The sequence below is a fragment of the Photinus pyralis genome, unplaced genomic scaffold (genome assembly GCF_008802855.1).
Source record: "Photinus pyralis isolate 1611_PpyrPB1 unplaced genomic scaffold, Ppyr1.3 Ppyr1.4_LG4, whole genome shotgun sequence".
Classification (NCBI taxonomy): Eukaryota; Metazoa; Arthropoda; class Insecta; order Coleoptera; family Lampyridae; genus Photinus; species Photinus pyralis.
In genome coordinates, this window is record NW_022170511.1 from 1,471,063 (window position 1) to 1,542,697 (window position 71,635).

Here is a 71,635-nt window from a genome sequence, read left to right on the forward strand (position 1 = left end):
TGTTGGAGCTGGCGTTGCAGTTGTTGGTCCCGGTGGTTTGGTAGTTGGAACTGGCGTTGCAGTTGTTGGTCCCGATGGTTTGGTTGTTGGAGATGGCGTTGCAGTTGTTGGTCCCGGTGGTTTGGTTGTTGGAGCTGGCGTTGCAGTTGTTGGTCCCGGTGGTTTGGTTGTTGGAGCTGGCGTTGCAGTTGTTGGTCCCGGTGGTTTGGTTGTTGGAACTGGCGTTGCAGTTGTTGGTCCCGGTGGTTTGGTTGTTGGAGCTGGCGTTGCAGTTGTTGGTCCCGGTGGTTTGCTTGTTGGAGATGGCGTTGCAGTTGTTGGTCCCGGTGGTTTGGTTGTTGGAGCTGGCGTTGCAGTTGTTGGTCCCGGTGGTTTGGTAGTTGGAACTGGCGTTGCAGTTGTTGGTCCCGGTGGTTTGGTAGTTGGAACTGGCGTTGCAGTTGTTGGTCCCGGTGGTTTGGTTGTTGGAGATGGCGTATTGCAGTTGTTGGTCCCGTGTTTTGAGTTGTTGGAGCTGGCGTTGCAGTTGTTGGTCCCGGTGGTTGGTAGTTGGAACTGGCGTCTGCACGTTGTGGTCCGTGGTTTGGTTGTTGGAGATGGCGTTCAGTTGTTGTCCGGTGTTGGTTGTTGGGCTCGGGTTGCATTGTTGGTCCGTGGTTTGGTTGTTGGGAGTGCTGCACGTTTGTTGTCCGGTGGTTTGGTAGTTGGAACTGGCCGTTGCAGTTGTTTGTCCGGTGCGTTGGTTTGTGGACGATGGACGTTTGCAGTTGTTGGTCCCGGCTTTTTTTGGGTTTGCTTGATGGTTGGTTGTTTGGAGCTGGCGTTGCAGTTGTGGTCCCGGGTTTGGTAGTTGGAAACGGGCGTTGCAGTTGGTGGTCCGGTGTTTTGGTTGTGGAGCTGGCCGTTGCAGTTGTTCGGTCCCGGTGGTTTGGTTGTTGGAGCTCGACGTTGCATTTGTACGGTCCCGGTGGTTTGCGTAGATTGGAACGGCGTTCGCCGTTGTTGGTCCCTGTGGTTTGGTAGTGGAACTGCGTGCAGGCTTGTTGGTCCGGTTGACGGCTTGGTTGTTCGCGAGATGGCGTTGCAGTTGCTTGGTCCCGGTGGTTTGGTTGTTGGAGCTGGCGTTGCAGTTGTTGGTCCCGGTGGTTTGGTAGTTGTAACTGGCGTTGCAGTTGTTGGTCCCGGTGGTTTGGTTGTTGGAGATGGCGTTGCAGTTGTTGGTCCCGGTGGTTTGGTTGTTGGAGCTGGCGTTGCAGTTGTTGGGCCCGGTGGTTTGGTTGTTGGAGATGGTTGTTGGAGCTGGCGTTGCAGTTGTTGGTCCCGGTGGTTTGGTTGTTGGAACTGGAGTTGTAGTTGTTGGTATGGGGGGTGTTGTTGATATTAATGCTTTGTCTACGCAAGACTGAGATTCTGCGCTGTTGCAAACTAATGGAGATTTACAGTTCTGTACATCGCCATTTATGAATGTCTTTGTGTCATCGTACTCTGCGCATGGGTAATAGCTTGTCTCAGATGCACACTCAAAATCTTTATTCCCAAAACAGAATTTTATGGGGTCTTGTATTGGGCTGACACCTTGTAGTACACTCTGCAAAAGGAAACATGAACTTTAACTTTGACTTTTTTCGTCGTACGTTATGGTCCTCACTTTAGTGGTTATAAATTACGGTTTGTATTCATGAATACAAACAACAACGACGTAAAGTGAAGGAGTTAATCCAGCAGGCAAAAAATAAATCATGGGAAGAATTCGGCGCAAAAATGGAACAAGACAGATGAGGTAACCAGAAACTATTTTACAATGTGCTGAAAAATGCAAGAAAACCGAAATCCAACATCATAAGGCAAGTTAGAAGGAAAAACAAACAGATACTTACCTCAGAGACAGAAATTACGGAGAGATGGAAAGAGTATTTCCAAGAACTCCTAAACAAGGATGCAAGTTCGCTAACAGATAATCAAATCGACAGAGTCAGCATAGAAAAACCACAGATGAAGAAATGGAAGACGAGATCAAAATCGAAGAGCTTACAATGGCAATAAAGGCATGCAAACACGGCAAATCCGCAGGGAATGACAAACTAACATCGGAAATGTTGAAAAATCTCAGAAAGCAAGGTGTAGAAATGCTCACGCATATTTTCAACAAGATATGGAACGAAGGAAATGTACCACAAGACTGGACAATAGGAATTATATTGCCTATTTACAGAAAGGTGATACAAGAGATTGTAGTAATTATAGGGGCACCACACTACTCAGCATCGCCTCTAAGTTATACGAAAGCGAAATAGAGAAACGATTAAAGATACAGATAGAACCGCAGCTGGAAGAGGCCCAAAGTGGATTTAGAAAGGGCAGAAGCACGCAAGACCACATTTTACGATAAAGCAAATACCTAATAGAGAAGACCAGAATAAAGGATACAGTGGTTTGGTTTTTGTAGCATTTGTGGACCTCGAAAAAGCCATTGACCGAGTGTCGTTGAAAGCCGTATGGGAGTCATTACAACGTAGAGGCATAAAACCAAAAATAATAAGAACAATACAAAGTCTATACGCGAATAGCAAGAACTATGTAAGAAAGGATAACATGCAATCAGAAACATTCACGACCAAGGATGGGTTACGGCAAGGAGGGTTACTGAGCCCAATCTTATTTATCACAATCATGGACGACATAATAAAAGAAACCCAGAAGACAACAAAAAAGGCCCACATTGGATACAACAACTTAAGTGCAGTAAAGCTTTCCGAATGCGCCTTTGCGGACGATTTGCTGATATGTGCTGACCGAGAAAGCGATCTGCAACACAATCTAAACATATGGAATGCGGAATTATCCAAAAGGAACCTGAAAATAAACGTCAGCAAGACTAAGGTGATGGCAATCGGAAAAGACCTTAGGAAAATCAATATTCAAATCAATCAACAGCAACTAGAACAGGTAGAGACCTATAAATACCTAGGAGTGAAAATACGTAGGGACGGAAGCATGGAAGACGAGATAAATGAGAGAATCAACAACGCGACAAGAACATACTATGCATTGAATAGGGTACTGTTAGGGAAAAGAGAAGTTAGCAAAAGCACTAGAATGATGATATTTCATACGATTTACAGACCAATACTTACGTATGGTAGTGAGAGTTGGTTACTATCGGAGAGGACAAAAAGTAAACTACAATCCACCGAACTAAAATACCTTAGAAGAGTAATAGGCGTTACACGTATGGACAAAGTCAGAAGCGAGGATATAAGAGCTCAACTAGGGGTAGAATCCATAATACAGAGGATAGAAGTGCAACAACTTAGATGGTTTGGCCATCAATAGACCAGTGAAACAGATATGGAAGGCAGGAGTTCAGAAAAATAGGGCACCGGGGCGACTAAGGAAAACATGGAATGACTCACTCGCAGAAATTCTGAAGAAAAGAAGACTTACCTGGAGAGAAGCTACAAACATGACGCAAAACAAAGAACAATGGGCAAGAGCAGTGCACGCACCAGACACTTAATTAGCCATAAGGACTGATCAGTATATGAAATGTCAAATTGTATTTACACCTCACACCTCAGGGTAAAGAGGTTTTTGATTATAATAATAATAAAAAAATTACGGTTATTATTTCCAATGTCTCCGATTGGTGTAAGAATTGCGAAATCTGTGAATTTTTTAAAGTAAGGTTGTCAGTTGCAAGCTTTCCTGTCATATAGGTGTATTTATAGGGGAAGCTTTCGCTTTTATATTCATTTTTTATATTTAAATCAATACAATGAGAACAACATTTTTATTTTGGGGATTTACTTAATCTTGTTTTTTTATTGCTCACTACAGAAGTATGCACAAGAATTTTGTTTGCATTCACGAAATATTACTTATCTCTTCTTGTGATAAGCTATATAAATCAGATTACTTTTGTAAATTTAATTTAAATTTAAGGTAAGTTTTTATGATTTACCCACTGCTTCCCAATTTTAGTCTGTGTGCATATCAACTTTAAACCCATACATTTTAATGACACTGTAAAAGAGATTGTAAGTCAGTACTGTTCAAATGAGATCTAATAATTTTCATGTGGTAAGGCGCTGGTCTCTCTGAATACACGCCGCCCGCGACTGACGACGGGCGCGCACACTCCGCGGGCGACAGTCAAATTGTTTATAGGGAAACGCATGCATTGGGCTCTCTAAACCGTAGCAGGAAGCGTTTATTCGAATCGCCGGATGTCACCCGCCGTCCGCGTCAGTCAGTACTATTATATTGACATGCGCGATGCGCTTGTGTGAGAGAGACCATGCAGCCGCCGGCGGCCGCGGGTCTTGACGTTACCACCCGTCACCCGTCGCGTTTAGCGGGCCAGAGGCCAGCGCCTTAAAATTTATATCAAATTTATGGTTTTTTTTAATGTCGAAAATCAATTTATATGAGCAATAAATCTTATTTTTTTCGTTCTGGTCATGTTTCAGTAATTCGCCCTTTTTCTTACGCGGTTTGCCAACTCACCAACAGTAAACTGAAATGAGTACCTACACTCAACATATCATAAACCAATACTTTGTTGTCAACAACTAACCGTGCTCTTCAATAAGAAATACAAAAGCAAACTTTTTCAAATGTACCTACGGTTTAATTTAGTAATTTTATTATCCGGATGATGCATTTTTGTTTGATCAATAGAATTAATTAAAGTGAACTCACCAACATAATGATTAAATGTAGATCAATAATTAAATAGTATTTCTCATTTTTTCTCGTCACAACCATGTTGTCTACTTTAAATGAAGTAACGTTCTGTAGCAAAAACTGAATGATATCGTAAGAGATGCTTGCATGGCTATTTAACTTAAAATTTGTACGGAATGATTTATGAATTTGTTTTCGTTTACGTAACTTCTCGCGTTCTCTTCTTATCGGTATTTGGTTTTGCTTTTCCTTAAAGAAGTATTGCTTTACGCCGAAAAAAATAAAAATTATTCTGTATGTATTTTCCCTCGCCTTAGTTTGATTATCTTTGGAGATAAAATAAACCGATACAACGAAATATCGAAGGATCCTCAGTATTACACTCACTTCTAACGACAATTTATTTTAATCTTACAAAATACATTTTATAGTTAACAAAAATGCATCAAATGCATGTCTTGGTCAATGACGAAGATAATGCTCTTAATCTTGTTCCCAACGACATCAGTGCAAGAATAACGATTTTGACATGTATTGATCAAAATCCATGTGGTTTCCAAAAATAGATCAAATTCATCTTTTGGGTCATTGAGTTAATGTTCTTGGTCTTTTTCCCAAAGATCTTGGTGCATAAATAACGATTTTGACATGTTTTGATCAAAATCTATGTAGTCGCCAAAAATATATCAAATTCAGGTTTTGGTCATTGTGATAATGCTCTTGGTCTTTTTCTCAACGATCATGCTGCATAAATAACAATCACACACATGCAGTTATCAGAAGTGCACGTGATGTACCCTTTCAGCATCAAGATAATGTGTTTGAAAGTGTTACGTTTATGGCTAAAAGGTTTCTTATTCCTTATTATTAATTTATTTTTTTAGTTGTGATCAGTTTCAGATCGGAAGAAATTTCTATTAATATTTTGTTTATTCAGATATACAGTTTCTTTTAATTTAATGTAAATTAACGTAATAGCATAGTGTAATTTACACTAAGGTAATAGTAACGCATGCAAATTTTGAGCGTGTCACTTTACGCATGCGGACAAACAAAATCATCGAAGGGGAAATGAGAAGGAGACAGAATTATTGTGAACGTGCTACGATATACTCCGATGCAATATTACGCCACTTTTATTATCTATCGCCGCGCCGCTACGGCTACTCTTTTGCACGTCACTGCCGTCATCCCTCTACTGCCGCTAAAAGGTAAGTGCGTGCTCAATTTACGCAAAATTTATTATCAATCAAACCACACAGAAAGCTTTTACAACTCCAAATTCATGTGTAAAAATTAATTTTGGGTACATTTTGCTCTAAAACTTTTGACCTATACCACAGAGAAGAGTAATAAATTGATACTCATCTAAGCCTCTAAGGGTCATAGGGAATAATTTAGCGAAAGTCCGAACTCGATACAGGGCCTAGGGAATGAAATATGTTGATTTCTATTATCTTGAACGCACAGTTTTTCCTGAAAATCAATAGAGCCCATCATTAATGTCAAAAGTAGCCGTACACCAAATCTCAACACAATCGGCCACTTTTAAAAAGAGTTAGAGCGCACACGGACGGACGGACGGACAGACGGACGGACGACAATACAAAATTATAAAGGATCTGACGATCCTTAATAAATAATACACTAATATAAGTTACTTTTTGATGTTCATGGTCAATAGCAGCGAGAAACGTAACGAGTTTTCAAGACGGTCATTACAAATGTTTCACATCGTTTAATTTACAATTTTGGATTGTATGTAAAAAAATCGTATGTACTCGACCCGAAAAGCCGAAGACAGTCGTAAGCGGATTAATTCAGTCTTGAGGTTGTCTCCAATTTGTTTAAGAAATTGCAAATCTTTGTATTTTATTAAGCAGTCGATTTATTTTGGGGGTGTAACTTTATATCCACCATTCATTAAAAGTTTTTGTTTTAATATTTTTAACAATTTTATTCTAAGATCCCTTAATGAACTTACCCCTAGCTTTATTCGAAGAAATGCTTACAACCTTGAGTTTATATTTTTATCTTTATGACCACTATGACGATCTGTTTTATGCTTGAGTAGGTCTGGTGATCTTCTTTCCAAACAGATACCCCAAAGCCTTACAAAAGCGACGCACAGTAGATATAGAAATAGGTAGAACGTTGGACATGAGAATTATCGAACGATCTCAGTGTTCTAAGCCAATGACGAAAAATAACGGGAGTGTGAAAATCTGTTTTAATGCTCGCTAACTAACAGTGGAGGAACGGCGGAATGGTCCTCCGAACCTTAATGAGCCATACAGCATGTAACGGGCGGTGACAAATTACCGATGGTGTTAAATATTTAGGAACTTACCTTAATTATACTGTTTTACTTCTAGCTAGCTCAGGTAAATAAATGGGTCAATAATAGGAGATAATTGAGTTAATTTTGTTTTAACAGGTATTTCGTTAATGTCTATAATTTGTGAGCAAAATATGGACGCGTGTTACTACTGAAATCGATACTCCAATATGCGTAAAGGAATTACGTAACTGTCATAATTCAGTGCACCTTTGAATTTCAAAACCTTTTATTCCCGTTAGTAAAGATCAGCCTTTGTAATTACTATTGGAAAAGATTACATTAATTAGAATACATTTATTTTAATTGTACCTAAAAATCTAACCCTAAACTATCTAAACAATTCTAATTTTGAAAATACTCTTAACACTTTACTCCACATACATTTTAATATTTAAATTTGGCGCCATTCACGCAAAAGCTGCTGAGAACATACACGAGATGGCGCGTCATTTTCACATTACATTACAGTTTCCATTCTAAGTTTATTGTTCTATGCATGGGGCGAAACAAGTAGAGGAAAACGTCATGTTGGCATACTGTTTGGATGCAGTAAGTTTTTGAATTGAGATTTTTTTGCCTGGGTTTCGGTGTTAAAGCGTCATGGGGCATGGAAAAGCTCATCGACGGCAGAAAAATACATCGAAGGTTCGGTAGAAGGAAAAGTTAATATTGCCCGTATGATACAACTGATACAAGGCGGCGAAAATTTCATTGAAGTTCTACAGCAGAAGGAATCAAACATTACTAACTCGACATCCAGTAATAACCTAGGCGTTAGTGTTGAGGGCAATACAAATTGTTTAATTACAATCAATGTTAATGTTTGAAATAAAGAATTACAGCCAAATTTATGTTGGGGTTTTTAATTAATTGTGTGAAGATGTCAAATTTGATGTAGGTATACAAATAGCAGTCCGGTAAGTGTTGCTTAGCGACACTTACCGGCTCTGATGCTGTAATAACTCACCTACCGGACTCAAAATGATAGTGCAATCGAACATCTACCGGACAGTATGAAATAAAAGAAATACTGTCTTTTACCTTACGAATGTGGTCTCTTATACAGCTGGCGTTGAACTAGATAAATAGGTCGATGTTGAAACTTGCGGCCGCAAATTGTCGTGGATAGACACGTACTGGTGCTTGGAAATCTGCAACCCTCCGTTGCAGTCTTCTTGGATCAATGGAATTCAGTAACTTGATTTTATGTATCGAACTTCGTATCGATATAAAACACCTTCTCCTCCAAAATAAAACTAAGGCTATCTCTTGCCTTAGCGGGAAGATAAAAAGGCAAGTTTTGACCGTTGGTGTTAGTTCGTTAACTTTAATGAAGGCGCATCCCTCCGATCACCACATCGGTATAGGAAGCGAAAATGATACAATCACTTCCGAGATTTTAGCGACACAATATTCGGAACTAATACGATTGCGGAGGTATTTTCGGTCCAGGCCTTGAAGTTCTAAAAACCGAAATTGTGGGCTTTGTACCTACGTCTTCTTAGTCTTTCTTTGCATCTATTAAACTCGGATTATTCAAAATTGAGGTAAATTTTATCAACTATCCACCGCTGTTTCGCAAACAAAGAAAATCAGGTTTTTATTCAGTAATTGAGAAATATACAGGGTGGCGCGCGGGAACGATCGATTATGAATAAAGAAATAATCAAAGAGAAATTAATTTTATGTATGTACATATATTCGTAACTATTATGAAGATGAAATCATGCCATTTGATGTCACTTCAATAAACATGTCACTTTTTGAAAATTGTGTCTCTTAGATGAGCTCCTTCTAAGCGCATGCATTCCTCCATTCGCGAACGCAAATGTGCCATAACTCTTTGCAACAACTCGACATCGCCGCCCCTCGATATCACGTTGTTTCCGAAAAGGTTTCGGACAGCGGCAATAGAAATTCTGGCTGTGTGAAGAGATTTCATTGATCTCTGTCGAGTTGTTGCAAAGAGTTATGGCAAATTTGCGTTCGCGAATGGAGGAATGCGTGCGCTTAGAAGGAGCTCATCTAAGAGACACAATTTTCAAAAAGTGACATGTTTATTGAAGTGACATCAAATGGCATGATTTCATCTTCATAATAGTTACGAAGATATGTACATAAAATTAATTTCTCTTTGATTATTTCTTTATTCATAATCGATCGTTCTCGCGCGCCACCTTGTATTTGATTAATTTTTACAAAATTTTAATACTGTCTATTATTTTTTTAACTAAGCCACCCACATTTTATACTGCATTTCTAACATTCTCCCACCTTTGAGACTAAAACGAAGAGTCTCTAACTGAACAATAACAAAGAACACACATAATTGCCCATTCATTAATGAAAACGAACAGGAATACAAATTTTACGTCCGAAACTCGTTGTATAGTTCTCCGCTTTCGTAACCGTCGTGCTGCCTTCTTCGTCTTCTTGAGAAAGTTCCGCCTTTAATTCGCAGCTGGAGGGATTCGTTTCTTGTTCTGCTTTTTGCATATGAAACTCTTCTGAGGTAGCCTCCAAGGGATAAATGCGTTGAATAGGGCGTAGCAATAATCCGTGTTGGGTTTTAAGCCGTGCCAACTGAATTTTTCTATTTTCAAAATACGAATCTGTCGCTCCCACCATCCTCCCCATCCTATCTTGCTTTCCCACCATTTATTAAGAATTAATTTGGGAACCATAGTTGCTGGAGATGAAAATCAAATAGGATGAAATATCATTTGCGCCCAAGAATGGATTAGTCGTTTTGTGATCAACTGATGAGTAAGTGGTTTTATGTCGGACACCGTACGCTCATCCTGCGTCGTATACCACTTTAATCCGAGCAAAGGTACATATCTATTCTCTCTTCTGATTCAGTATATGACCATCTTCTCAGTTCAAATTTTGCGTCAGCCATTATATCAGTAGCTTCACATATAAAAAGTACAAGTGTCACTTTGTCAGCTACACTTGTTATACAGTTGTCTACATAGAATCTATCTTGTAATTTGTGAATGACGGACTCTGAGCGAACTTTATCCTTACAGGTTAATAACCGATTCAAATGAAAATTAATGGTCGCTCCTAAAAGAAATGGACTACTGTTCACTCCAAATACAACCCTTCTATGTCGAAATACTATTTCCTTACCATCTTCTGATTTCCACAAGAACCGTAGAAAATCTCGATCGTTTCGGTGTACACTAATTTGTAAGAAGGCCTTTTTTATATCCGAAGTAACCCCAATTTTTTCCTTTCGAAAATTCAACAACAGGTCGGGTATCTGTTCAATCAAGTTAACGTCTTTTTCTAAACAATCGTTTAATGATGGTTGATTCTTTTCCTTAGCCGAAGCATCAAAAACGGGTCTAACGGGTCTAATCTTTGTCGTACTGTTTGTATCTTTGATTACCGGACGATGAGGTAAGTAATGTGACTGAATATTTAGTTCTACATCAGGCACGCGTTCTATAATATTTTCAGATTGCCATTCAGAAAATACTTGGTCATACTCTTTAAGATACCCCGTAGTTTTGAGTTTCTTTTCAGTAAATTCCAAACGTCGTTTGGCCATATTGTAGTTATGTGGCAACGGCGGATGCCCTTCGATCCAAGGAAATTTAATTTCATAACGTCCTTCTTCAGTTATGGTTACTGTTTCTTTAAAAAACTCTTGTGCAGCAGCTTGTTGTAACTTGCCGTCAGCTTCACGTGAATCTGCGATTCCCAAAACATCAAGCTCCCATAAAGCAGTAACAGACGCCGATGCGCTTAACAAATTCGTAACCATCATGGAAACGTTAGGTATCTTCGTTCTTATCGGCGTTTTACCCATCAATACCCATCCCAATAACGTTTGCATAGCACATTTCAAGATATGGTTTTTCCCAGTAAAAATCTTGCCCGCTATGTCTGCTCCGATTAATAACGAAATAATTATCGATGTCGGTTAAAGTGATTTACCTCTTAATTCCATATGCCTGCAGAGACCGGAGCGATATTCTTACAAATCGTCTGCTGATCAAGTGCCTCAAAACGACATATATAACTGTCATCTAAACTACCGACTTTTAAGTGATACACGCAGTGCTCCTGTTCTTCTGAAACGGTTCCACCAAAAAGAGCATGTACAATAGCCTCAATTCTCTTGGGCGTACATTTTAATGTGTTGACCACTGATTTCAACACATACGATCTTTGAGACCCCGTATCAATCAGAGCACGAACACATTTTTCTCCGCAATCCCCATAAATTTTAACCACTAATGTTTGGAGAAATACACATGTGTCTGTACAATTCGCTAGATTAGGTATGATTTTACCTTCAGAAGTAACCTTTGGCTCAACCATAGTATTTGAACATGCATTTTTCGGCTTTTCTAGATCAGGACACAAATTAACAATATGTCTAGACCCACATAAGACACATTTTAACTTGATCTTACATCTATGTCCCTGATGACCAATTTTTGCACAACGAAAACATGCACGCTTATCAATTAAACATTTCTTTTTCTCATCTAATGTCATTTTTTGAGACTTAAAACATTGTTCAGCTGCATGATTCCCATCGCAAAATGTGCACTTAAAAAAAGAGGTTATACCTGAATTAATAAGACCGGACGCTGTACTCGTCTTAGTTTCGACTTTACTTCCGGGTTTCTTAAATTTTTCATCATTGCTTAATGAAAAACCTTCGATGGCTAGAGTGATCCTCTCTTCATTCTCCACTTCTGAACGTAAGAATTTCATTAATTTATCTAATCTAGAATTCATAGAATTGCTAGACGCTGCTGCAAAATCTGACGACCGCTGCCAGGCGCGCAAGAATTCTTCTGGCAGAGACGATTCTACCAACGGATACAACATGGCCGCACACATATCAGTATTCACGCCTAAAGTCTGCAAGGAACGGATTTGAGTCTCTAGTTTATCATACAAACTGGCGATCTCATTTTTAGAATGTGTACCGTCATTACGCAAAACTAGTTTCAACAACTCTCGAACGTAAAATTCTATGAGTAAATCGTCTCTGCCGAAACGCGTTTTCAATCGGTTAACTGCTTCAGAATAATTTCCTGCAGTTGGAGGAAAACCTTCGATGACGTCTCTAGCTTTAGAATTCGGCACAGTCGCGAAAATTAAATATTGAAACTTATCCTCTAATGCAATCGTCTCGTCAGTATGAATTTTTTCGAACTGACTCCAAAACGGCAGCCAGTCTCGTATTGACCCGTCAAACTTTTTTAATTCAATTTTGGGTAGTTTCATTTTGCGTTGTCGTTTAGTAAAATCGCTATTAGCATCGCTATTAACCTCTTCTGATGGCTTAATAACAAATCTACGATATCTCACCTTTAACTGTGTAAACGTAGCTAAATATTTTTCGGTACCTTCCAACTCCTGCAGCATGGTTTCTTCTGATGTTTCCTCTTCCAATAATTTATCCATTATCTCATCATCAGATTTTCGTAAATAATCCATCTTTACATGAAGTTGTTCCCATGCAGCTTCTGTCTCTACTGGGTCCCTATTCGAATCTGCTAATAGAGATGTCAGATTATTAGCTACGCGTGTGATTACACTGCGACACGCCGCACGTTTATTTCTAAGACCTTCCATTTTCTAAAAAATAGAAATGACGATTAAACTTGGTACCCAATGAATGTTCAACACGAATTCAACGTAAAGCTCACTATTACTGACTAACTGTCCAGCAAATCTCTTGTCGGATGTTAGGCGTATGCAATCTTGTTACTACTGTGCAAACGGTCAAAGTCCGGTACTACACAGCAAAACCACCAATAGATTTACACACGTCCTGTCACGGTCGCCACAATGTTTTGCAAACAAAGAAAATCAGGTTCTTATTCAGTAATTGAGAAATATATTTGATTGACTTTTACAAAATTTTAATACTGTCTATTATTTTTTTAACTAAGCCACCCACATTTTATACTGCATTTCTAACAACCGCTATAAAATTCACTGTATTTTTCATATTCGGCGGATCAACGAAGAAGAACAAACTAGAGTTATGAACTATGAGGTCTAATGTAGGTTCTCGATAATGGGAGTGATTTTAATTTGTGAGTAAACATCGCCTCCGTCAATAATTTATTTGGCAGCTTTCAGAATGGTCTGTGTCGGTTTTCTGTTTTCGTTGACCGCCGTGTTTTAAGTTTGATTTAGTCCCAAAACTAAAAATGTGCGCTTTTTGTATTGGTCGTCCACAACCTTTATGTCGTTAGGTACTATGATTCGTCGGGTCATTTTTTACCCCAATGCAATACCTCCCTTACTAACGTGCTGGGGGTCGATTTTTGAAACCAGTCGCATCTATTCGTATACGAATGATGCGAAGACTTAAAAACGTATACGTTTTCCAAATCCAATTTTTGACTGCTGTTCGTAACTGCCTGGAACCGAAACGTACAGTGCATATGACAACATCGCCTTTATTGATTGATTAGAACTAAAGCGGACTATTTGACGTTTGGGTTTGAGCTTAGGTGGTGAGGTGAAGATATTGCTCAGTCATTTCAAATTAAAGAATAATAATATTTTAGGCACTGATTAGCATGAATACTGAATACACGATGGACACGCCAAAGCGAGGGTGCAATACCACGCAAAACCAAAAAGGGTGGCTAGTAGAGTTTGCTAAAAACCACCCCGATATAATAGCAGGGAAACAAACTACGATTTTGACGTGCAAGAAAATGCTAGACTCATGGAAAGAAGTAGCTGATACATTTTGATAAAATGTGCTTCATTTAAGACGGGCGATAATTGCGTTCGGCATTCTCTAAATTGTCTATTACAAACATATTCACAGCTTCATCCATTGTTTTTAGTAGAAACCTTTCAAGTCTCAAGAGTCAAAACTTCAACACTAACCAATACATAACCCACAAAACGTCAGTTGCGAGCGTTTGCGAACGCCATTTACCCGCTCTCAGAAAAACGAACACAATTGATCGTATACGCAATATAAACGTATGGTCAAAAATTGCAAATATACGTTTCTTTACGAATACGTATACGTTTTTAGGAAACATACGGCCAAAAATCGACCCCAGGGGTGCTATTCTCGACACCGTTCGTTTTCGTACCATTCGAATTGAAAACGAAGGGTTTATTTACGAGTACTTTCATAAAATGGTATTCTTGACTGCTATTCGTTTATCAAAACGTATGCTTGGAATTTTTGCGAACGAGCGGCATGGCAACACTGTCGTAATTTAATTTGACATTTCTTTGCGTGCGAACTACGAATTTTTTAAATTACAAATCATTTGAATCATTATGGAGAAACATAAAAAACATGTACAAATTACTACAGAACAAAAGCAAATGTTGGTTGAATTGATGAAAAGTAACAGGGAACTGCAAAGCGGCAAATTTTCTAACACGTTTACATATAAAGATGCCCGAACCGAATGGGAAAAAATAGGACACACGTTAAATAGCATCCCCGGGGCAAAGCGGGACTGGAAGAGTTGGAGGAAGGTGGTAAATCATTATGCCATTTTATATTACTTATTCCATTTATTTGAAGACATGGCAAGATTTGAAATCTCGCGCTAAGTCAAAAGCAAGCGCAATTAAACGCCATGCAAGTGGAACAGGCGGAGGCCCTCAATGTGACGATAAATTAACACCAGTGGACGAAGGTATATTAGAATGTGTCAAAGCCGTTAGTGTTGAAGGCCACATTGAGGTATAAAGGAATCGACGGTTGAATTTACAGAAGTAGAGGAAAATGTTGATGACGTTCATGTTCATATGGAGGAATATGTAAATTCACCGGCCGGCGAAATGCCTAAAGAATTTTTATGTGATGAACAAGGACCATCTACATCTGTTACCGACTCAGCGACATCAACCTCAGCACGAAAAGTGCCCTTAAAAAAAAAGCAACTAAAAATGCGCAAACTTTAAAAGCAGTGTCAGATTTTAAAGCTACAATGGACACCAAGCTCAAAATGAAAGAATTATACTATCAAAAGAAATTATCGCTGCTAGAAAGATTGGTGGTATCTAAAGAGGATGGTGTTGCTGCTAAACAACGTATAGCTGCTGCTCTAGAAACAATAGCAGACAATTTATTTTAAATAAGTATTAGTTAATAGTTTTCAATTATTAAAACATTAGCTTAAAAGAAATCATTATTTAACAAAAAACGCCGATTATTTATTGTTGCAAAAGTGTAATTAATTTATTTCTTTGGTTTCTGCCAGCAGCCAGTTCGGGATTTACTCTCTCAACAACATGATTTCTTTCTGGGACATGCACGCCCAAATCAATTTGTTCGGCTTCCTCATTTTGTGGAGTTTCTATGTTATGCTCAATACACAAGTTATGCAGCAAAACACAGGCGTTTATAATTTTACTGGCTTTCTCGGGGGAGTAATGCAAAACCCTGTGTTTAAGAAGGCAGCGAAATCTCATTTTTAATACACCATTACATCTTTCGATTGTGCTCCGTATGGTTTTATGTCTAGAATTATAGAAGTGCTCAGGTATATTAGGTCGTGGTTCATATTCTAAAGGTGTTAACAGCCAACTTCTTAATGGGTAACCCGAATCGCCTAAGATTAAAAGTAATAAACCTTTATGTGTGATAGCATTCCTACCTACCTAACAAGAAATAATTTTTATTTCCGGCCTCGTGTAATCGTCTTAATAGGGTTTGCACATTGGATTGGTTCCAAATGAAAGCATCATTAGTACTGCCAGGAAATAAAGCATTCACATTAATAATCTTCAAATTATGGTCACATATCTAAACATTGTTTCAATTAGATTTAGAAATATTGGTCACTTTTCTGATTACCAGTTGTACATTAATGGAATGATAATTCTTCCTATTCACATAAATATGTTCAGGATAATTATCATCATCCACTTTAGGGGGGAATATTGCAACATGTGTGCAATCTATACACCCAATTATTCCTGGGAAATTATACTTTTCAAAAAACCTAGAAAGCTATTTGTTTTTTCAACCGCACACTATTGATTCATGTATCTACCCCATTCTAGCAGCATTGAGTTCTTGTATATTTCTAGGGAAATGTACATAAGCGTTAAAAATTTCATTTCTGTTCATGGCATTGACAACTTCTTCAATACATCTTGATACTGAAGGTTGTGATATTCCAAAGTAATAATTTGATCCCACGTCCATTTGGTAGCTTCCACTTGCAAGAAATCTCAACGTTACTAAAACCTTAAAAAATCGCTTCAACTAAGATTGTACCTATTGTAGTATATATCCTTGAAAATATTGATACTCAAATTACCTTCGTTGTTATGTCCAAATCAGTGGAACGATTTGCGGGGGCGATGTAATCTTTTAGAAGATGTACCAAAAATTGCGCTAATGCTTTAGATAAGCGAAAAACTTTTATGAAATACTCATCGCTAAGTTCATTAAATGGGTCCAACCGGCGTCTATGTACACGTCTATTTCTTACTTCTATGTCCTCTAACTCCTCTATCAACAATAATTGTACAACATCTTCCATTATCCAAATTTTTATTTCAACTGTCAAATTAAAACGTACACTTTATTTGAAAGCGTCTACAGATTTCCGCTCGCTGTAAACCATTCGGTTTCAATTCGTATACGAACTGAATACGAGCGGTCGAGAATAGCTCTTTAGTCATTCGAATGGAAATGCGCATACGCATTTGAAAGTCACTTGTCGAGAATAGGGCCCCTGGTGGTAAAAAACGGATCAAACGCACGGAATCATGTATCACGACATTGTACAAATGACTGTAGGCAACCAACATTACACGCCACAAACTGGAGCTGTTTTTGCAAACTGTTACCATTACCACCCTCCTACCGTGTTTATATTTTACCATCATCATCTTTTCTATACATCTTTGTGTAAAAAAATCACAATTTGATGCTAATAATAAAAATAAAGACTAATAGCTAACCCAGAGGCTAACCCTAATTTAACATTGAATAGTCAAGTTACTGTTTCCATAGCAGACGCTGATTATCCTTTAAATGAATTCGTGTAGAGTTGATAGCCATCTATTCCATGCGTATACATTGTACATGCAAAAATGCAGTACCATAATCAGAGAGTAACCTTACTCTTTGCTATAATATAGTTTTGCTCTAGTTAGGTTTGGGATGCATATTTCCGATGAGAAAGCTACTATATTCAATATACAGTCAGGTTGAGCAAAATTTAGTGACAAATACACGCAGCTTATGAATATAAAAGAAACTCAATATGCAGCGGCTGTATTCACTCCACCCACTTAATAAATACATTTAATAAACGGTAAATGAGAAATACCATTTAAAGAGAAATTATAGTATGGGCACAAATCTGGGTTGTTAACTAAATTTAGCACGCACAGCACGAGGCAAAAAAAAGGTGATATGCACACGTTACCGCTCGTTGATGGATAAGACATCGATTTCTGTAGTGGGTGGACATATGGATACACTCCAAAAGGTTGTCGTTGATTCAACGCGTCTGATATTCCGAATTCCAAACCAACTAACCTGAACTTAATAAAGGATTAACTGAAACAATGATATTTTCCGTGACGGATGATAGAATTGTAAATAAATTTGGAGTTCCACCTTTAACGTTTAAAACCACGTTTGGATCACAATTGAAGCCACAACGGTCGGGGGTAACGGGTGACTTACAAGAGAGATCAACTCCACATGTCGGTGTTTTCGATTCAGTACAGTTACCTGTACCAACAACGGCTGGAATCAGGATAAGCGTGGAATCACTCACAAGCATAGTAATGTTTGTCTCTCCCATGTGTATTGTCAACTCAACAGAATCGCAAGTAGAATCCATTATTCCCTCGCCACTCTTACAGACAGGGGGTTGTGCGGTGGTTTTAGTGTTAGCCGAACATGGATCGTCTGTCGTAGCTTCAGTAGTGACGGAAACCGCAGTTGTGGTTGTTGGTCCCGGTTTTGTGATTGTCGTCGATATTGTAGTTGTTTGAACGGGCGTTGGTGTATTTGGTGTTGTGGTGCTTGGACCAGAGGTTGTTGTTGGCGGTTGCGTTGTAGAAGAAGAAGGTGTTGTTGAACATTGGCCGTCTGGGTCCGTGGGGCAAGATTCTGTTGGTTCTTCGGTAGGGGTGGTCACCGCTGTTGTGGTTGTAGGTACCCGTTTTGTGGTTGTTGGAACTGGTGTGGTAGTGGTTGGGATCGGTGTTGTGGTTGTTGGTTCCGGTGTTGTGGTGGTTGTTGGAGCTGGCGTTGTTGTGGTTGGAACTGGTGTTGTCGTGGTTGGAACCGGTGTTGTAGTTGTTGGTTCCGGTGTTGTAGTAGTTGTTGGAGCTGGCGTTGTCGTGGTTGGAACTGGTGTTGTAGTTGTAGGTTCAGGTGTTGTTGTATCTTGTGGATAAGTAATACAAGCTTCAGAAGTTGTTGAAGGTGATGTAGTTGTTGGTGAAGGAGTTGTGTTTGGTATAGGAGTCGTAGTTGTTGGTACCGGCGTTGTTGTTGGAACTAGCGTTGTAGTTGTTGGATCTGATGTTGTGGTTGTCGGAACCGGTGTTGTAGTAGTTGGTTCCGGTGTTTTGGTTGTTGGATCTCGCGTTGTAGTTGTTTGAGCTGATGTTGTGGTTGTTGGAACCGGTGTTGTAGTAGTTGGTTCCGGTGTTTTGGTTGTTGGAACCGGTGTTGTGGTTATTGGTCCCTGTGTTGTGGTTGTTAGTTTTCGCGTGGTGGTTGTTGGGATCGGTGTTGTGGTTGTGGTTGGAGCTAGCGTTGTCGTAGTTGGAAGTGGTGTTGTCGTGGTTGGAACTGGTGTTGTAGTTGTAGGTCCCGGTGTCGTTGTATCTTGTGGATACGTAATACAAGCTTCAGTAGTTGTTGTAGGCGATATTGTAATTGTTACTGAAGGTGTAGTTGGTACAGGAGTCGTAGTTGTTGGTATCGGGGTGGGCGCAACCGGCGTTGTAGTGGCTGGCACCGGTGTTGTTGTTGGAACTTGCGTTGTAGTTGTTGGAGCCTGTGTTGTCGTTGTTGGTTCCTGTGTTGTGGTTGTTGGATCTGGCGTTGTAGTTGTTGGTGCTGATGTAGTGGTTGTTTTAACCGGTATTTTAGTAGTTGGTTCCGGTGTTGTCGTTGTTGGAACCGATGCTGTGGTTGTTGGGATCGGTGTTGTGGTTGTTGGATTTGGCGTGGTGGTTGTTGCGATCGGTGGCGTTGTTGTTGGAACTGGTGTTGTAGTTGTTGGGATCGGTGTTGTGGTTGTTGTTGGAGCTGGCGTTGTCGTGGTTTCAACTGGCGTTTTCGTGGTTGGAATCGGTGTTGTAGTTGTAGGATTCGGTGTTGTTGTGTCCTGTGGATACGTAAGACAAGCTTCAGTAGTTTTTGGCGAAGATGTAGCTGTTGGCAAAGTAGTTGTTTTTGGTCCAGGAGTCGTAGTTGTTGGTTCAGGTGTCGGGGTTGTTGGAGCTGGCTTAGTGGTTGTTGGAATAGGTGTTGTCGTTGTTGGAACCGGTGTTGTCGTAGTTGGTTTCGGTGTTGTGGTAGTTGGAACTGGTGTCGTGGTTGTTGGAACCGGAGTTGTAGTTGTTGGAACTGGCGTTGTAGTTGATGGAACCGGTGTTTTGGTTGTTGGAGCTGGAGTTGTAGTTCGAACTGGTGTTGTAGTCGTTGGAACCGGTGTTTTGGTTGTTGGAATCGGTGTCGTGGTTGTTGGAACCGGAGTTGTAGTTGTTGGAACTGGCGTTGTAGTTGACGGAACCGGTGTTTTAGTTGTTGGAGCTGGAGTTGTAGTTGGAACTGGTGTTGTAGTCGTTGGAACCGGTGTTGTGGTTGTTGGAACTGGTGTCGTGGTTGTTGGAACTGGTGTCGTGGTTGTTGGAACTGGTGTCGTGGTTGTTGGAACCGGAGTTGTAGTTGTTGGAATCGGTGTCGTGGTTGTTGGAACCGGAGTTGTAGTTGTTTGAACTGCCGTTGTAGTCGTCGGAACTGGTGTTGTTGTCGGTTTCTGTGTGGTAGTTGTGGGAACTGGCGTGGTAGTTGGAGTCGGTGTTGTGGTTGTTGGAATCGGTGTTGTCGTTGTTGGTTTCGGTGTTGTAGTAGTAGGAGCCGATGTTGTTGTACTTTGGGGGTATGTAAGACACGGTTCAGTTGTTTGGGAATACGTTAGACACTCCTCCGTTGTGCTTCCTTGAGTGCTAACACTTTGTAGTGTACCCTGCAAAACATCAGGTTTAAGATCGGTACCTACTCGCCTTAGTACATATGGGTTCTCACTTTGGCATTGTGGGGAATGATCTGATATTAGTCAAAAAAGTAAAAGTTGACAGGCATACGCCTTCCTCATATAGTAGCCAATGAGGGAACTTTTACTAATCAAATTTTTCGAGCAAAATGGTATGCAAAATCTATACATCTTAAATTTTGAATAATTGTTAACGTTAGTTACTATTAAATATTAATATAGTAATTATAATAATGAAACGTAGGTACTTCAAAACTTGTTTTTTTTGTCAAATTGCTTACTTCATAAGCATGTAAACATGGATCTCATTTGCACACGAAAAATATTGACCCGTTCCTTGATAAGCTGTTTAAACGAGATTACCTTAGTTTCTTGTTTAATCTTTTACTGTTTACTTACTCTTGTTATGCAATGTATGGACAAACTCCAAGGTATCTTAAGGATGAACAATTTTTGAGACGAGAATGCATAATTGTTGCTTGACGATATTCTGTACGCGATTTCTTGGCATACGTACAATGATTTTATATGAGAATTCGACCGTATTCTTTCATTCGCTCTTGTTGACATGAATCAACGATGGTTAGCAACCCCGTAAACCAAAAGTGTGAGCGACAGCGACTTTGCCATTGTTTCATTGTGAACAGTAATCATTGTCAATGTGTCGAGGTATACCGCAAATAACCCCACACTCTGTTTTCCAATTAAGCCTAATTACCCTAACATGCTGCTAAAACAGTGAAAATTAACAGTTTTGATTTAGTAGGAATTTGAGGCAATGAGGTAATACCAATATGCACTTTGGTGGTATAACAAACTATGCCTTTACTGGTGATTGGTAAATAGAATTAATTGAGCTCAACTTACCAAAACATGAATCATGAGTGTTATAACTGTGTAGATCCCTCGATTTTGTTTCGTCATAATCATCTTCTTTCGTCAAAATGATGTTAGGTTCTGTTGGAATACTTAAATTTTATCTGGAGAACCTTCTCTATTTATTTCTGACTGCATGATAGATTTATGAATTTAATTTGGCTTGCGTGACACCATGCGTTCTTTTTTATCTGTTCTCGGTTTTCCTACGACGCAAAGCAAACTAATGGTTTACACCATATGGCACGAAAAATTTTGCTCTGTAGTTAATTTCGATTTTTCCACACTGGCAGATTCATTTCCTTTACTGTGTGAGGCATTGTGGTGAAAATAAAGACACTGGTCTTAAAACCAGTTAAAACCAACTAAAATATTTCTATGATCACCAAAAATGAACTGAATAGTAAGTAGTAATCCTTGTGAAAGAGATATGGATGAATTACCTATATATAATTTTATATAATTACGTATAATTTCTTGGTACACTCAAAATAAAGATCATATTTCTGTCACACTAGGCATATAAATTAAAGGTTTTTAGCATGAACACTGCTCGTGCTTACACAAGAAGAAGGCTAATAGAAAACCTTATCATATTTAATTTAATACAGTGTGTTCATTTTTTTTGAGTTGGATCCATCGTTCCTCGAAATGGGGCTTGAAATATATTATGTTATCAAAAATCTCTAAACCTTCCCCATATAGTTTTATTCGTTGAAGTTTTTAAAAATAACAGCGACTATAGTTTCGGCGTACTGCCATCATCAGGCGATGTGAAAGTTAACAGGAAAACGGTAAATTACAAACGTTGAAGACGAACATGTTGTTTTTTTAATAATTAACTGGCCGAAACCAAGTGAAAAAACCTGAAGGGTGGTTAAAACGGAAAGGTTGTCCTAAGTTTCAAGACGAAATTATTATCAAGCCTTGTTAAGACAACCAACCGGAGGGTTGAATTTTTACATTAAAGGTTGAAAGTTGGGTTAACACATTTCAAAAGAACGGGGGGAAAAAAAGAACTTATAAAAGTATTGAAACTATTAAGATGACTACATATTTAAATTATTTAAGTAAAGTTTAAATTCGAGATCATGCAGACGGCATGTCTAGAAATGATTTCAATACTTTTATAAGTTCTTTTTTTCCCCCCGTTCTTTTGAAATGTGTTAACCCAACTTTCAACCTTTAATGTAAAAATTCAACCCTCCGGTTGGTTGTCTTAACAAGGCTTGATAATAATTTCGTCTTGAAACTTAGGACAACCTTTCCGTTTTAACCACCCTTCAGGTTTTTTCACTTGGCTTCGGCCAGTTAATTATTAAAAAAACAACATGTTCGTCTTCAACGTTTGTAATTTACCGTTTTCCTGTTAACTTTCACATCGCCTGATGATGGCAGTACGCCGAAACTATAGTCGCTGTTATTTTTAAAAACTTCAACGAATAAAACTATATGGGGAAGGTTTAGAGATTTTTGATAACATAATACAGTCTGTTCAGTTTTAGCAAATCAATGATTGTAACATGTTAAGCGCAAGGACACGGTAAAATATGAGGATCTTGGTAAACGCAAGTAAATGATTAGCACATTGGTAAACTATGAAACATTGACATTCCCGTCCAAAAAAAGATATCTCCTGGCCATGCGTTACGCGTTTTTGAGTCCCGAAGAATAACATTCCTATATGAAATGTTCTGAAATGTTATAAGTCAAGTATTTTGCATCATGTGACCAAGATTACATTCAATTATGGAATTTTTTAATGTTATTGTTTAATTGTCAACGTTTTTTCCCTATAAATTATAAATTTTGCATTGTGTTCATCTAAATGTCTAAATAACTTTTATTCTGTAATCTCCTTAAGCCAGAAGATGACCTTTGGTCGAAACTAGTGCTGCTTCCTTAATTTGTTTATTAAAATTAGTATGTGGAAGGTTTTGTGTTATGTTGGTATCTAACTCGGTATCTAATATACACAACCCCATTTTGAGTCTCATCACACCATGGATATCTCCGATTCAAATTTCCACAAATTTGTTCTTTAACTCATCAAGTATGCACACAACAAATTTCGTGGAATTCTCCCCATTTTCGTTGTCCGGCCAAGAATTGCAGTGGAACTTTTTTTTCGAATTTTCAAAAACTAATTCCAGATCCATCATTTGCATGTTCAAAAACCCCCAGATACCAAATTTCGTCGAAATCCCCCAAATAGAGGGTGCCACCCATCTTTGTAACTGTTATGGTTGCTGAGAAAAAAAATAAAGAAGAAATCCAAATTTCACCACCTCTTTAGGGGTGGCTCCCAAACGAAACACGTTGGACCATCGGTTTATTTGGAAAAAGTTCTTATCTGGATCCCCTCTATCACCCAATTTTTTTACGTGCGGTCATGTAACACCCTGTACAAATAAAATACGTAAATCAGTCAAGAATTTATTGAAGGTTTTTTTTCCTAGGGGCGAAATGAATCACCTTTTGCACGGTGCGCTTAGAGGGGTAGTGGACTTAGGGCGCCCAAAAGTTTCTTAGAGCTCGAATTGCGGGACGTCGGAACTGTGTACCAACAAAGAGAATGTGGTAGCCCCCGATTAGATCTTATTGATGGTGGAGTCAAAACATCAAACTTATTGCGGGTGAACGGGACGTCGGAGATGGGTAACGAAAAAGGGAATTTGGGAGCGGACGTTTACGTGTTTAAATGTGCTAAGGTCACTTCATATAGACTCGGCCGTATCTGGTACAATTTCTGGGAAGGCAGTATGACAAATCTGGGAAAACGGATATTTTGGGAATAATCAGCGGTCGAATGGGCCAATAATAATGCATAAGCAGGATTGAGGTTTCGGAAATTAATTTACGAAGCAAATTTTGCAGATGTACTGACTTTTATTATGTTAGATTTCATTTCAACAAAGTACAAATCAAAATTTAATTTTTGCTTCAGGAACTGTACTAAAACAATATTAGTTATCGTAAAAATTGCATAAATTACTTTGATGTTCAGCAAATGTTGTCTTCATAGTTCATACCGTAAAACCCCAAACCAAACTCTTCTTTCTAGCCAGTGATTTTATTGTTTCTTGAGGCAGTTCTATAACACCTACCAGCGGTATAACGATAAACAAGGAAAAATTGGGATTACGCACGCGCGTAGTTCCGTTCATCTTTTTGACAAAATTTTGGATACAAGAGCATGAATATCTAGCAGTTTCCGCGATGAAATTTTTGCATAATTGCATATTTTTCTCTCCCAATTAACCAAAACGGAAGTATCACAAAAAGATCACAAAATCTAGTTTTGGTAAGTCAATGTTGTGCCGTTTTCCCGAAGAAATTGGTGGATAAATGAAAATTTTGCGCTGCACTAAAATATGGAAGACCTAGACGAGCTTCCAACGACTTTCCAGTGCCAAGATCTCGTCCATCACACGCACGCGGACGGAGGGACGGACGGAACAAGGACCGTAATAACGCATTTTTCAAAAAATAGAAAACGCAGCTTTCTACAAAGCAAGTGGTTCGAAATGTCGAATCTTCGCGAAAACGGATGGACAAATTCCTGTACGTACTAAAATTATTTTCCTTAGGACTTGACCACCTGCTCATGAAGTCAAATGAAGTTCCTCATAAATAAATAAATGTGATCTGAAATTTATTTGCAATTCTATGCACCCGTTTTATGCTTCTGTGACGATGTTTGTCCAAAAACACGAGCAATACGTCTCGCCTTAGTTTAGGGGAAACAGCACTGATGATTTAAAAATAAAAAAAGTAATAATAATTTCAAGACCGCAAAAGAAAACTGTTGAAGAAACTTATATCAATTGAAAAGAATTTTTTTACGCGCACCTTTAAAATACTCGCTAGCAAAGTAGCGGATTTGGTTAAAAATGTTTTCAATCTATTCTCGCGAGGCTCCTCTTGTTAGATTTCAGTATATACAATAAATAGTGATTCCCATAAGAGGCCGTAGTGCAATCTTTTTGGCGCGAGAGTATTTTATCAAACGGTCGTGACAAATAGCCCATGTCTTACATATCGATTTCGAGGGTTGCAATTTCGCACGCGCGAATATCAACTTGTTTCTTTTTTTTTATTTTTCTTGTAAACTTTTATGTTATTTTTTCCTATTTGCAACACGGACTTGTGTCGATTTTACGATTTTCCATAAGTGTCTTGGTTGCAATTTTCCTTTTCCAAAAGCGTCTCATTAATCTGAAACTATCTCCCAGCAAAATCGCGATGAAAGGAAGTTTTTTTCGTAGCTTTGATCTAGGCACTTTCATTTTTCGTAAGTATATTTTTACAAAATTGTGCGCGCAAAAACAATTTCATTTACCCTTCCCGTCGTTGGGTCGGAATGAAACCCGGCTGTCCTGTGAAAGTCGGGAAAACTTATTTTATGTAAAATATTCACAAATAATAGCCGAATATGAAAGTTGCAGTATCCTGTCTAGACAACTTTGCTGAATTTCTATAAAACTCAAGATAGGAGAAATGAGGTAAGTAGAATTTAGTGGACACATTTTTAATTTTTACAAATAGACAAATAGACATTTTATGCAATAAATAGAGAAATGAATTACAATGATCTAATTAGTGATGGAGTTGCGCACGGGCTGCGGCATGTGCTGCGAAATGTTCGGCGCGGGCAGCTAAAACCTCTGGTGTTTCGCCAACTCCAAAATGTCCATGGATCGCTGGGAGAGCTGGAATGGCTGGCGCAGCGAACTGTACAGTAGACGGGATGTGGGCGAATCTGGCAATGGGTGCAATGTGGGCGGCGGCTAAAGGAAGAGGAGCAGCGATGAAGCCTTCTTCGGGTCCTTGGAATTGCGGAAGCTTAGGTGCCAAGTAAGCTGCGTGGAGGGCGGAAAGATGGTTGATCTTGGCGTGGGCTACTTCAGGGGTGTCGTGGACTGGAAGAGGGATGTCGGTACCAACAGCGTTGTATCCGTGAACACCGGAGGTAAATTCGGTTTTTCTAACTATGCCATGGGGGTCGATGTAGGCGAAACCACCGTTAACATTTCCATGAAGATCTCCGCGTTCAACCCTTGAAATTCCATCGATGGAGTATTTGAGGTCGTAATTTCCTAAGGTGTCCTGTGAAACAGCTACGAGCTGTTCTCCTGCAAAAACGGTTGCAAAGCAAACGACGAAAACTACCTGTAATGTAACCAAACATTAAGAAACTATTAGACGTAATAAAACAAACTATTTACCAAAGCGATCATTGCAGCTACTGTGTGTACTCCTAGATTGACAACTAACTGTTTGATACACCAAACAATTTCTGTACCTTATTTATATACCACTATTACTGCCTTAAGAAACGATAAAATCGCTCGTTAAAAAGCAAGAGTAAATTTGGGGTTTTTATGAAGGTGAAATATGCGGAATAAAGTGATTAATGGAATTTTGACGATAATTATGTCGCGCATTATGTAAGTTCCCAACGCGATCGAATGATGTCTCAATAAACTCCTTACGTATTAAGAGCTTATACATTGTAGTATTGTTTTAGACTGGCTCCTTGCGCAAAAATTACATTTTGGTTTTTATTTTCTCGGTAATCAAACTACCAATATTGAACACGAAATCTTACATGCTAATTATTATAGTATTATCCATTATAGGTTGCGTAGGATAATTATTTTCAACAACACAATGTTATCAAATTTTTATCTGAAAGCCTATAGTATCCTGATCGGCATTTCTCGACCAGATAGGGCCCGAAGTGTCAGGTACATGTCAAAAGGGGTAAAGAAATAGTCAAACATGCAACGCAGCTGCTTCACGAAAATTGCACTTTCCTTTTAGAATACTATTAGTTACTCTTTGATTTTACTTAGAATAAACCAGATCAATAATATAACATTGTTACAGTCGAAAATATTGCTCATTAAAAAAGTATAGTTATTAAATATGGATGGTTCTGTATACAATACGTTTGTTTAGTCATTTTCGACGTTTCTTTAAACCCTCCTGTATGCGAACTCGATTTGCAAAATGGGGCCGCTATGCTCACGGCAACAGAGGTACCGAAAAGTTAATATCCTGTGGTCTTTGCTTATACAGTATCTTCTGTATGCAAGGCTTTTGGTTCATAAATAAAAAATCTTTAAACAAATGATTTCTCTACTTAATCATACGCACTCTAGCGGCAAAGCTAGAAACTTGAAAATAATTTCCAGCGATTATTCATGTCCTCTTTTAATAACAAAATCCTTTTCCCCAACCTGTACAATTAACGGTTCTATAGAATCTCATTTTCTTTCAAAATACGCGAGAATAGAGTGTTCCCATTTAAAAATTATTCAGTTGAGTACCTATCCAGACTTTTTAATGACTTTTCCAGTACCACCCAGAAGATTCTCTCTAATAAGGTTAGCAATAGTAGAACAAAATGGTGGTACTAGGAGAAATTTCCCCCTACACCATTTGAGGGTAGCGTTAGCTCCAAAATTTGTGGCGTTTGCCTGGTGCTAGGTCTGATACACCCAGCGCTTGCTTCTGGAAGTGATCGGATGCAATGGTGATGCCGCACCCCCCAAAAGTCAAAGTCTTTTTGCAGCATCTATAATGGCGCTAGCTGAACGCAGAGTGTCGCTAGCTATAGAGATTCTAGCGCAATATTTAAAATGGTGATGCCAAAATAGCTAATTTCTAAATTAGACCCTGACGTGTTTGGAATTTAAACCACATCTAATTAAAATAATTGATCTTCATTTCTAGAATAAAGAAAAAAAAAACCAAAATTTCATTATTCAGTCAGTGTGTGTAGTAGGTACATACCTACATCCAATCCAATCTCTGCTTTTGATATCTCGTACTCTAATCCAGTTGAATATTGTATTTTTACCAGGAAAGTTGTGGGGTAGTTTTGATTTCTTTGATTCTATATGTTTTTTGGGGTGCTGAATCCGAATCTGAGGTTTGTCAACAAAATTTCATGAAGCAACATTGAAAAAATACAAAAGAAGTTGAAAATAGTTATTTATATAACAAGAGCGCGAAGTTCAATTTCGCGCATTGAGACTGAAGGTATTTTGACGAGGCGAAGCCGAGTTAAAATATCAGTCAAATGCGCGAAATAACTTCGCGCTAGCGTTATATGCAATATTTTTTCTACAACTGAACCGATTGTTAATTAAATTTGCTGTTTAAGTTCAACTTTGTCACGTGCGCGAAATACTTTTTTTCACTGTTGACGATTTCGCGCACGTTGGCAAGGGCAACCTTACTTATTAATTAACCGTTTAAAAATCTAGTACTTCGCGCTTCGAAATTCGTCAGAAAATGACAGGTTTTTTTGACAGTTGTAGAAAAAGATATTTTTTTGGCAGTTTTGTGCTTACAACTTGAAAACTATCAACTTTTCGACAATAACCTTCCCATTCAAAATTAATGTACATAAAATTTCCTACAGATTCCACTATTTAGATTTTTCCTCGATAAACCGTTCGGGCTCAAGCGCCAGTTGAAAACTGGCATATTTCGGCTGTCTCCACAAAACATAGTTTTTTCGCACTAAAACCCTAAATTAATATTAAGCGTTGTCAATAAGTGAATTGCTTGCATTTACCTACTATTATTTGAATTTTATATGTAAGGGTGGTTTTTCTCATTTTCATAACGTTCAAGGTGTTTATTGTAGTCCAGAATTGTATGAAAAGTTAATTTCTAACGAACAACAGTATATCATATTATTATATTATATATATACTCCGGTGTTCTGAAGAGTGGGAGAGTTCTACCAGACGGAACAGTTACAAAATTTTTTGAGGACACCCGTAGATAATGAAAAGTACGGATTTATATTTGCACAGAATCATAATAAAATAATAATAAAAGATGAGTATTTGTGGATACAACCGAAATACTCCAATTTTCAATTGGCGCTCGAGCCCGAAAGGTTCATTGAGGAAAAAAACTAAATAGTGGGGTCTGTAGGAAATTTTATTTACTTTCATTTTGAATAGGAAGGTTATTTTCGAAAAGTTGATAGTTTTCAAGTTGTAAGCACAAAACTGCCAAAAAATATCTTTTTCAAATTCTTTTGTATTTTTTTCAATGTTGCGTCATGAAATTTGGTTGGCAAACCTCAGATTCGGATTCAGCACCCCAAAAAACATATAGGATCAAAGAACACTACCCCAAAACTTTCCCGCTACATGCCCGTTTAAGCACAAATGCCCTGTATCACTCTTTCCAGTTCCTATCTTTCATCTTTCTCTGTCACGCCTTCTTTCTTCTGCTTTACCTGTATTTTTCCTATTTTTCTCCCACTTATTATGTTTTCTTTTTTTTTCATCTTCTAAAGGTCCTTCTCTTTTTGTATTGCCCCGATCTCTTTTCCATATCCTGCTTCTTCATCTTTTTTACCTTACATTTTCTTTTGTGCTTTTTTTTCGGTTCTCTCAACTCCTTCTCCTCCATATCTCCCTTTCTTTTTCTATCAATGCTCTGTATTAGTTTCTCTTTTCTGTACAATTTCTTCCCACCATGCCTCCCTTTTATCTCTCCCTTCGTTTTCATTTATCAATGAAATTAATCGTGCACAAGCCTGTTGAAGGCCCAGAACAAGAGACGGATAATAAATAAGTAAATAAATAAATTTACCTGTTTCCATGTTATTGTCTTTTTAATACCCTTAATATCTCATATTTTTCCACTCCTCTTCACTTTCTGCTATTTCTTCATCTTTGCTCTTTTGACCATATTTCTATTTTTCTACCCTTTGTATCTTTACATTCTTTGATCTTTGGCGCTAGATTTTCCTTTATTCGAAGTGCCTATGTATCAAATTTCGTTTAAATTCTTCCATAAATAAAAAAGTTGGCACTACGCATGCGCAAAACCAAATTTTGAAATTGGCGTTTGATTTTCCTTTATTCGAAGTGCCTATGTATCAAATTTCGTTTAAATTCTTCCATAAATAAAAAAGTTTGCACTGCGCATGCGCAAAACCAAATTTTGAAATTGGCGTTTGATTTTCCTTTATCCCAAGTGCCTATGTATCAAATTTCGTTTAAATTCTTACATAAATAAAAAAGTTGGCACTGCGCATGCGCAAAACCAAATTTTGAAATTGGCGTTTGATTTTCCTTTATTCCAAGTGCCTATGTATCAAATTTCATTCACATACTTTTATAAGTAAAAAAGTTTGCAATTCGGTTTATAAATGGTCGAGATGCGAAAAGGGCACTGTGAATTTTGAATCGATTCGATTCAACTTTTGGCATTGCGTATTATATGGCTAAAGCTATGCCCATATTGAATTTCATGCAATTCAGTTCATAACTAACGGAGATGTAAAAGCGATCGAACATTTCTAAACAAAGTTATCGTTCACACGGACAGATAGATGGACAGACAGACAAAGGAACAGACGGAGAGACCAACCGGCAGGCGACAGATAGCAATGCAAAATAATTATAAACGATCTCTAGGATCGTTAATAAACGGCAAAAGTGTAAAATTATGGAACATGTAAAAAACGGTTTTTTGTTTTTTTACAATAACTTTTTTTGTAAGCGGTACAGAAAAAATTCCTTCCTTGGTACAAGACTCGACACCTTAACGAACCAAATAGCGAAAAAAGTAGAACAATAGCTCTTAAGATAAAGAACTAGTAGCGTCGCAAAGTTAGCGGACGGACGGACGGACGGACGGACGGACAGCCGGACGGACGGACGGACAAAGTGGCCACAATAGCGCATTTTTTTTTATTTTTGTGGAAATGCGCTAAAAAGGAATTACGCAATTACGTTAGGTAAACAATTTTGAAGACAAAACTTATCTTCGGTGAAGGTGTAAATATCGAAATAAGGAGCACAATTACTTACTCATTCAACTCAAATTAATGCAGTTTTGATTGAACATGAACATCTAATCCTTTTTCTTTCAACATCAAGTTTATATAAATTCGAGCGCGTAAACAATCTTGAATCGTCTTAAAAGAAAATGTTTAAATCGTTACGCTATTATTTAAGTCCAAACTACTACAAAATATTTATTATAAAGCGATTTCTACCACTCTTATGCTACAACGAGAAATATAAAGTGAAATTACACGTTCTTACATATTTACAAACAAGTGAGTCTTTTTATTGCGATTATATAGCTCCCAGTATAGTAAGATAAGAACAGTACGCCCCGAGTGTATAATATGACAGCGCATATAAATGCTAAGTTGCTAGTGCGATTTATTTTTTTCTCAATTCACAGTTAGGGTTGGAAGGAATTTCCGAATGTAAATCTCGCTAAGGTTTCACATGAACCCATGGCCTTATCTTTGACCTATTACTTGAAGTACGGATGTTTAGTGTAATGAGTATTGATTATCTTGACTAGCATCTTCTTTTAAAAAAATGCAAATAGCAAATAACGCGACCCGAGCGAACCTTTAAGAGACTTGTATACTTTTAAGAATCATGTGTAAGTCCTTAGTTTTTTGTTGCTGTATTGTTCTTGTTACTTTTGTTCTTCTTCTTATATTATTTCAGTTATTACTGTTTTATTAGAAGGTCCTAGGTGTGGGAATCGATTAAATTTTCTCATTTCAAAAATAAAACTGAAGAGTGCGTATCCATACCCGAAAAATTCAAAGTAATATGATAAGAGGGATCTACGGAGATATTAATTAAGAAGTAGACATAGGGATTTACGTGTATTGTTTTCCCTAAATCTCTTCGGAAGAGCACCTAATTTTATGCATCCAAAATAACGTCTTAAAACAAAATAAAGATCTGGCTGTCATATTAATTAATTTGAATACTTTTGCTTTGGCTGCACAGAAAATAAATCTCTTTCGCTTACGGTCCTTAAACCAATTGACAATATAGACTTTTTCTTGAGTTGAATACATTGCATACGAACAAAAATAAAAATACGGTCGCCCAAAGCAACAAGATTCACGTTAATTAATTATTACTATACCATTATTTGTTTTAAGAAGTTATTTTGATTGCATAAAATTAGGCGCCTTTCAGAAGAGATTTCGTCGTTTAAAAGTAGATATATGGAAAAGCAATACACGTAAATCTCTATGTCTCTTTCTTAATAAATATCACTTTCTGATTCCGACTCAAAGAGGTTGTCATAAACTGTAGTACAGTGTTCGTATTTTACCATCGAGCTAATTTCTAATGTTTTCTTTGAGAGCAAAGCCGTACTCCCAAAAGTTACTAAATGAACGAATTCGCTTGCAGTTTTGGGTTCTGGCCTTTTCTGATTTTGCAAACGTTTTCAAATTTTTCCATCCTGAGATGGCACACCCCTAATTAAGGGGCGCGAGGAAAATTTTAATATCCGCAAAATTTGATATCCGCTACGTTCTGTCTATTTTTCATCTGTTATACTCAACCCTAAACTGGCCACCAATTGCACATTAATCTCGCCATACTTTATAAAACAATTATCTTATCGGATAAACAAAATCCATATGTTTTTAACAGATGTCTAAATTTATAAGAAAATAATAAGTAATCTGCACTTTCTCATCTTACAATGTCTTATCAATTTCAAATAAAAGCAATAACGTATTTTAATAGAATTATAGTCTAAAGTCACATTAAATAAGAGATGTACCATCCATAGCGTAATCGGTCTTTCTGATAAACATAAAATAAGTACGCAAACTGAAATTATGCGTCGTATCACAGCAATATTGATAATATGTATATTATCATCACGGTTGCTTGTAAAAATGAAGCTTCGGTACTTATTATGGACTTTATGGAATTGCTTGCTATTCATTTGGCACAAGAGGAATGTTGAAAGAATATCGGCACTAATGATTAATGCGTTTATTGATCAAAAATACAAATAAAGTAAATTGATTCCAGTCTTGATTTGGTGAATCGATACGGCATATGTACTATAAAATAGGAACAATTACGAAAAGGAATATGAGCGAAAGTACTTACTTGTTGGTGTTTCGAAGTAGGCCTTCTTATACATACGAAGGCGTAATAAACAAACGAATGCGAAGTGATGCGATAACGAATAATGTTGGTTGATTTAACGACAAAAGGCGATGATTGACTTCGACGAAGGTGATACTAACAACGAAAGCTTTCACAGCGTTGTAGAAATAAGTTCGGCGAAAATGGCATGCTGCTTTTTAACAGACATTTTCATTATTTACGACATTGACAAGCAGACTAATTCTAACTTCGACGGCTCATGCGCCACACATGGAATATATACCGGGACATGCGAAATAGTTATATATAGGGCGTGCTGAAGATAATTTCTGTGGAGGAATTTCAAAGGAATAACTAAAGGAGCGAATTCTATTTTGGGGACGCAACAATCACAGTATGGATAATAGGAATAATATGGGTAAAATATGTATTTATTCTACCGATAATAATGATCTGGATTGACCGTAGTTCTGGATAGAAAAATCATGACTTCTTCATCACCACAGTGCATTCAACGCACCCATTCAGTGACTGTCTTTTCTCAAACTCAGCTCACCAGATTTTTTTTGTTCTCTAGATTAAAATCTGTGCTTGAAGGGCACCATTCCGACACCATTGAAGACATATGAATTATACGGACTGTGTGAATAGGTGTGTAAATATTAATTAAAAATCGGTTAACATAATTGTACAATTCAACCCATGCAACTTGCAAAAACACGTTCATGTTCAACACAGAAATAGTGCCTAAACTTGGAGAACTGTCAATCTAATCTGAATTACGTTCGCTCGGGTTTGGATGTCGTGCAAAGCTTTTACTGTATGTAAAAATAGAACGTAAATGAGAAGCCTTACCCTTGAATCTGAAGCCGTATAAAAGTTAAACGGATTTAAGGAAAACAAAAATACCATTCACTTTATTACTTTTGTTGTTCGTGCGTCGTTAAGAGCTTTTAGTGTACTTTCACAACTTCTAAATGGGCCACTGATTATAGATATAATAACGTTAATGAAGTATTGCTGAACTATTTAGGTAATTAGTTCCACAAAACTCTGAAAATAGTCTAGGCGAAAATAGTTTTGCCGTTAGCATCCTAGCAAAACCGACCAATGACCACGACTATGCTTCTACGAGGTGGTGACACTGACAAAGAAGCAGACTGAACGTGTTTTCCCTTGTTCGATAATGCCCGTTCAGAATAATACGAAACATTTTAAATTGTTGAAATTCCGAAACTGTCAATTTCAAAGTTGAAATTCCAGCAATTTACGCAATTTTGAGTTTGAATAGAACGAGGGTTGTTTTATTCAAGACAAATTTGAAGATGAGTTGTCATATTTATACTATTAACTGTCTACCAAGTTGACGAAGACGTCGCAAAGATCACCTTACTCACAATCGACATGTAAAACGATGTGCTTTCATACCCCAATTTTAAAACAGACATTATGCTGAAAACCGGAACTACACATTCGAGCCAGTTTTCACGTGACCGGCACGCCTGCAATCAAGTTTGGTTTGTCCATTATCGCTTGTACATAAGGTAATGGATACGCATCAGATTCAATATTGTTAAGAAAGGACAATGAGAAAGCCTATCAAAGTGCGTACCTACTCTCAAGTGTTATTGACTGCTCGGAAAAACGAAGGTCCCGTTTTGAGGAAATTCGCTGTGATTAAACAAGCCGAACGAAATGAGAAATGTTTCAAAAGTCAAAACTGAATGCGGCGAAATCTGATAAATCGGGCACGATGTATTGAGCATCAGCTCCGTACTTCAATCCGGCCGCCTGCCGACGACAATGACATACTGCAATAGTAAATTTTGTTACCCCCGTGCCATCTTCCATTTAAACCGCAAGCGGCATAAATCAGTCACGGCACGTTGATCGGTGGCGATAGTTGGATCATTATCTCTTCCGCCGAATTTAACATTTAAATAGGTACTTACGAGAGGATCGTAATTGAGAAATCAAAAAAAGACGCCCGACACCCCGACACGTCTTGCCGGTTCCGGCTCATTTCATTTAGTAATTTCTTGTAGGTTAAATACGGAACCTGCAAAAAAGGGAAAATGCAGATAAATTTAATTGGGCTTTTGAGTTTATTTATTCTTGGCTTAATTGGTTGTATTGTGTATGTCTTTACGAAAACAATTTATTATCGAATTTCCTTTACACCGTGTTTCGCGAACGTTAATGCTATTAAGTTCACGTAAAAGTTTTTCTTTTTTTAAATTCGCCTCACGCAGCTTTCCTTGTTCCCCGACCTGTAAAGTCTTGGACATTTGCAAACCTTCACGTATATCTCGTCTGCAAAATCGAAGGAGTGAAAAACGAAGGCGCAAAAATAGTCTACCGAGGATACGGCTTGTTTATATAATATATTTGTTAATACAATACACCTAGATTTCTTAGAGAAATGTATAGGTATAAATTAATTGTTTAATTTTTCTGAAATTTGGATTTGTGTTTTCTGAATTTTTAATTTTTCTTTTTTGAAGTTTATTTGTCCTGATTTTCTTCGACAATTTTTAAGGTACGCTTTTCTAATTATGGGATTGATTCAAAAATACGTTTTGCCATCTGTCTATTTCGGCCCTACCTTTCCAGCGTTTGATTAAAATGAACCGAAACTAAATATTTCGTAAACTACATCATACAGCTTGGCGAAGTGGGGTGGGAGTTCGACTGCGGTACTGAGAATTTTTGGTTCGAGCACCTTATAACGACTTAGATACATTTCCAAGAGTTTAAACCCCACTTGTATTAAATAAAGTTGAACCTCTACGGCACTGGCAAACACTCCCAACGACAATCAATTTTTGTTTTACCAACAGCTGTCACTCGGTACTAAAAAATGTTCTTATACCTCTTACCTTGCGGGCGGTTGACTTCTTTATCTCTTCTTAAAATCTAAAATTCAAAATTTAATGCTCAACAAATTCGTCTCATGCAATTGATTTTCATAGGTCGGTTCCTTTAGGAATATTAAAATTACTTGGTTAAGATTTCAATTTCCGCGCACAAATGGCTGGTGATGGTTCGCGAAAATCAACTTAAAATTCACGCATAAACAGTACCGGCTCGCCCACTTCGTTAACTATTTGTATTGAGCCCGCTGGAAAATCTAAAGCGGGCCCCGCTGGAAACAAGTTATCTCTCCCTTTTTTCTACATAGACATAGGTTTTTTGACTTGGCAACACGGTCGGCCGACGGGTTTTATCCCTCCTGGAGCGCGCACTTTTATTGTCCTTATCTGTAGACATTACTTTCGTTCAAGTTTACTATCAAAACCAAAAAAACAAATTCAAAACCAAATTTCTGAAACGACAAATCGACCATCGGTTAAAGTTCGTACATTGCTATTTGCAATTGCTGTGACTGTAGAACAATCTTGGCCAACATCTCGCCGACTTAAAAATAAAGAGAAAATTGAGGGGATTTCAGCGCATTTTTGTGTGCCAGATCAGTGTTTTAATAGCCAGTGTTGACTCCACCATCAATAAAAGATCTTGTCGAAGGCTACCACATTCTCTTTGTCGGTACTCGCTTACGACGTCCCGTCGACTCCCCTCGAGGACAAAAAGGTGGTTAATTTCGCCCCTATGAAAAAAACAACATTCCGTCACGCAGGAGTTGTGCGCGTTTACAGGATCTTTCCGACGACAACAATTTGAAAATAATCGAACCGAAAATGTAGAAGATAGGAAAAAATTGACAAATCATCACGTTAGTATAAAACTCGGGAATGGCGCCCAGATGTCGCCGACTCCACGTCATGTAGTCCCTAAAGTTGTCAGTGACACAGCTGCGGTAGATACATGTACACTCCTCGTTCTTCTACCGGCTCGCATTTGCTGTCAGCCAGTCAGCCGACTAAAGTGAGATTAAAGGGTACTTTTTTAGAAATAAAAAATGCGCTAAAAATTAAAATGGACTTCGATAACTGGTTTAGATGTCGAGTTCACCACGCGCCTCTCCATGTCCAAACAAAATGCGCGAACGATCTAGTTTTATGCCGCAAAAGCGCGCTTACTTCGTTTGAATTTAAAATGAGAAAAATGCAGATTGTATTTATTCTCTTAACCGTGCAAAGTTTATATACAGGAATACAGGACAATTTAAAAATATATGTTCAGGTATCATTTTAACTTCTGCTCATTTTTGAATGTCTATTAACCTAGCAAGGTCAGCAGAACACAATCAAACATATTGCATAATTAGGCGCTAATGAAGTGCCTTATTCCTATTCCCGAATTAAATGCTCCTTTTTTAAAAAATTATTACATGTGCTTCCAGGTTCATATGAACTCACCAGAGTAATACTTTAAAAACCCAAAAAAATGAAAAGTGAACTAACTATAATTAGGTGCTAATTAAGTGCCCTATTCCCGAATTAAATGCTTCTTTTTTTTTAAATTATGAACCTGGCAGAAAGTGTAATAATTTAAAAAAAAGGAAGCATTTAATTCGGGGAGAGGCCACTTAATTAGCACCTAATTATAGTTAGTGCACTTTTCATTTTCTTAGTTTTTTGAGGTAGTGTTCTGGTGATTTCATATGCACCTGGTAGAACATGTAGTAATTTAATAAAAAGGAGCATTTAATTCGGGAATAGGGCATTTAATTAGCACCTAATTATAGTTAGTTCACTTTTTATTTTCTTGGACTTTAAAGGTAGTGTTCTGCTGAGTTCATATAAACCTGGCATAAAATGGAATAATTAAAAAAAAGGAGCATTTAATGTTAAAATTATAATTTTTGATTCGTTATTTTCATATTGGAAAATCCTGAGGTGTTTAATTTGATCGAGAATAGAAATTGGAATTTCTTCGTACCCTCGTTTAGGGGTGCACCATCTTGGAATAGGAATTTTTAAAATGTTTTTACAAAATCAAAAGGTTATTGATCTGTACAGGGTGGTTCAAATTCGTGGCTCACCGGTATCTCCGTAACGGTGAGATAAACAGGCGTTAAATGTCAAGTATAGCTTAAATATTTAAATCTGTGCTAAAACGGTCGGAAATGGACGATTCCCGACACTTTCTTTTCGGAGAATATCAATCTGTTATCAGACTTTCCATAACACGCTAGATGTAGGTAGAAGCAAGGTGCTTCAAGGCTCCATACAGTTTTTTAGAAGCGAATCTTTTTTTTCAAATTTTATCGTAATATGACAGCAAAAATAAGAATGGACCAGGAGAGCGTTGGGCGGGTTTATTAAATTAAAGTGTTGACATTTTTGAATTGTATGTAAAAAAATGTTCACTGTAAAACTTACCGTCAAAGTGCTTGGAACCCTGGAGTTGCTTGTTTTTCAAAGCATTCTTGAGTTGCGTTCATTTGCATAGTTTTGCAAAGGAGGTTTCTATAAAGGGATTGCCACTTTATCCTGTAAAATGGTTGTTTTGTAATTTGGCTTTCATTATACGTACTTATATAAATATCATCAACAGCTCAACTCTTTTGTAATTACGCTAAACTACGAGTCCGTAAAGAGCTTTAATTAATTTAAGTATTTAAACCTGATGCACGCGATTTCATTTGAAAAATGTTTACGGTAACTGTTGACAGATGAAACGATTCGATCGGTTAAAAACGAAAACTTTCAACTGTACTGTTCGTATACACTAAACAGCTTACGCGAATGAATAATGAAAGGCGAAGCTGAATTTAATATTACCTACACCAAAAAAATGACAACAAAGGGGCGAATTAGCATCCGCCGAGGGAGTATAACGAGCTTAATTATAGAACCTTTTTTTCGCAACGGTGGACAAATAAAATTCAAGATTTCAATTGCAAACGAAGTGTTTCCTGGAAATTCTTTATGCGAACTTTTCTATTCATCTAACAAACATTCTGCTGCAAAATGCGTCTCATCAATATCGACCCTCACTACAAGCCGATGTCATTTAATGCGCCGTCATAAAAAGTGGTCCCATACGATATCAATAATTAAAAGTATCGCACTTGTGGGAATGTGTTAAGGGTAGTATTTAGTTTTCAACCATATCGGAAGTTGTAATACTGAGCGCCATCTTGAAAAATATCCAATATTGTTCTCATATCCTTTTCTCTGCTCTTTACACTTACACTTCCCTTACCTTCCTAACTTTCTTCAGCTTCTTCGGCACCTCTTATTTCGTCTTCATTTGATGATTTTGGCTTTTTCGTTTCCTTCGATTTCTGAGGCAATTTCCGCCGTTTCAACTCGCATTGCCTTCTCAAGTTTTCACGTTTTTCTAGACTTCCTCGCTTACCTCCTTCTACAGCCACATCCCCTTCAATATTTTCAGCTTAGTTTATTTTCTGGGATGGGCTGCTTCAAGTTCTGCCGATCTCAACTCAATGCTTCCCCCTCGTTCTGAATGGCTCCTTTCGAATACTTCCCAATTTTCGTCGATTTCCTCGTTTGTCGACGTTTTCTTCTTTGCTCTTTTCGCTTTTGATTTGAGATCTTTCTATGCTCTTCTCGGCTCTGTCGAACTTTCACTTCCTTTCTTCGATTACTTTTTTTGCTACTTCGCCTTTTTACGCTTATTCCGCTTCTATTTGAGATTTAGGTACAATATTCTTTTGACTGGTAAGTTTAGTGCTTTTTTTTTACATCTTCTTCGTAAAGGTCCATATGTTACCTACTTTACGTGTTCGATAAAAATTGTGTTTCAATGTAAAATCTGCGATATTTTTGTATGTAGGGCTTAGAGTTAGTTTGCTTCTCTCAATAAAATCTTTTTAATCCACCCTATTTTGTAACCCCCGGTCCGACGCTTCTCTTTCTTATTCGATTCTTTCGACTTCTTCCGGGTCCTGGAGTCTTAAACGCCTTACTACTTCAATTTTTGCTATCGTTTTGATATCTATGACCTCTTCGTTTTTCTAACCTTCATCAGCTTTCTTGTCGATTTTGCTGGCTTCCTCGGCTTCTTCGGTCCCTTGGCATTTCAAGGTTCCACTTGGTCTTCAAAATTTTCAACTTGTTTAATGTCGTCAGTTTCCCGGTCACGTTCGTTTGTTTCGATCACAGGAGATTTCTTGACATCTTCGGGTTCTACGGCCTTATAAACGTTCTCGATGTCAGTTTCCGAACGTGTTGCGAATCCGGGAAGTGGGTCCAATACTTCAATAATTGGAACAAAGCCACCAGCGCGTTTTTTCCCACTAGGACTGTAGAGGTTTGGAGGAAGCACATGGCGCTATCATAAACAAAATCTAGGTATACCTTTTGTTCTTTTGTGGAGCAAGGATTTTGTTGCTGTTTGTACTTGCCATACTTATGATAATAAGAGGAAAAAGTAGGAATGCGCTTTTCAAAAATTCCCTTTCCAAGATGGCGGATCAAAATTCTGGATATGAAAAGAATCATCAAGATTAGTTTTGTTCAAATAAATTCTAATTTTCGCCGCTTGAAAGAAGATACAGGTGTCCTTCGATTTGCTTGAGTTTAATTTTTCGATAACCACATTTAATTAGTTAGGAAAATGTATAGGGGAATATCATCGTTTCGGCACTTCTAAATAAACTCCAGTATTTGACGGGCGGGTTTATTTTCCCTTTATAATTCTGAACAAGCAAGAACGGTTGACACATTAAATACGCTTCCATGGTCTTTTTTGTTGAATGAAGTAATTCAGAGACTACTTTTCGCTTGGGATATTTACAGAGGACGACGAATGGGAAAATTGGGCAGTAAAAAATGGCATATGTCGCTTCCTGAAGGGTCCAGACTATTAATCCCTATTTCAAGGTTACTCTTTGTTTCATGTTTGTTGTGTATGGAACCGTGACGTCAAGGATGCTGCAGAGTGGTAACGATCCGACCGGGCAAACCCGACGCCCTCATAAGCGCCTCGCAGCGTCGTAATGTCAGTCAACGAGTTCCCGCCTTTCCGATCTGTTCGCCTAAGTGTTCGCAAACCAAATTTACAACACAACAAAGCGCTTTCCCTTTTTTTAATGTTTGCCAACTTAATTGCCACAGTTCCATTATTTGTTCCAATTTGTTTTATTTGCAAATGTGCAGCGCGTGCCGCCTCTCTGAATACGCACACGTGGAGGGTTTGTTTATTTTTTTGCATTATCCTACATTCGCTTAGTCAATTTGAAAAGGTATGAGTGGCGTCGAGTTTTTAGTTAAAACATTTACACCAAATGGGCGTCGTCGCCGTCGTCGCGTTGAAGACCAGGATCGTAAACTTGAACTGCCGGGTTACGGTCAATGTCGAACCGAAACGGTTGCCCCCTATTGGAACGCGGCCCCTCCCATTACACCCCCCGCTGCTTTTTTGCCCCCCGGATACAAGAAGAAAAGTGTCGGTAAGTGACTGATGATTGATTCACGGGGCGAAATTACTATATCCACTTCCGTTTCGCCGTTGTATCAAAGGGGTGACATTCGGACGAAGGTTGAAGACGTGTGTACCCTCGGGCGATTCCTTTATTCGCACAAGATTGTCGAGGGTTCTTTTTAATTTTCTCCTTGAATGTGCAACCTTGCGGATAGTTTGTTTAAGTTGCCTAAATAGCACGCGATAATGAGTCATTGCAATCGTTTGGACTCGATCCAAATATTTTTCGCAGTTGCACGTTCGTAATTGAAACGCTTTTTGGGATCATTCACAAGAATCCTTGGAGTAATTAGAAGTAGTTCGTACAAACCTTTCAACTTCATTGACATTTATTTGCTACCTTCTAATTTCTATATCCACTTAACTAAAAATAACCCACCCTTATTTGGAAAAATGACACCTTCGGAAATTGTTAAGAATTGACATGTGATGATGAACGCTCGAATTTTGTATTGGAGAAAAATGTAGCTATTTAACTGATCCGTTTGCTGAAATTCTCCAAGAAAATGCAGCTTATTTACTAATACAGGATCCGACAACTACTGTAGAGTTCAAGATGGATCGGATAATCCGTAATTTTTAAGTTGTCTGGTAATTCCGATTTTGTTCGTCTACGGACTCGTCCAAGGACCAATCGGTAAACCTAAAATACCGATTGAAGGTTTGAACAAATCTGTTCTAGTTTCTGTCTATTAATGTTAATGGACCCGGACAGACAGGCAGTATAATTTCACAAAGATTTTCAGACTGTTGCTTCTCAATAAAGAAAAATTAATGTGGTTTGTATGGAGCGTAGTTCATTCGTTGTAGTGTGTTTTCAATTGACTTATCTTCATCAGTTAACATTTCAGAAGAAATGCCTCATAGGTAGGAAAGTTACGTGCTGCGCATGCGCAATCCATTTTTTTTTGATACGTGACTTCAATTTGCTTTTTCCTTCAAAATTTCAAAAAATCCGTTTTAACTTAACTTAAACTTAAAAAATCCATACAACCAGCGCAAACATTAGAATTGACAACCGTAATCCGTATAACGCCATATGTAAAACACAAATAACTCTTTTTCAATCGGATTTGGATTTAATCGGTCACCCTTTTGAATAATAAGTGTCCTAACGTGCTCGTAATACGATCAAAGAAGAATTTTAGATTTTAATTTTTTGCCTTTATTTTTGAGTGGGCGGGGTTTCAGCCAAGGCTGCTCTACCCGCTCTACCAACCCAACCCACCATACACTTACAAATATCCATGTCCGAACCCGGATTCGAACCAGGGACCCTTAGCAATTCGAACAAAGTAATTGAACACTATTAAATAAGTCCCGTATCGACAGTATCCGCGACTTTTCCTTCACCTACCGATCACGGTCGAGTACGCTACAATCGTCACTTGATGCGACACCGTTGTCTTTTATACTTGAACGACACTTGTCCTTCGGTGTCGCATTTTTATTAGTTGACAGTTTTTCTCGTCTAATTGCTAGGCAACAGATTTTCATTACCTATACACAACCCAAATTTACTCGATAAAATACAAACCTCTTCTGTGAAAAAAAACTATGGCTTGTGTTTTGTCCGTCCGAGTCCACTTCTGCGGTTTTGAACTACTTTTAGGGTAATTTTTCTGCAATAGGTAAGCTATACCTTGAAGGTTAAGGCCATCATTCTCCATTAATTATTTCCCGAAATACTATTTCTGAATGTAAAACATGCATAAGTTTTACATGAGATATCCAGTTTGTCTCACGCATGCCTCTAGCGGTGCCATAAACAAACAAAAATGGGGTGAGTGGGTACAAGTTCTTCCCTTTATGGTATTCTGAATTCTGTTGTGTGATGAAAGGTTTTATCCAAAGAAATTGGTTTCTACAAAGTATAACTGTCTTTCGCGATTCCTTTTCGAGATCAGTGGGTGACGGGGGGAGACATTGGCTTTACCTTTCATGGCACCCTTATCAAAATAAAGAGGGGGGGGGGGAACTGGATTTATTCTCCATGGTACTCTAATGAAAGGTCTCAACGAAAGGAATTCATTTCTATCAATTATCGCTTTCCTTCACTACCTATTATCGGGATCAGTTCAGTAATTCCCTCTCTTTTTGTAATTGGGGGAGGGGCTAAAAACTGGTATTATCCTTCGTGGTATTCTAATGAAAAGTCTCAACAGCAGGAATTAATTCTTACTGTCCTCCTCTCCAACGACTTTGCGAGATAAGTTATAAGTCTTTATATCTCGAGAACAGAGTGCCGGAAGAAGGCAAAAAGGGACGTCTGGACGAAACGTATCTATTTATGATGCCAAAAGTGCGAATATCTCGAGAATGGAACGTCGGGGGCGGGTACTCACTAAGAGCTATTGGAATAATGTACAAAGTTGAATAGATTAGAAGATTTCAAAATTAGTTGGCTTTTATATACCTAGGTACTTTAATCATTATTACTTTCACAAGCAACTTTTCTGCTAAGATGCTCAATTGTGTTGTAACAGTTATCAAACTATTGACATTTTCGTCTCACTGGACCGTGGACTTGATGTTCACGCGGTTTACACGGACTTCGCTAAGGCCTTCGATAAAGTTAACCACGACTTATTAATATTTAAGCTAAAAAAATATGGTGTTAGCGGAACTGCTTTGATTCTGCTCCAGAACTACTTATGCAATCGGAAAGCACAGGTGAATATAAGTGATAAGTGGTCAAATCCAATTGAAGTGAGTTCGGGTGTTCCTCAAGGATCCCATCTTGGTCCAGTACTATTTTTGATTTTTATAAACGATATATCATCGGTGTTTGTGTCTAAACATGTCTTATTTGCGGACGATCTGAAGATATATAGACCTATTGCAGACCTTCGAGACATGAGTTTGCTACAATCTGATTTAGTGCGACTTGAAAAGTGGGTGGTTGAAAATGACATGAAATTAAATGTTGAAAAGTGTCACGTGATCTGTTTTTCCAGAAGGAACTCTCCATCTTTGCAAAGTTACTATCTGTACGGTCAGCTGATTGATTGCGTGGATTCTGTTCGTGATTTAGGTGTGATCTTGGATTCCAAGCTTACATTTCGATTGCATTATGATCACGTTGTATCTAAAACTACCAAAATGATTGGGTTTATCAACAGGCAATGCAAAAGTTTTTCTAATCCATGCATATTACGCACCCTATACTACTCATTAGTTCGATCGAATCTTGATTATTGCTGTATAATATGGTCTCCCTATCTTACCACACATATCGATAGATTGGAAAGAGTGCAATCCTATTTTCTTCGATTGTTAAAATATAAGCTCTCTTTGGCAGGAATCGTGTTTGAAAGAACCAATGACGTAAAACTATATCTCAATATCATGCGGTTAGAAAATCGAAGGACACTACTTACCCTGCAGTTCGGCTTTAAGTTATTAAACGGCCACATAAACTGTCATACTATCTTGTCTGACATTTACTTTAATGTTCCACAAAGATTCGTTCGATCTTCGAGGCTTCTTTACATGAGACCTAATCGAACTCTTTACCTTCGTAACAGTCCTCGAAATCGATTGTAGGAGTTATTGAACAATTTTAATGATAAAATCGATTTATTTAGTGTATCTCTCCCGATTTTCAAACGCAATACTATAATACTTTTAACAGAATGACGTTTGAAGGGGATGGCCGAGTTGTAGAATAATTTTTAAATATACGGTTTTTAAGTCAGTATCTTAATTGATTGTCACACCTCATAAGTGCAGTCTGTGCGATTATGGTAGAAATCATCACTTATTAAAGAACGACTATAGCAAAATATTGTTTTTTCACTACTAGCGTCTGATGGCAAGATTATTAACCTTTTTTCCACTTGTAAAGTAGGCTTTCTCGGCATTTGTTCAAAGTGGTTAATAATGTGGACATTATTAACTAGTAGTCAATAATGAGATCTGTCACGCTGTCACTTTTAGAAAACACAACCCGAAATTTCGCTCAATAAACGTTTGGATAAGTTCTCTAAAATGAATAATTGCCACCATCGTCATTTCCAGAGAAATTACATACCTATAATTATCACATTTTGAAAAAATTCAAACGAAATTACTCTTTGAAAATATCTCAATGACAGAACAAAATACGGCCTGTTTGACTTGTACTTCTACGTACTTGATTGACATGTTAAATTAAGAAACAAACAATTCTGTCCAACCGTTCACTTTCTTATCAATATAATATGTTAATTTAGAGGACTTCAAGTGCTAGTAGTGAAAAAAATAGTATAGCGCCTCGAGATGTAATCTTGGTGCTCAGGCAATAATACTGTACTTCTCTACCTTGATATAAAATGTACTATTGTGGTCAGTGTAATTGCGACACGAATGGGAAGGCTGTTTTAAGGTGGCGTTTACATTGAAAATTGAAAATTTGTTTTCACAATAACTGCCTTCCGGGTACAAATTTATGGTTGAAATAGCATTCATTCAAATATTTTTATTATTATTTATTTCTTTTATTGTATTGCGCAAATACAAAAATTATTTTGCACATGGACAGACAGACAGACGAATAGGCTGACAGACGGGCAGACAGACCGCAATACAATACGATCTCGTACGGCAAATGTGTAATGCATATATGAAAAATTGATTTTTTAGCATACCTTTTTTGTAAGCGGTACAGAAAAAATTCCTTCCTTGGTACAAACCTCGACACCATAACGAACAAAATAGCGAAAAAAATAGTCGTAGTGACGGACAGACAAAGAGGTCGTAATATCGCATTTATTTTTCTGGAAATGCGCTAAAAAGAAAAATTTCGCTGCCGATCATATAAAAAGTCTTAAATCCACTGTCTCGTCCCAGCGATCCTCAAAAATGAACGTTGCTGACATGAAAACAGTCGTAAAGAATTGAAAAGAACGCATTCACTATTAGAATTTTAATAGAAATTTTACGGATTTTTTGCTTCTGTCAAATACAAATACAAGAGCGAAGCTTTTAGAATCCGCAATATTTCATCGTAAATCCGCGTAAGAAATTGGTTTTTGATTAAAAAAAATGTCAACTGCAGGTAGCTTTCCCAAATGCGAAAATTATGTAAAAGTTAGGTGCACATTTCTTTTAGTAGGGTATCGACAAATCAACCTATTCGGACACCTACGGTTTTCGCTATTATTAGAAATCTTATAAACATAACAAGATGTGTTCAATTTTAGATCAATTTAAACGCACTTTTTTTTAAATGCTTCTAAGCTATGTAAAATAATTGATTGAAGATATTGAAACCGTGCCAAATACTTACGTTACGATCGTGCAAGTATCATTCATTTAAAAAGATCGTAGAAACATGCACGCGTACGCGGTTCCTTGCGTGAATCTGAAAGTAATAAACGTTTTTGTTGTAGAGCCCAAAAAAGATAAGACTGATGGCGCGAAGACGCACAATGGTGCGGTTTCTCCAAATGGAGAACCACCACCAACTACGATGTACTCGTCTGGCTGTGGAGGAGAACCAACACCGGCGAAAATCGAACGCCCCAATTCTTTAGGACCTGGAAAGCTTACCAGACGGTTACTTTGTTACCATAGCGAACACTGTAAGCACTATCAAAATGGGCACTATTCAGTTTCTAACCTTTCGGATTTGTTTCAGTTGCCGAGGGCCATTTGGGTCCGCCCGGAAGTACGCCCCCGCCTCAAGAACGAATCTGTCACCCGCATCCATCAACTTTACCTCTACCAAGTATGCCGCACTCAGGATTTATGCTTTCAGAACTACCGGAACCTCCGATTCCCGTTTCCGAAATCGGCCCGATCCCCCCGCCTCCAATGTTTAGTTCTCCAAGTCCAACACCTCTTAGGCAGCAAACTCCGTTACCCCCCGAAATGGTAGACTATGATTCGGAAGGTGAGTGAATGTCTAATTAAACGCTTGGTAGTAACCCCTTTGATGCAGATCAAGACGACGAACACGACGATATCGACGGTGAGGATGACGACGACCAGTGCTTGTATAGAATGCCTCAGCCCGACCCGACTGTCGACACGAGTAGGGTAGAAGAGATCCCCGCGAAAGAACCACGTTTCAACGCGATGCCGTTAAAATCCGCTTTGAAGAAAAAAGGTTACGGCGGTACCCCTCAAAATACTCCAACCCAAGAAAATCGACCTCTCACCGTTAAACATGCCCAAATTGATACTTCCAGTTTTAAGTAAGTCATTTTTAGATAACTTCCCTTAAATTCTCTACTAACCTCGACAATTGTATTTCACTTTTCAAGCAGGAGGCCACCTTTGCGGCCTCGGATTAGGATCTGGTAATTATTTGAGTACCTAACACTTTCGCATTACATTCCTAGGTGGGCAAAGTTAATCAAAAACTTAACTTCGTTAATCGTTAAAGCGGTTACCGCTTTGTAACAGAAGTTAAAAATTAAACCGTGAAAGATAAAGGATTATATTTAAAATTTAAATTTAAAAGTTAATCCGTTACAGGATATGTTAATTAGTGATTAACGGATTAACGTTTTGTCGCCCACGTCTGTTTGCGTTGCATAATCAGTCTAATTGCAGCGTTTTGTTTTGCAGTACAAAACCGGTTAAGTTCGCAATTGGGCTGCCTTGTACCTTGGAGAATAAGGAGAACGCCAGACCTTACGTAATCAGGGAAGATGACGACTCGGGCGACGGTCCCGTTTTATATCGCGACGATGAGGGCAATTTGTCGGACGAAACTCGTTTGGCTTTGAAAGTTGCGCGAAAAGAAAGCCTTTCGCTGAAATTGTCCCTAAGACCGGATAGGCAAGATTTAATCAATAGAAATATACTCCAAATACAGAGCGAGAATGAGCGGCAAGAGAGCAAGGAGGCGATCGGCGCTCGACTCATCAGACGGTTGAGTATGAGGCCGACTCAGGAGGAATTAGAGGAACGCAATATATTAAAGAGTGAGTAGCTTCTTCAGATCCTTTTTGTACGGTTAACGGTTTTCTGTCATCCACAGGGCAAAGTCCGGCCGAGGAGAAGAAGCAGAAGGAAGAAAAGAAACGTTTTCTATTGCGCAAGTTGAGCTTTAGGCCGACGGTTGAGGAACTGAAGGAGAAGAAGATCATACGCTTTAACGATTATATAGAAGTAACTCAGGCGCATGATTATGATCGAAGGGCCGATAAACCATGGACGAGGTTAACTCCGAAAGATAAGGCAGCGATTAGGAAAGAGCTCAATGAATTTAAAAGCTCAGAAATGGCTGTTCACGAAGACAGTCGTCATTTAACCAGGTAGGTATCTTGGACGCGTAGTGTCCTTATTTTGATTTATTCATCAGAAAAATCAAATAATGCACAAAAAATGACAAGTGAAAGTAGTAGAACGTCTGCATGCATTTTGTTACCAGATGGCAGCAATTGTCACAAATATAAAATGTAACAAATTAATGGGACAGTAAAGTTCACCCCCTTTCTATCCATAAATACATATTGAACTACGAGACTAAAATTTAATCCCGAGTGTAACAAATACGTAACAAACATTGGGTGTTAAATGGGAACTTTTTCCCCAAACAAATCAAGAGTTTAAAGTGTTTTGTGTCAGTGCTACCTTCTGTGAGTTGCTATGTTACAAAATTCAGAAAGGAAAGCTAAAGAAACACTAATACTAGGATTTCGGAGCGCCATAGCTCCCAAATGAAAGATCCTGGATTTATTTAAAAGAACTTTTTTGTTCCTTCAATCATTATATTTTGTGGTATACATATCTGTGACACCCTGTATATTGCGGTATAAAAAGTTGCATCTGCCACATATAATTCCCGGAAAATTAACAAAAAAAAGGTCAAATATGCCAAATTTGTATAAAAAAGGAATAAAATTTAGCTTTATCATTTCATTCTTCACACTGTTATGAAAGCTCCTTTCACTTTCTGATCAGATTTAAAGAGGTGGTATCCAATGGCTGTTCCGATTCATGACTACTACGAGCGCTCATATAAGTTTTGTGTGTTAAAGCAGCACACACATCAGTTGTTACTTTTTACACAAACATACAGGAAGTTTAATGATCATATTATAGGTGTCACTTTCTGCAGTTTTAAAAATCAGCATGTGCAATCAGAAAATATTTATTGTAGTTTTATGTTTTACAGCAAAATAAAGATAATACAAGAAATGAATTGATAACGTTGAAATGGCCGGTATTCCTTCACCTATATATGCATACAGTTACACTAATTAAGCAATTTCCGTTTTTCTTCACTAGTAAATGCAAGGATAACATAATAAATTTCATCTAAAGCGTCCGCGTTCACCTCGTCTGTTACATAGGTGCTTCCTTTTTTGTAGACAATACTGTAAACTCCTTCCAGGGAATTTCCTGACTGAATTTTACATTGCGCATGTAGCGAAAACTTAGCATAATAAGTACACAGTTTAAAAACGGTATCAAAAAATCCATCCACATGATGTATCTATTTCACACTGTTCAAGGACCTAATCTATTTTATAATGAATATTTGTACCTGTGTGTATGTTTTAGTGTAGGAGGAAACCCTAACCTTAATCCGTCCATCTCCTTAGATCTCACTGATTTACTTGGAAACCAAACAATTTATATGTTGGTATTAAAAAAATTAAGTTTGTTATAGTTATGTATGTTTTCCATATGATCCCCCACTATAAGAGTTTCTATCGCCAAGGCATTCATTTCTTACTATTCTTTAGGATGGCAGCATCTGTTGTACCATGTTTGTTTCAGGGTTTGAAAAAACCGAGTTTTTTAAAAAAATCCCAACCCACTAGGGCCAAGTGGGTTTTTCGGGTTTTTTCGAATAAAAGTGGGTAATAGTACTTTTTCGGTCGGAATTAAACAATTCGACAATATGAAAAAAATAAGGCGCCGCAATATTGTGGTTGTGTTGTGGTGGTTCACTTTTACATTTTACTATGGAAGAATACCAGTTTTGAACTGTTCTGAATTGTTAACTTAATACTTAAACGAACTCAAATGGAAGTATATAATTGTTTTATTTTTGTATTTTAAAAATTAAAAGTGATTCATGTATAATTTGAAATATACTTTTGCCATATAAATTTATTTCAAACCAGCCCAAGTAAAAAAACTTGTTAATTATTTTAAAATTAAAAAACCCACAAATGAAAAACCCAGTGGAATTTTTCAAGTGGGCCCAACCCGGAAAAACTCAATGAGTTTTTTCGGGTTGGGTTCATTCAGGCGAACCCTGGTTTGTTTACAGTAATTGACTATTAGAAAAGAAGATTAGTATGGGGCCTTGTGATAGCTATGCTATGACACATAAAATGATGCCATTAACCGCCGATGATCTTGAAAGCGAATGCCTATGCACTATTTTCCAAGGTCACCACAAGGTGGTGAGCGACCATCAAGTGTTCTAGGATCGGCATTGTATATCTACTCGAAATAAATCGCTTGAGCGGTTTCTCCTCCCGCGGAACCCCCGTTTTTGTGGTTTTAGACATAGAAATGTAGGCGAGTGTCGATTTACCCGTCGAAAGGCGTGAAAGATAATTTTTTATTACCACGGCCTGTCGTAAGAACTGTAAAAAAGTGAAAAAACACATTTTCAGATTGAAGGAAGTTATTTAACATATGGAACTGGGTACTCTTCAGTAATTCGTGATGGTTAGGAGTGTGTAATTTGTTCAGTCCAGCGGGATCGCCTTCGGGCACAGGGTTTTTTAGGTAAAGTGGCAAGTTGAACATTCATAGTAGGCGAATGGAGTGAGGTACAAGAAACCTTAACATTGGGCACATTGGCTCCTGTACGGGTCGTGCGGTACAGGCGACATGCGGACCCTAAGTGGAGAGCATGTGAATTCTTCAAGTGAAGATGCACTTTTCGGAGATTAAAGGTATTTTTCCTAGGGCAAAATTGGAAGTGGCGGTGTACTGAACGGCACGCGGAACGCCAATACTTTTCGAATGCGATATGCGGCAAGCCCTCCCCCCCTCGTCCTTTTCGCCGCGTCGACCTAAAGGTAGGATGCCGTAACTAGGGAAGGAGGAGAGGGTATTGAGTTGCATTTATTTACGTTTAGTCGTCGGTTTGACATTATTTCCGAACCGCGTGAAGGGGGTGAGCATTCAAGGGGACCATTGTTGCGAATCAATGAGCGACGATAGGATATACAGGGTGGGCCATTAGTTCGTGAGTGGAAGATTGTGGGTTTATTAACGCGCATACTTAAATGTGGGGGAATCTTGAAGGACCCTTCAGGCTACAATCTAATACAGGGTGATTTATATCAAAGTTGCATTTTTTTTATTGGAACCCTCTATATATTATTACATATTTAGATTCCTTGGTCAATTTTTTTGTAACTTTATTTATTACACATGATGATATCTAAAATGAGCCATTTAGCCGCAATTCGTCGTTTTTTCAAAAAGTAGATGTCCAGTAAGAATTGAATACCGCAGTTGTCATAAAACGGTGACTTTGCAGTGGCAGTAATCATGAAATGTACGCCGAACGACTAAATTAAACTTCTTTTGTGTTATAAGAAATCACTGTCAATTTTCAAAGTTTCAATCAAAGGTACCTAACTTGATTTTTTTTGGAACTACCAAGTTTTTTTATCACATCAAATGTAGGATTTTTTTACCTTTTTAACGATATAAGCATGTCGATATTTATCTTTTACATATTTTTTGTAATTCAACAATTTCTAATAATTCACAGTCTTTTTCGATGTCCAAAGCCTCTCAGTAATTAATAGGCCGTTAAAAATTATAAACAATTGAATTTATAAAAAATTTACATAAAAATAAGAGAAAAATAATTATTTCAACAAATGTTCAAGACCACACCTCCCAGGAACCTGTTGATTTAGCCATTTTTTAACGTTTATAGCAAAATGAGGTAGGACACCATCGTGCTGAAACCACATTTCTTCTACGATGTGCACCAGAACATTTTGAAGAAGAACAAAAAAAAGAGTACTTAAAAGTTTAAAGTAGAGAGTTTAAAATATGTTACTCAAATTCCATTTTTCTAACACAACAACAATCAACAACAGAATTGTAAATGCTAATAAACTAAACTGACAGATGTTATTTCATTTTATTTTGTGTCAATATTTTCTAATATGGCTTTCGTGGCTTACTATTCAAATTGATTAGTTTATAAGTTCACGCATTGGTTTAAATGCAAATTCATTAAGTATATCTTTTAAAATGGGCTACGACAAACAAGAGTTTTGTTTTGTTTTGTTGAAGGTAAATGTTTTATCATTTGAATTGGTGTTCTTAATTTTTAACGGCTTACTGATTACTGAGAGGCTTTAAAAATCGCAAAAACACTGAATCGAAATATGTAATAAATTAATAATATACAGGGGGTTCCATTAAAAAAAATGCAACTTTGATATAAATCACCCTGTATAACAATTGCAATTTCGGTGAAAATGTTTTTAGGTTGTAGCCTTAAGGGTCCTTCAACATTCCTCAACAATGAATTTTAAATATGCGCGTTAATAAACCTACAATCGTCCACCCACACACTAATGACCCACCCTGCATTTGATGGTTTGACGCGTTTAACAGAACGAATAAAAAAATTCGGCGCTACCACAAGGAGCGGCATTTCAAGTCATAGCTCTAGCAATTTTTAGCAACTCATATGTCTCCATTTCTTGTGAATACCGCGAATTACTTTTAGAGGGTAGAAGAGAGAGAAACCAAAGTTAAATTTCTAGCTCATTGTCACGCCCTTTTTTAACTATGGACCATGGCCGTTTGACCGCGAAATTACAATTGCGCAAAAATTAAAAATCAGTCTACCTCACGTAGACAATGCAGTACTTTAAATGGGTACGAGTTAGAGCTTTCGCTTCGCATGCAATTTACTTCTAAAGATGTAAGGTGGAAAGGGGTGAACACTTTGTGGCGATTGGAGAATGAATGCAGTTCAACATGCAAAATCAATCGTAACCCATCGAACACAGTTATCTGCAGAACTGGGGATGAAGATTTGTCTCGAAATTTAAAAAAAAAGGTTGTTTCATTTATGTGATATTCCCAAAAAAACAACACTTCTTTTACAGCATACGTACATGGCAAATTGATCTTTAACCATTTCTAAAAAACCCATCTGACAATTGGTCACTGTTAAATTTGGCGCAAATACCTGTAACAGTGTTTTACAATTGTGGAAAAAAAATTATTTCGTGTAAACTTAATTTATTTGTATCTAATTTTGTCGTTTTTTGTTCCAGATTTCATAGGCCTTGACAGTTGCAAGGAACATTAGAAAAAATAAAGCTACATACTGTGATGGGCTTAGTTGTAGAGTTCAATATTTCCATTTTCATTTTTGATTGGGTCACGATACCTGCCAAGTTTATACACAGATATTGTATACACTTGTTAGTAACTCTGTAATTGTTTTGTACATAATGTGATTTTTTATTATAGGAAGCAATGGAAATTACATATTTAACTGTAAATCTTTTATGTTAAAAGCACTTGAACAAATGAAATGTATATATAGAAAATACGTAGATAGTTTAAGATTCTCCTTATGTTGATAAATTGCGAATACATCACAAACTGTGTTCTCGCGCAGTTTCTGTGATAACAAAATCGTTGTAGCAAGTTCTCTGCATTAATATATTTTTTCTACCTACCATCTTTGGTGGCTCCATAATATTTTATTAATGATATTCACTTCAAGTTAGATAAAAGAAAAAAAAACAATCGTCTATACCTATGTATAATATGATGATAGATCGACTTTAACCTATTTTTTAATCGAACTGTTCTCGTTTTATGTATTTTGACCATGAACCTTATTGTATGATGTAAATTAATCTGTTTATATTTGAAACAATAGACACGTTAATTTTTAAAACGTCAATTTATTGTAACATCCTACTTCTTTACAAAAATGTACACTAAGGCAACGATAGGGCTTATAATAAATACCTTACCCTGCGATCTAATTTGAAATATACTCTTAATATGTACACTTTTTGTAAGATAAGAAAGCAATTGTATTCATATTCAATGGCTATTTATACTGATTTAATAACAAGAAATGTCTTCCAAATAAACAAAGACATTGAAACAGTTATTTTATGATTTTTATTTGCTTGTTTTTATTGTCTCTTACCATTTGGTTAACGTCTCAGATCATTCATTTTATGTTGCATTTAATTTGTTGCAAGGAGATAATTAATTTGTATGGCGGTTCAATTTCATCAACTTGAAATCAAACAATTATAAATTATTTGACAAATGGTGCCTCCCTAAATCCCCCAACAACATCTATGGTATTCCCAAAACAATCGTCTACCTACACGATTTACTACAAGGCACAAAGCAGTGGCTACATATATGACATTGAAATTGGAGATGGTTTTTGATTAAACCACTGCACTATTGTTTTATTGGGCGTCATTGGCCGCTAAGAGAAACCCATGTACATGAAGCTTTGCATCAAGTGGCATCAATCAAGAGCAAGTTTTGGGCAATGAACAATAAATAAGGAATTCCTTTGGTTTTAACAAAAATGGTAAAATGCAGGGGCGGACTGGGTAACTGCGGGCCAGGTAGAATTGCATTAGTTACGGGCCATTAAAGTATTAGTGTAGTAATGATGGTGGCGGGGGGGGGGGGGGGGGGGGGGGGGTTAGCTCTGTGGTGCACCACAAAAACATTTTAAAGTACTCCTTTCTCGAAAATAAATTACCATACAGTTTATTTTTAAATTGCAGCTGATAATTAAAAGTAACAAAATATACAATCCACACGAGGTGCGTCGCCTATCATTGTATTTCAGCACTTTCATGCTACGACAAAAAATTATAAATTCAATTACAACAGAATGTTTTAACAACCTAACATCAACCCCAATTAGAGAAACGTGTTAATAATTTATTAATAGTGCATGAAACTAAATACAGCACATACTTATAAATTTCCAACGGGCCATTATGATCTACAGGCCAGCTGGCAATCGCCACCCGCCCCCCCCGGGCCAGTGCGCCCCTGGTTATACACTGCCTTTTTTTGAGCCCCGAAAAAAAAATTGTCTCAGATCGACCCGGAAAAAAAATTTCCTTATAGGATGTGGCCTGTAGAATCCATAATTTCAAACAGTTCCAAGATTGGGCTACTAGTTCAAAAGTTACAGCCCTTTGAATTTTTTTTCGAAATTGGTTTCTAATCTATAACTTTTGATTGAGAAGTCTGATCGAAAAAGTACGAATTGATTTGGATTCTACGCACCAAAATTAATAAGAAAAAGTGTTCTCCCGAGAAATTTTGGTGTACTCGAATTTTGGTAAAAAAGGAAGGTTATACCAGGTACTTACGGGCCATTAAAGTATTAGTGTAATAATGAAGGTGCCGGGGGGGGGAGCTCTGAGGTGCACCACAAAAACATTTTAAAGTACTCCTTTCTCGAAAATCAATTACCATACAGTTTTTTTTTTAATTGCAGCTGATAATTAAAAGTAACAAAATATACAATCCACACGAGGTGGGTTGTATTTCAGCACTTTCATGCTACGACAAAAAATGATAAATTCATTGTAAAACACTTCAATTAAAACAGAATTTTTTAACAACCTAACATCAACCCCAATTAGAGAAACGTGTTAATAATTTATTAATAGTGCAAGAAACTAAATACAGCATAAATTTCCAACGGGCAATGGGCCGTGATGTACAGGCCAGGTGGCAATCGCCACCCGCCCCCCCGTGCCAGTCCACCCCTGGTAAAATGACCTTGTTTGTTATGGATTATCAGAACTGAACTGAATTTGTAGGTAGATTTTGCTATTATTACAATATATTGTCACCTTGGATTCCAGATTCATTTCTACCAATCCAATGTATTTGGTTAAAACATGGCGGACCTTTCCTCATTACTCCAATTTTTTAGACGTGCGTCACATCAGAGTACATTAACTTAGAGTTAAGAACATAAGTACCTAATGCTTATAACCACACTTGCCATTAAATGAAATTGTTTAGTATCGAAAATTAATTCTTTTAGAACTTGGGGGTGGGCAAACTATTTCTGTCATCAGGGGGGGGGGGCTGTATAAAAAGTTCTCTTCCCTCAATTATTCACAATGACCGGCTATAAGCATTATATGTTGCCAAGGACTGCCATATGAGACATCCCGATGACATGAATACTACTGTATTTTGAGGGAGGCCGCCATCATGTTTGCTTTTCAAAAAAAATGTGAGAAAAGACAATCTTACACCTACAAATAACCTAATGTCCAATTCTGCTGAACTGCGTAGCTACGCATTTTTGTGGAAAAAAATGTTTCATGCCAAAGAATCAAACTAGAGCCGCCCGAGTATATCTTGGCCACTACACTAGACCATCGTGACTGAACTGAGTTCACAATTTATGAAAAAGTTGATGAGAATTAAGGGACATCTAAAAGAGACATGCCCAACGTCATCGCAGTTACTACTCTCTGTATCCCAAATGTGGAAATACAGTTGTACGCACAGGTCCGGAAATTCGAACTCCTATGTGAGAAGTGAGGCTGCGTAGTACCAAAAGTCGTCACCAACGCTGCTCTACCAGCCCAAACCCTCTATACATTTACAAATTTCCATGCCCCATTTCGAACCAGGGACCCTTAGTGCCACAGTCTGGCTTCCAAACCACTGCACCACACAGGCTGGCAAACGCAGTTCTATTTTACCTATCCTTACCATTACCAGATTTGTTGCAAAAAAACTTCAAAATCAAGCAAGATTTATAAATTTTCAAGAGTCAACAGTGTGGCCACCAATAACTATTTTGTTTGCATTTTTCTTTTAGAAAAATACTCATAAAAAAGAAATTCTTTAATATATCACATTTCTAAAAAAAATATATGTATATCTAGAACCAAATAATCAGATATATTTTTTAATTCGTGCAACATTATGAAAAATATTTCGATACGCACTGTATTCACTTGTACCAGTGAACTTTTCGTATATACAAAACTTCAACATATCACATTAAAAATACATAACTAACTTATAATATTTTGTCTTAGTAACATTATAATACAATATAATTTAATCGCGGGACCTAATTTAATACGTAATATTTCGATTATATCACGTTGGCTGAGCATTAAGAGTGCCTCACCGTCAATTTTGTGTTGCCTAAATAGAGCGCTGTGCTTTTCAAAATAGGGCACGGAAGCAATAAACTGTACTACGTCCTCTTCTTCCCAATCTCTAGGGTCCAAACTCCTCTTTACGTACTTTTTTAAATATCTCGAATGCTTCTCCCAAATTTGTTCCGTGTATTCATTATCGTATCCATTTGTAAAAGGTAGTTTTCCATCACACTTCGTGTCAAACACTTTTTCTTTTCTTTTTAAAGGTTGTTGCAAGTCTACACTATTGCCATCTTCAGGTAACCATTCAGTCTTAATTGGCGAATCTAATCTTGGCATTTTTGGAGGTCGTCCCAATTTAGGTTTCCTAAGGATTAATTTAGTGAGCCAAATAAAAAAAATATGCGGGCTACTTACGATGTATCTTTTGGTTCCCGTGACACAGGCACTACAGCCTGCGGTCGCCTATCGGGACTTGACAAACGATCAGGTAACACATGTTCTCTTCCTAAGTTCTCATCGGAATATGGACAATCGGCTGTTGTCGAATGAGTCGAGAACTTTGCACCCATAACGTGTCCCTGTCCTCTGCAACCGACAGTGGGACACTCGAGGAAGTCATACACATCGTTGGGTGCTGAAATGACCAATTATTACAAATCTAACCTGGCAGATTAAAATTAAGACATACTTAACGGAGGTTCTATGGGATGACCTGTCTTCTGACACCAACCAACGGGGTGAATATCTGGACTGTCACTGTCCACCCAATAACTGTAACGGTCCGGCCAACCGTCGAAACTAATCCGTATTTGATGTTCCTTCACTTCGTCCACTGACGCTACACGAACTAACTGGGGCACCCGTTTATCGACACATTCAAGTCGCATTCCCTTTTTGAATCCGGGAATTTGTTTCTGCTTGAAAGCTCGTACGGGAGCTGGCGTCGCTTTAACTTCCTTCAAGTATTTCTCCCACGTGAATGTTTCCGGGTTTGGGTAATCTAACACATTGAGAAGATTAGTGAATAAGTACTTTTGGTATAGGATTTAACCTACCATTTGGCGGAGTAAGGCTATGTCCGTTTTGATCCGCCCAACCTACCGGATGAATGTATGGAGATGTCGGATCTGCCCAATAATCATATATGTCATCCCAACTATCGAAATGTACCAAAATTCTACTATCCATCATGTCCGCAACTGTAGCGACGCACACTAAGGAAGAGTCTTTTTTGTCAACTGCCTCTAACTTCATTCCCACACGAAATCCGTTCGGACAAATCGTCTGAAAACGGAAAAGGTGTGATTTTAGTGTAAGTCTCAATCACTCCTTAGAATAAAACAAACTGGATGCAAATAATATTAAAGCCCAAGATCTTCAGGTTGCAGCGCCGCACGTGGTGACGTCCTGTTTTGAAACGCTATTTTCAATTTTTTCACAAGGAAGATTCGCTTAGCCCTCAAAAAGCGTAGTTTTCCCCGAAAAATGTTCATGCGACTTGTATCCAAAATATCGTTTTTTCAAATGTAAAAAATCCGTCTTCTGGTTTGCGCCCCCCAGTTTGAGAAACACTGCTCTAAGTGATAGGGTGAACATTATTCTTAACGTTCAATCATAAAATAGTGTTTCATTGAGGTGTAGAAAAATGCGCAGTCGCCATGCAAAGGCTGCATGATGGCCTGCCCCAGTTATTTAAATATGCTATATGTAAAAATGCATAATTTGGCACCTTTGGGGAGCTAAATAAAACATCTCATTATACCCTGTACAACTCGCAGTGTTTGAGCAGTTAATGATTCCACTATAAAACATTCCATCTTATTGCGTCATTGAGGATGGAAAGAAGATCTCCCAGTCATTGAAAAAATTAGATGAACGAGGTGAACACTGCAAACACAGTCTTTAGTGAAACTTGCGTTGTTTTGAGGTTGAATCTCAGGTGTTGTTGTGTAATAGGTTGTTGAACAGGAAGCGGACTATTAATTTACACTTCACGTACATTCTAAAAAATGAAAACAAAAAATATGAATTATAAATGTATGACCAGGCGAATTTTACCTAGTTCTCATTTACAGTTTGCTTGAAATAAATTTGAGTTATTAAATTATTTGCGCTATCTTCATTAAAAACATCCTCCTCACCACCGCAGTCCACAATCCACGTGAATCATTAGCATACTCTGCATCATGTTGGCAAAAGATAGCGTGGAAGATGAAAAAATGGAAAAAAGGGTTTCGTTTTAAGAGCTCTCTTTAAAACACATATCCCGCAAGATGGCGCCATAATTCCAAAGTTAGGTATATTTATTAGACACATTACTCTTGTATTACTGAAAATCATGCAAATATCAGGATAAATTCTGATTCTACTAGTCAAAGAGTTGGTAATAAACTTTTTTGGGATTTCAATTTTCATTATTAACCATAAAAACAAGGTTAAAACTTGAAATACTTAACACTGACTTTGAAGTAGTAGGTAATTTTTGAGATTCTTAATACCTTCCCAACATGCGAAATTAATTGCCCAAATATCATCTCGCAAAAATTAATAATAAATGAGTAATGTGGTTAAAACCATCTGACATTGACAACGAATAATAATCAACCATGTTGGCAAACCTAGTAAAGTTCAGGTATTCTCCCCAAGATGGCTTTTGTTATCACCAAGAATGTTAAATGTGTCCAGTGTGATTACTCACACCAATAATAAATACCACTTGCTTTTTTGCCAAAAATAGCGGATGATTGCCATCTTAGAGAGTTTAAGATTGCGGTACTTTTTATATCTAGTGACTTTAAAAGTGCTAATGTATAGTCGCCTTCTACGGGGAAGCGGTAGGTGTTACCATTATAATGACAATTGAATCTGCCGACTGAAATTTCATGAAAAATATCGATTTTTAGCGACTTTAGCGTCGCGCTAGGCAAGATCTGGCAACTTGTTTCAAAGGCCCCTCTTAAGGGTAGTAACTTTGGCGCATTTTCCATGTGATCAGGACTTCCCGAAAGGGCATGTAACGTAAGAAAGTTGACATTGCGCATGCGCACATATAATTTTTGCAATATGCGATATGCTTGTCTTTACTAGAACCATCTGTGGTGGAAAAGTCAAAACAAAAATCTCCATGAATAAGAAAGTTAACATTGATCAGTGTGCGCATATGCACATCTGATTGCAATAAGCTGGCTTTACTAGAAGCATGTGCGTTTTAAATTTCCATGAAATATCTCAATATACAGGGTGCCTACGGGCTTCTCTGTGTCCTTTTAAGGGGCGGCAGTACAGCTCAAAAGGAGTTGACAAACCCCAAAACACCTTAGTAAAAGTGATTTAATAAGCAAGATAACATTTGTTTTATTTTTTTCATTAAACGATTAATCTGTGTACAAATCTAGCAATCTACTACTTAATCAGCATTGTCCAAATGTTTTTAAGTTTGTTTATTTGACAGGTATAAGTTGTTATCAATAATTAACCTCTACTATGACCTTTGTTTGGCTCAAAATCGTATTATTTTTGCCTTGTTTTTTGAAAAGTGTCAACTTTGATTTATTTAAACTAAAAAATAATTTAAGTGGACAATGCTGATTTAAGTAGTAGATTGCTAGATTTGTACACAGATCAATCGTTTAATGTAAAAAATAAAACAAATGTTATCTCGCTTATTAAATAACTTTTACTAAGGTGTTTTGGGGTTTGTCGACTCCTTTTGAGCTGTACTGCCGCCCCTTAAGTAGAGCGTAACACCCTGTATATGAAAGATAACATTGCGCACTCTGCGCATGCGACCGCTAATCGTATAGATTTTTATTGGTTGAGGCGCCAGTGCTATAAGCTAACGAATGTAAAAAGAATGAACTAAATATCTTGAAAACTGTAGGAGTAGTTAAGACCTCGGACGGATTGACGGAGAAAGTGGCCATAATAGCGCCCCCCAACATGAGTTGGACAGACTTTAGTTCTTTAAATGGAAGACAAAACATGTTGATTGAGACGAAATACAAAAAAGCAATATTCATGATCGCAATTGTAGTATAACCAACATTTCGTAATTAATATGACATGTATTTATTTATTTATTTATTATCCCTCTCTTGTTCTGGGCCCTCAACAGGCTTGCGCCTAATTACAGAGTGACCCGCATAATGCTTTTTAGAGGTGTCTCTGCAGTAAACACACCAAACTACGGTCTATTCAGTATATCTTCCGTTGCACGTCATTGCCTGAAGAAAACGACGTACCAACGTAAATTTACTTTCGTTTATTAGGCAACACATTAAGCTTGTAGTTTATTTTGGCCGCAACAATTGGTAGCATTTCGCTATGTTGTCGCGTTTAAATTTATAAATTTGACAGGTTGCTTTTGGTTTACTTTTCGTTTGATTTGATTTTGATTATTTTCTACGTCTTTCGCTGTGCATTGGTTTGAAGAGTAATTACTGAAGAATTTTGATAACCCGTCAGTAATTGTGTTCGATAACGGGAAAACAGACAACATTAAAGTGTGGTTAGGAGATCATAATGTGCAGTTCTCCGAAAATGATTTTAAAGCCGAACTGTTGAAAAGGTTGCACAGTAAGTACGTTCGCAAATTATTTGGTATTATCTAAATCTTGTTGATACTTTTAGGAATAAATCAGCTAAAATGTACCGCATAACGCATTGACCACTTAGCCGAGCAATACGGTTACTTCGTTTTACGATTACCACCCTATCACCGCGTTTTTAATCCTATCGAACATATTTGGGGCATAGCGAAAAATTACTACAATCGACACATGGGTAGAGATGGACGAAGCATTGAAAATTGCATAAACATGTGACAAGAAACACTACAACCGATAACTTCCGAAACGTGGCGCAATTCAGTTAAGGATACGGAAACTGTAATACACGAGTGGTACGAAAGAGAAAAGCAATTAGATCTTGAAAACGTTGCTACTATTATTATAAACTTTGAACACGAAAGCAGTTCCGATGATTCCGATTAATTTGAATATCATCCATCATATCACATAACCTGTAAAATTTTATATTTAGTACTTTCTCTGTAAAAGAGATGCTACATTTGTACAGTTCATAAGTTATTAAAGTATATTGTACGTATATTGTGGTTCCAATTAACGAAATGAATAATAAAAATTATTTTTATTTTATTTAAGGTGTGGATTGTTCACACAAAGAATGCACTGTCTTGTTGACAAGTGACTTAACCTAAATCGCTCAAAACTAGATTTGGCATTATTGCATAGTAATTACGTCACAGAAAATGATGACGTGCAACGGAAGTTATACGGAATAAAGTGTACTTTGAACAAATACAAGTGCTTGTAAAGTGTCCAGTAATGAGTAACCTGCTTTAGAGGTTATGACAAGAAATCGATATGTTTCGTTTAGCAACTTACCTGAACAATAATTTACTGTTGATTCAATACGAAGTAACGCAAATCGTTGCAATTGCACTGTGTTAAAAGGTAAATAGGATTATTACCTACATCCAAAATTCATAATTCTCAGCACCGCTTGTAAAAGATGGTTGTGACCATGGTACAATAAGACAAAGTATGCCTATAACCATTGAATAAAAACACTATAAGAAGCCTAACGCTTATGGAAGAAAGCGCGACAAATCTCACAAATCCCCTTGCACCCGCATTGGTTGTGACCCCCGAACTCTCTTTTCGGTAAATAGGAGGAAAGCAAATTCTCATTCTTCTCAGTTCAAGAATCGACTCTATTGACAGTGTTCCCATTATATTCTCAGTTCAAACTCTGTCGCGCTTTATTTCCACGGGGTTAGGCTTCTTATAGTGTTTTTATTCAATGATATTAGTCACTGGAATCGAATTGAAATTCATCGGAAGATGACTGCGACACTTGAATTATAAATTCTTCAACATCATCTTGAAGATAATCTGCTGCCCACATGCCATCTTCGATAGTTTTCACGTGATTGACATAATATTGCCAATTTTGAACCGTAACTTGTGAATAACCCATTTTTATTAATTCTTCCATGTCCTTTATTTTAAATGTTTTGTTATTCATTTTGATATGATGTTTAACTTAGCCCACACCATTTCAATGGGATTTAATTCACAATGGTATGGAGGTAAACGGAGAATCTCGTAACCTTTTTCTTGTGCAATAACATCAAGCTTATTTTTGTCGTAGGGATGCCGAACATGCGCAACAGAAGCCAGTAGGTCTCGTTTTAATGGATTTTCTTCAATCGGTACATTTTTCTCACGAAGCCAATCTATAATGTGTTCTTTTCTCCACGACATTGTTGGTATCTTCTCCAACTTTCTACTGTGGTACGAGGCATTGTCAATAACAATGACTGAATTCGGTGGTACATTTGGTAGAAGCTGTTCAAAAAACCACTTTTCATAAGTGTCTGCATCCATTTCGTTGTGTGCATCAGCAGTGTTCTTTTTGCAGAGAAAAGTCAGTTCCGCGCCCGGAATAAAACCATTATCACCACCAGCATGTACTAACGCAAAGCGAGGCCCTAGACCAGTGGGTGACTTTAAACCTGTACTGAGTCCTTTGATGAATGCCTGACGATTGCTTTCAACGGTGGTGTCATGCCACGCCCTGCTCACCGAATGACCAATGTTAACCCATGACTCATCCGTATACACAATATTTTTACCTAAAATATAAATATTATGTAATTTGCAATTAAATATGATAAAAAGATTAAGCACCTTCTTCTCTCAACTTCCTGATGCGACGTAGGTATTTATGTCTCCATCGTATAATATCATCCCGTTCAATAAGGATACTCTTGCGGCCAACCTTCTTAAACCCATATCTTTCAAGAGATTGAATAATGTGGTGCGTTTAAAGTTGGGTAGATCGTTATCGTCATTTACGGAAGCTAAGATGCTGTTCATAGTTGGTGGAATATTTGTAATGAAAAAGTTATGCACTTTACGTCGAATAACTGATTGCACATTTTCATCATACACATGAAGACGATCATTGCTTTGTTTCCCTTTTCTTTGCTTGCGTTTTTTCGGGCTTGATACACCTTCGTTTCCGTCTTCCTTTTTAATGGCATAGATGTTCCGTTCAGAACAACATAAAGCTTTACTTGCTTCTTTCACAGCTGCAGTAACGTTCATCGTTCCCGAGAAATAGTTCAGCACGTTGATAATGAGGTGTTTCTCCTTCCGGCTAAAACACTCTCCTTTATAGCGTTTCACGTTAGCAGATCCTGCTTCAGCTTTGGCTTCCATTTAATGGGATATTCTAAAAAGATGAAATCAAATAACGGTTCTACAAGAACACTCAAAGTTACCTTGTATATAAAGTACGAGATGGAGGCGTTCTTAAAAGAAGGATTTTTAAAGCAATGAGACAATAAAATGTGTTAAATACGAAAGACAAAAACGAACCACACACGTAATGACAATACAAGAAGATTTGACGTTATATTTTGTTTTAAAGCTTAAATTCAATCATATATAAGTTTGGCATCATTGCGGTAAGGAATAAGGATAGCGTTATTGAAGAATGACGCAAATTAGTAAAGGAGGGATATAGTCCATAAGACCCCATACTGCATACTAAGGTGCGAATGCTCTATAGGAAGACGCATGCGCGGGCGCGATACGGGTAGAAAGGGGAAGCCGTCAACGAATCAACGATGCCTAATTCTGTTATCAGGCTGAGAAGAGTGGATACAAGGCCCACACTCTCGCTGCACCGATTAGAACTCGACAACAGGGGGATGCGAAAAGACTTAACTCCAATTAAAATACAAAGTTAAACACATTTGAGGTTAGTTTAAGTACTCCATACTTTGTTTATGTCTATAAAGGTGTGCATTTATGCAATTCTATTTAACTTAATTTAACTGTAAGGTGAGACATCAGGATTTTAGAAAGGTATTAATACAAGTATTATTCATTTAGTTTAAGAGATCACCAAGTTTTGTTTCCTTGCGATAAAATAGCTTCTACATTTAGTTTACGAAAGTGTCGCGTTCTGTAGCCCTATATCCTTAAAGTTTTATAAATGGTAGACAACAGAACATACACTTAGCAATAAGAACAAGTAAACCGTTCTAAAGAGTCCTTGATGCCTGCAAAGAGTTAAATTAAATTATGTAGCATGATAAGAATATGAGCCAAAAACATATGAAAACAAAAGTAGAGGATCATCGTGAAGTTGGTTCCACAATAAACTGCATTACAATGAAAGTCGTATTCTTACCATCATTTAGCCAAACATACCTTTTCTTCAAATGCGTACAATTCCTTGTTCACATTTCCTTTTATTTATTTTTTGCATCCAATGAGAGAATAATACTATACCATAGCAAGCCAGAATAAATGAAATGGAAGGGCTTCTTTGGGGTTTTTTTGGTGCAATGATACGTGCGTATGCATTTAATAATGAACATTATTTTGAATATAATTCGTGCTTTTGAATAAACGCTTCAGTAATCTATTTTGTCGTAAGCGCAGTAAACATACAAATTATATTGTAGCTGAAGCCCTAATCCTTTCAATTTTAATTTTATGAAAAGATACACAAAATTCGTTTATAAGGTGAAATCCTCGAGTTACTGGCTCAACGGCAAAATTATTGGAGAGTATTTAGCAAGAGGGAATACGATACTGATACGTAACGTATGATTATACTGGAAGTTAATTAGCAACAGAATTGACTTCCGGCTTTCAATGATTTATTCTGCGGACCTAATTTCTTAGGTATAGTGTTTCGTCTTCGCTTTGTCCTACTTGCGGCGTTTGTTTTATTACAGATTTCTGTTTTTCATTTTGATACCAAACCTTGTATCAAAATCGAGTTCCGAAAAAACAAGTTACCGAAAACATCAGAGAGATATTGAATAAATTAACGAACGATTAATGCATCTTTTTAGAAGTTAATTAATTTACCCAAGCTTTCCTTGTATCCAGTCATCCAGTAAGGGCTGCACCGTATTGAATCTATACACAATCAAACAACATTATTTCGGCTATTATTCAGTCTCCAAGTACTCACTTTACAGTCTTTTCGTGCTTGCTATTTTTCTGAAATTTAAATGGGGTGACACAGAAATCCACCGCACAATAAAAATGCGAATCAGCATTTGGCATCTTACCAATGCCATCTATTAGTGGAAATTTCATGAAGTACTCGTAGTTTTGAAATAAAAATTTGTTAGACAAAGGGGTGCTTTTTAACTAACACTGATGTCTGCTCCATCTCATTCTGAGTTTATATTTAGACAATTGTTGTCAAATACAGTCGAGGGTGATTGTTATTGACTTCCTTGTTTAAAGTTCTGGGTTTCACAATGGATTGAGTATCAGAATACGAATAGAAGGTTACTAATATTCGAATGTTAGTTGCGCGACACTTTATTGTTTCTTGTTTGAAACGTATACGTCTCCGTATTCATGAGATCTGCATGTTAAAATGAAATACAGATTAGATTGCAGTCTTTCCATTTTAAACTAGCAACTTGACAGGGCTTGAACATAGGTAGAACCTTCAAGATTCACAGTCATTGTGTTATTATCATAAAAAAAATGGGACCTACTTTCCCGCTTCAAGATGTCACATACTCTTACCTCCTCTATTATTTCAAACGCATGTATGTACAATTAAGATGAGGCCAGTGCCGCGTTTTCGCCTAGGCACAGTAGGCATGAGCCTAGGGTCCGTTGAAATTGGGGGCCTGCTAAGTTGCATAAAGTGCAAAAAAGAAGATCGCAGGAGACAAGGAAAGGATTTATAAAACTCAATAAACCAATGTACTATGAACTCTTTTTCTTTCTTTGGCATTATCACCAACAAAACACAAAATAACGTACAACACAGTCTATTAAAGTCACGTGCACGTCGGAACAACAATTCTGTTTACTATTATTCACCCTCTACGCACGCGTCGAATTGTTGTGTCGTTTACACGTTCATGCATTTGCACCAGCCACATGCAAATTATCTGACCATCCAGATTTTACTCAAGCCAAATTTTCTGGCTTGTGCAAGTAAACAATTTTCGTTTTCATGCACAATTTACTTGCACAAATTGGCATGCACAAATCAATTTGCGCAAATTGCATGAGCGTGAAAACGCACCTTTACACATTATACAACATACTTTAATATCATTAATATAATTGTGGGTGCATGGTGCACACAAGATAACACTCTCTATTAGTAGTTTAATAGTAAATTTATTATATTATTTTCTATGGAAGTTTGTTAAGTTAAATGAATAAAATTGAACCTTTGTTTTTATGAGATATAAGTACAAACCAGGGGGGTAAGGGGCCCTACACTATTTGTGTGCCTAGGGCCCGAAAAAGGTTAGACGCGACTCTGGATGAGGCCATCAGTTAAATTGAGGATGGAACTAAATCTCAAAGTTTGAATAAGGCCTACACGCGAATAACTTCCGAAGCTATTAACAAATTAAATTTCTTTTATAATATTAAAGGACAACTGCAAGAAGTAAACTCCTACAAACTTACTGTGTTTATCAATACATTCTAAACGTCGCTCCTTAAATTAATTCACTTTCACATACATGAGCGAACACCTTAAGTGAACGAGCATGAGTAACTTGACCATAACTTTACTGAGATCGCAAAGATAATAACAAATTACTTACTTTATTTTATAGCATACGTTTTATTGATGTTTTAATAGGATTGAGTGAGTAAGCTAAGCCGTTCTTTAACCGTAAGGATACATAAAGTGATCACTTTTAACCGTAAAGGCAGATAAAGTGAAACAATTGATTGTGCATTCTAAAAACATCTGTCATTCTTATTTCAAATGCACGATATAAATTGACGTTCAAAACATATGACAATTCTGTTTCTATGGAAACGGTCGCGACGACAAAACCTAAGCTTGCTATTTTTGACGTCTCTAAATTAAATTCAGAATTGTCAGAAGCTTGATAAAGATTCATACACATATACACACACTGCACACACTGCAAATACATAATCCCACACTTTCGTAGAGTGACGTGGCGTGGCATGTTGTGGGATGGCTTGCCGTACCATGTCACAAGTGTGTTCCTACCTTTACTCCGTAAACAAAATTTACATTGCAACAAAACCTACCCTTCAAAGCTATAAAAATAACTCATGAAACTATTGCAATGTTGAAACAAAAAAGAGGAAACACAAATACAACAATTTTTATTGGCGTGAATACAGTACTAATAAAGGTTATCGCATTTTCCTACCTAGGAAAGTGAGTTTGCAGATTTTGTATTTCATGCAAACCCCTTCAATTAAATACTGACATCTTCGTAAAATCTTTACGTTTCAAGTTCAAGCACAAATACAAGACTAGTATTAGTAATTTGGCAATTTGGTGGATAATTAATGAGGATATGTTTAATAGGGTGCAAAAGTTGGTTCTGTGGTTTTTAAAGTTCCCCAGCTCCGAGATGTTCGAAAGCAGGGAATATTATGCAGTGTTCTATTCGATAGGAGAGATACGCAAAACAGGTCAATGTGTGTGCGAGGAGCGTGAAAACAAATCTTTCTGCGTCATGCAATACTCAAGGCAACAATAGCTTCGAGCCGTTGTGTAGAATTTCAGCTTGTATTGTTTATTGTTGTAATCAGTACACACAAATGGTTCTAGGCTTAGAGGAAGTTGAATTATAATGTATGCTGCGTGTATATCTAAACACCTCCGATCTATCATCATTTGTCAATTGCTAATCGCATAAATGACACGTGTTGTAAAAGGTTGTAGCGCTTTTCTGTTCAATCCGCAAGTTTGTCTAAATATTTCACATTTTTCGCTACATACTACCTTCATTAGTTACCTTGTCCTTTAGAAACAGGTGTGTTCCATTACTCAACTAAAATGACTATTTGGGTCTTTTGGGAATATGCTTAAAGTTTCAAGCTCAGAAAAAGCCGGGCATGATGCCGGTTCTCATTTTTCATCTAACTCAAAGAAATAAATCAAGGGGTTAGCTAGAGTTATTTGATTTTCCGTTTCCTTTCTCATGCTTTAACTACAAACACAGAACCAATTATAATCATAGATCGCCTGGGAATTTAACCTTTTAAAAGTTAACTACCGAAGGAAATCCTAAGAATAAAAACTCAATCTGCCCGCCATTCATGTATTTACTCGGATCAGAATATATACCTATCAATATGTGCGATGAATTTCTCCATTATGGAAACGTTGTGATTGAATTCAATAAAAGGTACCTAACTAAATTGTTTGTAACGTTGTATTTTTGTTTAATATTGCAGAAATCCATAGCCCATAAGAAAATAAACAAAAATACAATGTTACCACCAGTTACTTTTTATTGAATATAAAATCACTATGAGTGGGTTCAATCCTTGGCTCGTAAACGGATAGATAGCGTGGTGATGTTTCTGTATCGGCACGCTGCCAAAATAAAAATCAAAAGTGCAGCTTTTTTAAGTTATGTTCTTATACAAAATGCTTTTACATTTAGCGTTCGTTGTTATGCGTTTATCTTCTTATGTCTTTAACTCTGTTCTACTTAAATGTATGTACTATTTTCATATCCACACAGAAAGTATATTGGGTCCAGGTCTTTTTCATTTTATGATCTTACGACTTAGTCGTGCCAACAGCGATAACTAAATCGAATTTAGGTTTATTACTTGTGATATGTTTCTTCCCTAAACGATTTTCTTTTAGACTATTCTACTACAAACATTTATAGAACATGCTTTGCGATGTTATATTTAATTTTGCAATTGTTTGAATAAGTCACTCTATGATTTAGTATATTTTCACTTATTTTCCAAACGTACGCAACTTTTCGACAATACAAATCTTCCAAAAACGTAAAGTAGAACTAGGCGCTCTGGGCCTGTGAACAATATACCACGCACAAGCGACCGATTGAAGTTAATTTTTAATAAAGTTTAATTCCCTTACACTTACAGATAAATAAGCCTCATATCCGATCATAGCTCCGATTTTCTTTAATAAATGCACAAAAAACACCAAGTTTGTTGTCACCCTCTTCGTTATTGGCTTAAAAGAAGTGACCTTATTGTAATTTCAATTGTAGATATGGGTTTTGGAAGTGGATTACTCACTTGAATGGGTAGGTACTTGGAAACCCTTACAGAAAGGGATCACTTAACTGTTTACTACGCGAACGACAAAGTCAAACTTCTGAATACGTGATACGTAGCACAAACCTAGACTATTCACTTTTATAAAGACTAATTAAATATTTTAAACCACCCTCTAAACGTTGTTCTACAGTAGCTTCTCAACCACAAAGACTGACTGCATTCACCAAAAAAAACCCATTTAACGTATTCTTATCCTGTTTAAATATTCTTCCCTCCTCAGACCCGTCGATACTTCTCCTTTATCATTTCATTAACTATAAAGGAAGGGCCCCTATTCGTACAATAAATTAACACTTCTGTTAACTACGCAGAACGCCCATCTATCCTTAAATTACATCATCTTTTTAAATGAAAAAAAGACAACGCAATTATCTCCCAATATCCCTAACCTTTCGTATCGTAAATTAACTGAACCATAAATCATTCGAAATACAAGGCGATTATTTAAATTGAAATATCTAATAATTCTAGTACAAATCAATAATGAACTCAGATTTAAATAATATGAACGAATTTCCAAATTAACAACCACATTTAACCTTGATAAAAATTGAAATTATACCATAAATATATTCTGCCCATAAAGTAAATTACGGAATTATCTTAGTATTTTGGGATCACCTTTAAATATACGTTACTATTATTATTTATTGTATAACGATTTTTGAATGAGACATTACCTTACGATAAAATGTAAAACGGAATTCACATGAACTTTAAGTGTGGATTGCATTTTTGAAAGGTGAAGTATGCTCAAAATGATAATTATAGCAAAGAATACTTAATAATAAGAAGTACAACGGAATAGGTTTCGTTGAAATAGTTATCTGTTAAATGTGTTGCCTAACCACATGAAATATTATTAATTAATCAACCTCCATGGCTATGCCCTGCAATGGCCTTGCAGGTTCCTACTTGCAATGTTGCCATATGCCATAACATCCTGCATCTTTATTTAATATTATTTTGCAAATCGACCTTTGAACTC

General features: G+C 37.3%; 5 protein-coding genes across 8 annotated transcripts; 1 reads left to right on the forward strand and 4 right to left on the reverse strand.

Annotated features, from left to right (window-relative positions):
• Positions 1 to 15,199: 15,199 nt before the first annotated feature.
• On the reverse strand, positions 15,200 to 16,545 carry LOC116167948 (putative nuclease HARBI1). Its single transcript, XM_031483572.1, has 5 exons — positions 16,321 to 16,545; positions 16,051 to 16,247; positions 15,852 to 15,999; positions 15,656 to 15,800; positions 15,200 to 15,606 (listed from the first exon to the last, which is right to left on the reverse strand). The coding sequence occupies exons 1-5, from the start codon at positions 16,543 to 16,545 to the stop codon at positions 15,209 to 15,211; spliced, it is 1,113 nt and encodes a 370-aa protein (XP_031339432.1). The 3' UTR covers positions 15,200 to 15,208.
• Positions 16,546 to 17,367: 822 nt separating this feature from the next.
• On the reverse strand, positions 17,368 to 21,250 carry LOC116167922 (mucin-2-like). Its single transcript, XM_031483535.1, has 2 exons — positions 21,124 to 21,250; positions 17,368 to 20,229 (listed from the first exon to the last, which is right to left on the reverse strand). Exons 1-2 carry the CDS (start codon positions 21,184 to 21,186, stop codon positions 17,548 to 17,550), a joined length of 2,745 nt encoding a protein of 914 aa, XP_031339395.1. The 5' UTR covers positions 21,187 to 21,250; the 3' UTR covers positions 17,368 to 17,547.
• Positions 21,251 to 25,731: 4,481 nt separating this feature from the next.
• Positions 25,732 to 26,397, reverse strand: LOC116167949 (adult-specific rigid cuticular protein 15.5-like). Its single transcript, XM_031483573.1, has 2 exons — positions 26,361 to 26,397; positions 25,732 to 26,304 (listed from the first exon to the last, which is right to left on the reverse strand). Exons 1-2 carry the CDS (start codon positions 26,370 to 26,372, stop codon positions 25,732 to 25,734), a joined length of 585 nt encoding a protein of 194 aa, XP_031339433.1. The 5' UTR covers positions 26,373 to 26,397.
• Positions 26,398 to 41,159: 14,762 nt separating this feature from the next.
• LOC116167923 (phosphatase and actin regulator 1-like) lies at positions 41,160 to 53,884 on the forward strand. 3 transcript variants are annotated; one of them, XM_031483536.1, is made up of 8 exons: positions 41,160 to 41,391; positions 46,796 to 46,987; positions 47,044 to 47,298; positions 47,347 to 47,602; positions 47,672 to 47,707; positions 47,979 to 48,337; positions 48,394 to 48,670; positions 53,642 to 53,884. In XM_031483536.1, exons 1-8 carry the CDS (start codon positions 41,187 to 41,189, stop codon positions 53,655 to 53,657), a joined length of 1,596 nt encoding a protein of 531 aa, XP_031339396.1. In that variant the 5' UTR covers positions 41,160 to 41,186; the 3' UTR covers positions 53,658 to 53,884. The 3 variants fall into 3 exon arrangements, with proteins under 3 accessions (XP_031339396.1, XP_031339397.1, XP_031339398.1); XM_031483537.1 differs by having other exon boundaries at positions 47,675 to 47,707; XM_031483538.1 differs by lacking the exon at positions 47,672 to 47,707 and having other exon boundaries at positions 41,163 to 41,391.
• A 3,399-nt stretch (positions 53,885 to 57,283) lies between these two features.
• Positions 57,284 to 60,850, reverse strand: LOC116169551 (lethal(3)malignant brain tumor-like protein 3). 2 transcript variants are annotated; one of them, XM_031485665.1, is made up of 5 exons: positions 59,573 to 60,850; positions 58,570 to 59,516; positions 58,203 to 58,514; positions 57,929 to 58,148; positions 57,284 to 57,878 (listed from the first exon to the last, which is right to left on the reverse strand). In XM_031485665.1, the coding sequence occupies exons 2-5, from the start codon at positions 58,766 to 58,768 to the stop codon at positions 57,419 to 57,421; spliced, it is 1,191 nt and encodes a 396-aa protein (XP_031341525.1). In that variant the 5' UTR covers positions 58,769 to 59,516; positions 59,573 to 60,850; the 3' UTR covers positions 57,284 to 57,418. The 2 variants fall into 2 exon arrangements, with proteins under 2 accessions (XP_031341525.1, XP_031341526.1); XM_031485666.1 differs by having other exon boundaries at positions 58,570 to 58,798; positions 59,277 to 60,850.
• Positions 60,851 to 71,635: the final 10,785 nt, after the last annotated feature.

What these genes read in the sequence shown, in the direction of transcription:
- LOC116167948 (XM_031483572.1), bottom strand. Translation starts at nt 16,545, where the DNA reads ATGGAAGATGTTGTACAATTATTGTTGATAGAGGAGTTAGAGGACATA. An exon ending in ATTTGGACATAACAACGAAG is followed by an intron (nt 16,248 to 16,320) that starts GTAATTTGAGTA and finishes CGATTTTTTAAG; the next exon opens with GTTTTAGTAACGTTGAGATT. An exon ending in TAAAAATTATTTCTTGTTAG is followed by an intron (nt 15,607 to 15,655) that starts GTAGGTAGGAAT and finishes TTTTAATCTTAG; the next exon opens with GCGATTCGGGTTACCCATTA.
- LOC116169551 (XM_031485665.1), bottom strand. Translation starts at nt 58,768, where the DNA reads ATGAAGTTAGAGGCAGTTGACAAAAAAGACTCTTCCTTAGTGTGCGTC. An exon ending in TAGCCTTACTCCGCCAAATG is followed by an intron (nt 58,515 to 58,569) that starts GTAGGTTAAATC and finishes TCAATGTGTTAG; the next exon opens with ATTACCCAAACCCGGAAACA. An exon ending in TCCCATAGAACCTCCGTTAA is followed by an intron (nt 58,149 to 58,202) that starts GTATGTCTTAAT and finishes TGGTCATTTCAG; the next exon opens with CACCCAACGATGTGTATGAC.
- LOC116167923 (XM_031483536.1), top strand. Translation starts at nt 41,187, where the DNA reads ATGAGTGGCGTCGAGTTTTTAGTTAAAACATTTACACCAAATGGGCGT. An exon ending in ATACAAGAAGAAAAGTGTCG is followed by an intron (nt 41,392 to 46,795) that starts GTAAGTGACTGA and finishes TTTTTGTTGTAG; the next exon opens with AGCCCAAAAAAGATAAGACT. An exon ending in GGAACGCAATATATTAAAGA is followed by an intron (nt 48,338 to 48,393) that starts GTGAGTAGCTTC and finishes TGTCATCCACAG; the next exon opens with GGCAAAGTCCGGCCGAGGAG.
- LOC116167922 (XM_031483535.1), bottom strand. Translation starts at nt 21,186, where the DNA reads ATGATTATGACGAAACAAAATCGAGGGATCTACACAGTTATAACACTC. An exon ending in CACTCATGATTCATGTTTTG is followed by an intron (nt 20,230 to 21,123) that starts GTAAGTTGAGCT and finishes GATGTTTTGCAG; the next exon opens with GGTACACTACAAAGTGTTAG.